At 36.0% G+C, this 60,948-nt stretch overlaps 1 protein-coding gene and 13 long non-coding RNA genes across 15 annotated transcripts; 8 read left to right on the top strand and 6 right to left on the bottom strand.

Moving 5' to 3' along the window:
- Positions 1 to 977: 977 nt before the first annotated feature.
- Positions 978 to 4,215, top strand: RpL10 (ribosomal protein L10). Its single transcript, XM_014243740.3, has 4 exons — positions 978 to 1,136; positions 1,189 to 1,494; positions 1,703 to 1,865; positions 3,968 to 4,215. The coding sequence occupies exons 1-4, from the start codon at positions 1,114 to 1,116 to the stop codon at positions 4,130 to 4,132; spliced, it is 657 nt and encodes a 218-aa protein (XP_014099215.1). The 5' UTR covers positions 978 to 1,113; the 3' UTR covers positions 4,133 to 4,215.
- An 8,711-nt stretch (positions 4,216 to 12,926) lies between these two features.
- Positions 12,927 to 14,275, bottom strand: LOC138858962 (uncharacterized). 2 transcript variants are annotated; one of them, XR_011398000.1, is made up of 3 exons: positions 14,052 to 14,275; positions 13,289 to 13,408; positions 12,927 to 13,230 (listed from the first exon to the last, which is right to left on the bottom strand). It is a non-coding gene; the product is annotated as an uncharacterized lncRNA (long non-coding RNA). The 2 variants fall into 2 exon arrangements; XR_011397999.1 differs by having other exon boundaries at positions 13,289 to 14,275.
- Positions 14,276 to 15,573: 1,298 nt separating this feature from the next.
- LOC138858877 (uncharacterized) lies at positions 15,574 to 16,508 on the top strand. The gene is made up of 2 exons (XR_011397905.1): positions 15,574 to 16,140; positions 16,205 to 16,508. It is a non-coding gene; the product is annotated as an uncharacterized lncRNA (long non-coding RNA).
- A 4,304-nt stretch (positions 16,509 to 20,812) lies between these two features.
- LOC138858961 (uncharacterized) lies at positions 20,813 to 21,971 on the bottom strand. Its single transcript, XR_011397998.1, has 2 exons — positions 21,175 to 21,971; positions 20,813 to 21,116 (listed from the first exon to the last, which is right to left on the bottom strand). It is a non-coding gene; the product is annotated as an uncharacterized lncRNA (long non-coding RNA).
- Positions 21,972 to 22,484: 513 nt separating this feature from the next.
- Positions 22,485 to 23,588, top strand: LOC138858960 (uncharacterized). The gene is made up of 2 exons (XR_011397997.1): positions 22,485 to 23,058; positions 23,123 to 23,588. It is a non-coding gene; the product is annotated as an uncharacterized lncRNA (long non-coding RNA).
- A 4,017-nt stretch (positions 23,589 to 27,605) lies between these two features.
- LOC138858959 (uncharacterized) lies at positions 27,606 to 28,764 on the bottom strand. Its single transcript, XR_011397996.1, has 2 exons — positions 27,968 to 28,764; positions 27,606 to 27,909 (listed from the first exon to the last, which is right to left on the bottom strand). It is a non-coding gene; the product is annotated as an uncharacterized lncRNA (long non-coding RNA).
- Positions 28,765 to 29,277: 513 nt separating this feature from the next.
- Positions 29,278 to 30,494, top strand: LOC138858958 (uncharacterized). The gene is made up of 2 exons (XR_011397995.1): positions 29,278 to 29,851; positions 29,916 to 30,494. It is a non-coding gene; the product is annotated as an uncharacterized lncRNA (long non-coding RNA).
- A 5,689-nt stretch (positions 30,495 to 36,183) lies between these two features.
- LOC138858957 (uncharacterized) lies at positions 36,184 to 37,400 on the top strand. The gene is made up of 2 exons (XR_011397994.1): positions 36,184 to 36,757; positions 36,822 to 37,400. It is a non-coding gene; the product is annotated as an uncharacterized lncRNA (long non-coding RNA).
- Positions 37,401 to 41,430: 4,030 nt separating this feature from the next.
- Positions 41,431 to 42,307, bottom strand: LOC138858956 (uncharacterized). The gene is made up of 2 exons (XR_011397993.1): positions 41,793 to 42,307; positions 41,431 to 41,734 (listed from the first exon to the last, which is right to left on the bottom strand). It is a non-coding gene; the product is annotated as an uncharacterized lncRNA (long non-coding RNA).
- Positions 42,308 to 43,185: 878 nt separating this feature from the next.
- On the top strand, positions 43,186 to 44,718 carry LOC118679946 (uncharacterized). The gene is made up of 2 exons (XR_004975492.2): positions 43,186 to 43,675; positions 43,740 to 44,718. It is a non-coding gene; the product is annotated as an uncharacterized lncRNA (long non-coding RNA).
- A 3,628-nt stretch (positions 44,719 to 48,346) lies between these two features.
- On the bottom strand, positions 48,347 to 49,783 carry LOC138858955 (uncharacterized). The gene is made up of 2 exons (XR_011397992.1): positions 48,709 to 49,783; positions 48,347 to 48,650 (listed from the first exon to the last, which is right to left on the bottom strand). It is a non-coding gene; the product is annotated as an uncharacterized lncRNA (long non-coding RNA).
- Positions 49,784 to 50,025: 242 nt separating this feature from the next.
- LOC138858876 (uncharacterized) lies at positions 50,026 to 50,960 on the top strand. Its single transcript, XR_011397903.1, has 2 exons — positions 50,026 to 50,592; positions 50,657 to 50,960. It is a non-coding gene; the product is annotated as an uncharacterized lncRNA (long non-coding RNA).
- A 4,305-nt stretch (positions 50,961 to 55,265) lies between these two features.
- Positions 55,266 to 55,891, bottom strand: LOC138858875 (uncharacterized). The gene is made up of 2 exons (XR_011397902.1): positions 55,625 to 55,891; positions 55,266 to 55,568 (listed from the first exon to the last, which is right to left on the bottom strand). It is a non-coding gene; the product is annotated as an uncharacterized lncRNA (long non-coding RNA).
- A 1,042-nt stretch (positions 55,892 to 56,933) lies between these two features.
- LOC138858874 (uncharacterized) lies at positions 56,934 to 58,143 on the top strand. The gene is made up of 2 exons (XR_011397901.1): positions 56,934 to 57,500; positions 57,565 to 58,143. It is a non-coding gene; the product is annotated as an uncharacterized lncRNA (long non-coding RNA).
- Positions 58,144 to 60,948: the final 2,805 nt, after the last annotated feature.

Raw genomic sequence — 60,948 nt, 5'->3', positions numbered from 1 at the left:
AAATTTTAATAATTTAAAACAGGGGGATCTATGGTACCTGTTTTAAACAATAACTAAATTAACTAATAACTTACATCTAATTAAGTATGGTATACACATATGTAGAGCAGGTATATAGATTTTCTTCTTTCTGTCTTAATATCTAAACTTATCATAAGTTGCCAAGGGCGCTGGGTAAAAATGGAACTTTCTTGAGTTTACAGTTCACCTCATGACCTTCATATTAAATGTGTCGCCAAACTGAAATAATAGACAGTAGCATTTAAACCGCTTAGACAGATAACTGCAATGTACAATTTTATATGATTACGTTTACATAAAACCTTACGAGATGAAGCAAAATCATATTGTTGTTGTTGTAGCGGCAGAAACAGTACTTGATATTCGCTGTGTATTTTTGAATTGGACCGCAATACATGTTTGAAATATTTATTTGAGTTATGTTTCAAAAATCTGTCAGGTTTGAAACAACGTGTATATTATATATCAGAGAAAAAACTAAAAGACGAAGCGTTCCTTCTGCAGCATTATAAATTAGCCGTTGGCAGTAAGCTTATTTGACAACGTATAAATAAACGAGTTTATATGTATAAGTAGTTTTGTCCTCACCTCTTTTAAAAATTTTTGTTAAGAGCTTATAGTGTAAATTTGAGTCATAAAATTATTAGAAGGTTTAAAGCTCCCCAATTTAAATAACAAGAATTATTTGGAATTTTTTCTTTTTCATTAAATATTTGAAAATTAATTTCACAGTAAAAAGATAAAAAAAATTTCAATGGGTTAACACAAATGACAACTATGAAGGAAATATAAACCAATACAAAGAAATAATTCGTCACATAAGCATATGTACATTTATTACTTGTTTTAGTTGGTTTACTGAATACTCTGATACATATATATAGGTATGCCATTCTCTGTGTTGTAAATCAACTTGAGGTAATTTATTTACTTACTCAACGTGTGAGCGATATGTAAGTATTATTCTAATATTGCCTATTATTATAAACGCATGTCTATTACGAATTAATGAAACTCTGTCAGTTTGGATATACTTGATTTCCTTTTCCGTTGGATTCTTTTAGTTGAAGTGGACGTGTCTAAAATCTTAAAATGGGTCGGCGACCAGCAAGATGGTATGATGGATTTATTGGTATATTATTCATGTTAATTGTGGTTTTTCAACAGTTATCGCTACTGCAAAAATAAACCCTATCCAAAGTCCAGGTTTTGTCGAGGTGTTCCAGACCCCAAAATTCGTATATTCGATTTGGGCAGGAAAAAAGCATCGGTTGAAGATTTCCCATTGTGCGTTCACTTAGTATCTGATGAATATGAACAACTTAGTAGTGAGGCGTTGGAGGCTGGTCGAATTTGTTGCAACAAATATTTGGTAAAATACTGCGGTAAAGATCAGTTTCATATACGTATGCGGTTACATCCGTTCCACGTGATTCGAATTAATAAAATGTTGTCATGTGCTGGAGCGGATAGGTAAGAAAAATGCAATATTTACGACTTGTTAGTATTTTTCGTTAGTTATTTATTTTAAAATATTTTTATTTACGCCACAATTTTAAGTGATGAAAATATCGAGCACTGGGGTATGAGTCAAATGATTATTGACGACATCTGAACATGTTCCTTTGAACAAATAAAACTCCAAGAGGAAACAATTTTCTAATAAAATTAAATATTTCAGGCTACAAACTGGAATGCGAGGAGCTTTTGGAAAACCACAGGGAACAGTCGCTCGTGTTCATATCGGCCAGCCAATAATGTCAGTTCGTTCGAGTGATCGTTATAAGGCTCAAGTGGTTGAGGCTCTTCGTCGTGCCAAGTTTAAGTTTCCAGGACGGCAAAAGGTTTGTATTTAAATTATTGTGAGGGTTTTTAACATCCTTTATTGGGTGATACAAAATAGCGAATTTTCTTGATTATTTTATAGTCACTTACACTTCATGAATTTGTTTGTATATACAAGGTGCCTTCCAAAGTAAACAGGACTTTAAAAAAAAAAAAAATGGTTTTATCGGCAAAATCAATTAATTTTATTCAATATAGTCTCCTGCTTTAATACAGCTTTTGCTCGGTCCAAAAACATGTCGAACGAGTGCAACCTTTAAAATAGCCTCCGAAAAGGTAGAAATCGAACGGTGCCATATCAGGTGAATACGGGGAGTGGTTGATTGTTAAAGTGTGACTTTTGGTGAAATAATCAGCCACAAGAGTCGATCGATGAGACGGCGCATTATCGTGCAACAAACGCCAACTTCCATCTTCGCGATATTCGGGCCGAAAACGTCAAATACTGCACACCAAACGCTTCAAAACTCCAAGGTAGAATACCGCATTAACGTTTTGGCCGGGTGAAACAAATTCTTTGTGGACAATACCCTTGGAATCATAAAAACAAATCAGCATTGTCTTCACCAGGCGCGATTTTTTGGGTTTCGGCTTGTGCGGCGCCTTCCATTTACGACCACTTTGAAAACGTTGAAACCACTCGTGCACTCTGCTACGGGATAGGCAATCATCGCCATAAACTTTTTTCATCAATTGAAACGTTTCGGTAAATGTTTTACCACTTTTAAAACAAAACTTAATGTTGGCTCTTTGTTCGAAGCTCATTTTCGCAATTTCTCACACTTAAAACGTAATAACTTCACTTCCAACAGATGAAATGTCATGAAATTTTTTACTGGAAGTCGATAAAGGATAGCAGATTCTAACGCACTAGTCGACATCTAGATGGCGCCACTAGAGTTTACTTTGTTACTATTGTACTGTTTATTTTGGAACGCACCTTGTATTCATTGAACAGTATACAATATAGTGTAAAAATAGCTTTCAATATTTAACTTACTGTTCAGTTTTATTATTTATTTTATTGTTCAGTATTATTAGTTCACACATTATCAAAAGGCTTGTAAAATGGTAACCAGCGTTACCTTATCAACATCTTTTGTAAATGAACTGATCGAAGTAAAGAAAACAGATTATGCATCAAATACAGGTATCCAAAACATAAAAAATAAGGTAAATGTATAGGTTAGGTCCCCCAACTAAGGAGGCCTCAAAAATAAATTTTTTTTTAAATCGTCTTATTTTGACGCGAATATTACAAATCCGTGAGCGGAAAGTGAATTTTTTCAATAATATATGTATATATTTAAAATATATTTAAAGCATTTTGCACATATTTTTCAAGTCACTTAGCTGTTCTTCTAGCGGCGAAATTCTTCATAATTCAGATCAATTAGCTGTAATCACCAGTTCAGCGAGTTAAACATTTTCTTGTGAAAAAAATACTGAAGAAATGAAACAGTCACAATTTCTTTTGCGCTGCACTGGCGGCCTTCGGCCGCGCTTCAAAAAAATTACCCTGGTCGGTCCAACACCGAGGTGTCCATAGTTCTTTTGCACCAAACTCCTTTCAGCAGCGGAAAAAATAAAATAATTAATTTTAATGTATCACAATTTTTTATTTTTAATGCATATGTATTAAAAAAATTCAAAAAAAATTTTTTTTTTGGTTTTTACAAAAAAAAAAGAAAAAAAATTATTGAAAAAATTCACTTTCCGCTCACGGATTTGTAATATTCGCGTCAAAATAAGACGATTTAAAAAAAAATCATTTTTACCGCCTCCTTAGTTGGGGGACCAAAACTATACATTTACCAAAAATAAAATTATATACTTATATATATAATATAAAATAATTTGGGAAATCTTTAGTATACCGTTCTAGGCTTTCGGGGATAAAATGGGTATGGGCGGATAGAGGAGATCATCCATATCAAGAATATATATATCTGCAATTTAGAGCTTTTAATATTATAATTGAAAGTCTAAACCAATTTTGCCGATTTGACATCTGCGTGCCATTAGCTATATTAAATCTTTATATTATGATTGTCAATTAAATCATATAACATTGTAAACATATTTATGAAATGTTTTTTAGATTTACGTATCAAAACGATGGGGTTTCACTAAGTATGACCGTGACCGCTATGAACAACTACGTGATGAAAATCGCTTGGAACCAGATGGATGCAATGTAAAATATCGGCCAGAGCACGGCCCTATAGCAGCGTGGGAGAAAGCACAACGCGAGGTTTATGCTTAAAAATTTATAAACTATGAAATAAAGTTTAATAAATATCAGAGTAGCGTATCTAAATGAACTCATTACTCACTGCAAATTTGAAATTATTTTTTTCATTTGAGGAAGATAATTACCATTAAAATAAAATTGTATGCCATTCATCCTCATTTTGTGTAATTGAAAATTTGGAATGAATTAATGAACGAAGATTTAATAGATATTTACAAATTCAAATTCAAAAAATTAACATCATCAAAAATATAGGTCGAGGTCCCCGAGAATACTTGTTAACAGAAGAAGTATTACTTAAGGGCTTAAACTTTTGACGAAAAATTTCTTACATATCCGCAGCAAAAAAATAAAAATTACAAGTTTTGCCCGGTGTGGTTTTTGGTCTGGTGAAATCATCGACCTTCCGAAATGAAGCTGGTGACACCGTTACTGTCAGTGGAGAGCGTTATAGATCGATGATAACCAACTTTTTATGGCTGCAATTGAAAGAAGTTGATCTTGACAATATATGTTTCCAACATGATAGGCTACAACAACCGAATGATTGCGAAAAAAGTTTAGAGAATCTATAATATCAAGAAATTGTGTCATTGAATGACCTCCAAGAAGTTGAGATTTATCACTATTAGACTACGAATGTGTATGAGATGGCAATCGCGACAGCAGTGTTGAAAATTTGTCAAAGTATCACGTTCTGGGTAAATTTCTGGCAACACTTCTACTGTCACTTTTTACCCTGCAATTTATGCAAATAATCGGCAACACTAAATTTTTGTCTGCACGTCAGCAGAGTCTCGGCAAATATGCAACTCAGTTGCTGTACTGCTAAAATTATTACGTAGCTCGACTACACCCTACTTCTTTTTGGGTCATTTGAAATCATTGATCTTTAGCAGTAAACCAGACTCTTCAAGCTTTAGAAGTCTATATTGATATATGATTGGACTTGATTTATTGGGAAAAGTACTCGAAAATTGGGTTCATCGAATTCGTTCCTGCAAAAGATGTCGTGTAGTCCATTTGAATGATGTTATATTCAGAACTTAATTGTATCGATTGTACTTCACATTAAACAAAAAAATTTTGAATTTCCTTAACAATTAGTGTTTTTCTTTTTAGAACAAAAAAAAAAATGATATCTCTCTTATTGGAAAACCCTATAGTAAGTAGAAGTGTTAAAATCAGGAAACTGCTGAGCAGTTGTCTGCATTATTTAATTGTTCAAAATTGTTAGTTGATAACATTTGAGATAGATTTGAGACATTTTAAATTTTTAACAATAATACATATATTTTAATTATAAAAATTTTCAAATTCAATTTAATTTAGCTCTATTTCCGTCGTACATTCTGACAATATCATTGGAGACTCCACAGTAAGACCGAGGAGATAGTTGCATATATGATCCGGGAACACGTATCGATAGCTGCAGTCTAAGAAACAAAGTTAAACAGCCGCTCCGATCTTCTGAGTTCGCAGGTTTCAACGTATTACATAAGGATCGCGACCGAGATAATGGTGGAGGCCTAGCCTTCATACTGCACATCACCGTGCAATATCGTCTAATCTAATCGATGGTGGAATCGACCGCAGACACTACCGTTTAATGTCAGGGTCTAGCTGTACGGTCAGGCGATGTCGAGCTCGAGATATTTAATGTATACATCTCCCCAATTACATGTTGCCCAACAGGATATCGTCCGAATATAGGTGCACTACTTCGTGGTGAAACCCGTTTGGTGCTAGGTGACTTTAACGAGCACCACGATGTTTGGCACTCCTGCCTCTCAAACGATCGTAGGGGGATGGAGCTGGCGGGACAGATTGACGATTCGACATTCTGCACAATGAATGTCGAAGCCCCCACCAGAATTATGGGCACCTGTAATAGCTCGTCACATATTACCATCGTTAGCGGTGGTCTGATAAACAATCTGGCGACCTATGCTAACTCTTGCATTACACCATCTGCCCATAATTATCTCGATTGAGAAACCACCCGACTTTATTTCTGTGGACAACCGCACCTTTGTTAACTTTAAAAAAGCTAACTGGGTCGGCTTCATAGAATTTACCGAGAGCACCTTCAACGCACTACCCATTCCTACGGATGTCATCGCTCGGTTCATATCGGCTGGAAGAATCGCGGAAATCCGCCCTAATTTCCCAGCCAAAGCAGCTGTATTAGCAAACGAGCGTGACACCTTACGCCATGTCGATCCCTGTGATCCTCGAATAAGGGATCTCAATTTGGAGATTCGTCAAATGGTAAATCAGCATAAGCAGACAAAATGGATAAAGCACCTGAAGTCCTGCAATCTCCACAGGTGTGAGTAAGCTTTAGACTACTGTCAAGGTCTTGTCTAATCCGAGGAAACATGCCGACCGAGTTGAAATTCAATTCAATGGCCATGCCTCCTCGGAGTTTACACTGCACCCTTCGACCGACAAAGCAAAACGATGTGTTACCCGACGGCTCAGAGTGCCATCAAAAAGGCCAAATCGTCCAAATCTATGGGCCCTGACGGAATAAGCATGCTGATGCCAAAACATCTAGGCTCGAAGGGAGTAAGCTACCTCACTACCTCAACTTGTAAATGAACAATCTTCAAATACCCGATGTGTGGAAAGTCGGAAGAGTGGTCCCACTACTAAAACCTGGGAAACCCATCAACAAAAGGGTGTTTTATCGTCCGATAACGCTCTTTTGCCTAGTAGTGAAGACATTTGAGGCCTTGCTACTCTCGACATTCACTCACCACCTGAGCCCAGCAGACCACCGAAAAGTGCACAGCACCACCACAGCACTTAGCGTCATAAACGCCCAGATAGTTCATGGCCTAAACCAGAAGCCACCCTGCGAAAGGACGCTCCTCGTAGCGCTGGACTTGTCAAAAGCTTTTGACACAGTCAACCACACACAGTGCTACCTGAGGACATAGAATAATCCACGCTCCCCCCCTTCCAGGGTGAAGCGGTGGACTCGTAGCGTTGGACTTATCAAAAGCTTTTGACACAGTCAACGCTACTACTATGAACTACCTGAACGGTCGACATTCAACCGTACTGTTTCGAGGTCAAAACTCCTAACTAAGCGGAATTAAACAGGGGGCTTAGCTGGGTGGTGTCCTCTTCACACTACTGTTTCTACATCTCGCAACTCCCCCAACCACCAGAGGGAATTTCCGTGACCTCGTACACTGATGACTGCACGATATTGACGTCGGACAATGAAATCGATGGCATATGCTCGAAAGTAAACGGCTATCTCTCCGACCTTTCTCGCTTCTTCTCTGCAAGGAGTCTGACACTCTCCCCACTACATCCACAGCGACCATTTTTACAAACTGGATGAAAGAGTACAGACTGGATTTAATTATTTCAGTCGATGGCACAAAAATTCCGACAGTCAAAAACCCTAAAATCTTAAGCGTTACATGAGACAGTCTGTGCTCTTTCACTCCTCACTCGACCGCGATAACTGCCAAAGTACAGAGCCGCTCTTAGGGAAAAGACAAAGAAACATTGCTGGCAACATACAAGACAATCGGCCGGCCGGTCCTTAACTATGCTTCTCCAATATGCTTGCCTGGATGTAGTGCAACGCAGATGAAGAAGCTTCAGACTTATCTAAACACTGCACTCCGGACTATCACGGGGTGCCTCTTGATCTCAGTGAATGGCATACTAGGAGTCAAGCCACCACCCATAGCAGAAGTAGAGCTCGAGTTGCCTCGCGAAACCAGAGTGACCCTCGCGCAACTTTGTTCTGGATATTGTAGCAGGTTAAACTCCTACTAATCCAGAATCGACCTCGAGATTCCAAATATGTCCTGCGTGCAATGAGTCTCCGCATGACAATAACGAACTCTTTGCATGCCCAACAAACCCAACTCATCTAACACCCATTTCCCTATGGTCCGACCCCGTCGAAACAGCTCGTTTCCTGGGCCTCCCGTTAGATGACCTCGACGACAACCAAACTATAACTTATCACCCAAGCGGGGACTAGGGAACTGTTACAACAACAACAACATTTAAAATAGACAACTCTAAGCTATCTTCCCATTAATTTTCAGTCGAAATTTGCTGATGCGTGCAAAAAGTGACAGTAGAAAGTGATTCTGTTGCAAGTGTTGCCAAAAATTCACGCAGAACGTGATACTTTGACAAATTTGCAACACTGCTGTAGTGATTGCCATCTCTAACGCACCCTATTTAAAAAAAAAAAATGAGTAGTTTATTTTTATTTATTTACGAAAGTTTCTAACAAGAATTAGTTTTTATTAAAACAAAAATCGTTGCTCTTAAACACATTATGGATTTTTTATAGTAATCAGGCAGGTTCTGGAATCCGAGTGAAAGTATATATTATAATGAATACAAAAAGGAGTGAATTTGGCTTTGGTGTTCGCAAAAACGAACACGAACGATTTTCGAGGAAACTTTCCTACAAGACGGGTAAAAGTTAGCTAGCTGGTTACCGATAAGTTATCAGTAATTAACGCATTAGTTATCCGATAGGTTACTTTTGTTCTATACTTGGGAAAAAGTAACTCCTTTTTCACTACACTTCGGTGTGATTATCTTACTCGCTCTCTCTAGTTGCATTTGAGCAAATGATTCATATGTATAATTCACGGCTCTACTTTGCCAACTATATGGTAAACTATTTATTACACTTCGGTTAGGTTGATTGTCTTCGAAGTCAACTAACGGTAGTACTAACTTGCTGTTTCGACGAGGTCGGACTAAAGGGAGAAGGGTGTTCGTTGGGCATGCAAAAATGTGGTAAGTGTCATGCGGAGACTCATTGCATGCTGGACATATATTTGGTAATTTCGGGGTCGATTCTGGTTAAGGAGGAGTTTAACTGGCTGCAGTACCCAGAGCGAAGTATACCATTCATTGGGAGGGAGTCGTTGAAGATGTTGATTGCTCCACTGTAAATGGCTGTCAGCAAATGTCTGAAGTTTGTTGCATCCGAAGTCTGGTGGGTGTACTACTCAACGTCGTCGACGTAGTCAAGGAAAGGCCTGGGAGACGCTTCCGCTTCAAGCAGACGACTGCAGGGAGGTTTCTGCGAAAACATCCCAGCAGAAACTGCCAGTCTGTATTTCTTCGTCCAGTTAGTGAATACGGCCGTTGTGGATTTATTGGGGGAGAGTGTTAAGCTCATTGCAGAAAAGAAGCAAGAAAGGTCGGAGAGATAGCCGTTTACTTTTGAGCACATGCCATCGATTCCATTGCCCGACGTGAATATCGTACAATCATCTCTCTGGTGGTTGGGGGAGTTTCGATATGTAGAAAATAAACAGTAACGGGGAGAGGAGACCACCCTGTTGAACCCTCCGTTTAGTTCTTCTTAGTTTAGATGTTTGACCTCGAAACAGTACGGTTGATTGTCGACCAAACTCTAGAACTATCTGGGCGTTTATGACGCTAAGGCTGTGGTGGTGCTGTGCACTTTTCGGTGGTCTGCTGGGCTCAGGTGGTAAGTGAATGTCGAGAGTACAAAGGCCTCCAATGTCTTCACTACTAGGGAAAGGAGAGTTATTAGGCGATAAAACACCCCTTTGTTGGTGGGTTTCCCAGGTTTCAGTAGTGGGTCCACTCTTCCGACTTTCCACACATCGGGTATTTGAAGAGTGGTCAGCAACAGGTTGATGACCTTGGTTAGGAAGCTTAGTTTCGTCAAGCCTAGATGCTTTAGTATCAGTATGTTAATTTCATCAAGGGCTAAAGGGTTTGGATAATTTTGCTTTATTGATGACACTCCGAACTTCCTCATCGGGGAAAGTGAGTGGCGCACGGTGTATTGGCAGTTTGCGTCGGGTGACACATCGATTGGTTTTGTCTGTCGAAGGTTGCAATGAGAATTGCCATATAAAGTAGCTCGCGCACTTTTTCGACTCCAAAGAGGTATGGCCATCGAATTGGATTTCAACCCAGTCGTCATGCCTCTTTGGATTTGACAAGGCCTTGACAGTGGTCCAAAGCTTACTTACACCGGTGAAGAGGTTACAAGAGTTCAAATGCTCTATCCATTTTTTCCGCTTATGTTATTTTACCATGTGCCGAATTTCCGAATGGACTCGGGGATCGCAGTGATCGACAGAGCGTAGAGTATCGTGCTCGTTACCTAAAACAGCTGCTTCGGCTGGCTAATTAGGACAGAGTAGCAGCAGCGATCACCTTGCGGAATTTACGATCGCTTACGATGACGTCTGTAGATAGTGCGGCGAAGGTGCTCTCGGTAAATTCTGTGAAGCCGACCCTATTAGCTTTGTTAAAGTCAACAAACGTGGGGTTGTCCATAGAAATAAAGTCGGAAGGTTTCTTGATCGAGATAAATATGGGCAAATGGTCTGATGAGAGGGTTAGCATAGGTCGCCAAGTTATGCTATTTATCAGACCCCGCTAAAGATGGTAATGTCGGACGAGCTATTACAGGTGCCCATAATTCTTGTAGGGGCTTCGTCATTCATTATGCAGAATGTCGAATCGTCTATTTGTTTCGCCAGCTCCATCCGATCGTTTGACAGGCAGGAGTGCCGAAGATTGTGATGCGCGTTCGCCAAGTACCAAACGGTTTTTACTACGAAGTAATGAATGCAACTAACTCCTCGATCTTACTCTAGAGTCCGCTGTAAATAAATTGTAGTAGTCGAGTTTGTCGCGGGTGTGAAGGGGTGAGGGAGTGGCGAGTAGATGGTAGGTGTTGAAACTGTAGAACCCGCAGGGGCGATTGTCGCACTGTTGTGTTGCCTGGTCAGATTGAGATTCATACTGCCTGTTTGAGCTCCTAAGGAACGTAGAAGTTCTTTATTGGCAACTCGACGGGAGTAGCGACTCTGTGCGTGGACATGGTGCAGTTTACACGGCCGTTGAGACTGGTGTTGCACTCATGTGTTGGCAGCATGGGGCCTGTGGGTGGCCCAATCCATTGCATGTTTTGCATCTAACCAAGGTGGAGTTTGGATGAGGCCTCTTGCCAAAACGCAGCAGAAAAATTCCTCAGGGCCCGGGTTGGGCTCAATGCAAGCTCGGGTCAGGAGGATGCGGAGCAACACTGCTGCTAGGAGTTGCTCCAGGGAAGACAATTTTAAAGTAAGACTCACCGATCCAAACGGGATTAGATCGCCGAGGTAACAACCCTTGGCCTGATAAAATCCGGGTCAATTCCGGTAACGTAGAACCGGCTGTTGTGGGAATTGTCGTTAGTTTGTTTGGTTATTGCTACGGTTACCTATAAGTTACAGAAAATTGGTTCATATGTTATTTGTTTGGTTAGCCATTGGAAAACTGGTGGATCGGTTACCTCGTCAGCTTCTGTGGGTTATTTATTGGTTACCACTGCATAACGGTTACATTTTTCCTTATAAATAAAATAAATTAAATTCTTGATTCATTTTTATTTATTTAATTTTTCATTTATTTAATTATTTTTTATTTACATGTTTATATTTTATGGTTCTGTTTTTCCTTTTAATTTTTATAAAATTTTAGTAATTATTTTAGTATAGCTTTAAGTTATTAGCATTACTATATATATAAATATATGTGTATATATTACAAACTAAATCTTCTTTCTTGAAATACTTTTAAACAATTTTTATTAATATTTTAGATTAGATTTCAAATATTTGGAATTACACATGTATACATGTGATATTGAAGTCCAGCTGAGAACTGTCAATTAAAGTTTTACAATATCTTAAATAAATAAAAAGGAATTAAAAATTTATACAGCAAAATGCTAAATTCTCAGCTGATGACATTTTCCAAACCAAAGGTTTTAGGTTAATATGAAGAAATGTTCCACTTCCAATTTTGTGCAAAAATGAACCAGAAAAAATAATTTTTTAATAAAAATTCCAATAAATAATGTATATATACATATTGAACATAGATATATACAATATTGGCCAGTTATGATTAATTTATTCATACTAATGTTATTATATATAAGTATATTATTATAATGTCGATATATGGCCTCAACTATGTACGAGGTGTGTTCAAAGGAAAAGGTGAAGTTTGATTTTTGATTAGCAATATTTTTTTTTTGTTATAATAGGACACATATGTTAATCATGTCTTTGCATTAGGAGCCAATTTCGATTAGTAGTTTGTTTTTGTTGTGTGCTCTTCGATTTTTGACTTTTGAAAGAAATGGATCAAAGAATATGTATGTATGTTGCAAATGGAATAAAGTGCTCCAAGGCACTTGAAATGTTGACTTTGGTATTCGGTGAGTCCACTTTGTCTCAAAAAAGTGTTTATAACGGGTACAAACACTTTACAGAAGGCCGAGAAATGTTGATGACATTGAGCGTCCTGGAGGTGCGACCACGTCAACAAACGAAGAACACATCGAAACAGTGAAAAAAAATTTTCTTGAAAATCGTCGAATAAATACTAGGGAAGTTGCAGGATGTTGGCATATCAATCGGCTCATGCCATTCAATTTTATCGAATGTTTTGGGAATGAAACGTGTGGCAGGGAAGTTTGTCATCATCACGATAATGCACCAGCTCACACATCAATGCTTATTCGTGATTTTTTGGCTACAAACAAACCACAAACCACCTCAATCACCGTATTCACCAGATTTGGCTCGCTGCGACTTTTTCCTATACGCAAAACTGAATAAACTAATGAAAGGAAAGCGTTTTGCCACACTTGATGAGATCAAGCCTGAATCGAAGAAAGAGCTGATGGCCATACCGAAAAGCGCATTTCAGAAGTGCTTCGAGGATTGGAAAAAGCGTTAGCACAAGTGTATTATATCCGAGGGGGATAACTTAGACTTACTTAGTACTCCTCAAAACATACCTCGTATAACATTTGAAATATATAAATTACCCCGATGACACATCCCTGCAAGGCAATACTACCAAGGAGACAAGTCAATGTAGCTCTTTCCCCCCTGAAAGCACAAAATAAGTCAACCTACCTTGGAATCACCATTGGGAAATACCTCACACAATGCTTCACGATCGCCACACAATGTATCCCACTTGAATTCCAGTTCGGACAATTATTCTCTTTCAACTCTTTGATCACATCATCAGTGAATGCCTTCGCGGTTCTGGTGACCCATCTATATATATATATATATATATTAATAATTTTTTATTTGATTAATTTTCTTCCTGTACTTGGATATAGTCATCAGGGTCACATAATTCTTGATTAAAACAAAGTTAATGCCATCCTTTTAAACGTTTAAACGCGTAGGGAAGTAATCGCCATTTCTTTGTTTATCACTATTGTTCAAACTAAAAACATAAAAAAGAAAACAATAAAAACGCTTTGTAATACACAGGTACATAAAACCTCAATTAATAATGGTAGCGTTAAAAGTCAAAACAAAAAGTAATTAGGAAATATATTACATCCCTCAAACTTATAGTCTTTAATTTCGCGCACACTTTTCACTCAACTAGTTGATACGCAAAAACTTTTTTGCGGCAACAACGAAATTATGTAAATTGGCTGTTTGATATATCGCTGCCGTCTTCAAAATGTTAAGGCAGCTAGCTTCAAGATGACATTTCCCGACCAGAAAATTCGGTTCAGTCGTGTCGTGCCGTCGCCTTTGTGTTCAGAGCATTAACAACAAAAAGTTAAATGTGGTTATATAGTGGAGTAAGACCAGAAACTTTACAAGTGTAGTAGTGAATTGGATATACCGAAAAGCGCATTTCAGAAGTGCTTCGAGGATTGGAAAAAGCGTTAGCACAAGTGTATTATATCCGAGGGGGATAACTTAGACTTACTTAGTACTCCTCAAAACATACCTCGTATAACATTTGAAATATATAAATTACCCCGATGACACATCCCTGCAAGGCAATACTACCAAGGAGACAAGTCAATGTAGCTCTTTCCCCCCTGAAAGCACAAAATAAGTCAACCTACCTTGGAATCACCATTGGGAAATACCTCACACAACGCTTCACGATCGCCACACAATGTATCCCACTTGAATTCCAGTTCGGACAATTATTCTCTTTCAACTCTTTGATCACATCATCAGTGAATGCCTTCGCGGTTCTGGTGACCCATCTATATATATATATATATATATTAATAATTTTTTATTTGATTAATTTTCTTCCTGTACTTGGGTATAGTCATCAGGGTCACATAATTCTTGATTAAAACAAAGTTAATGCCATCCTTTTAAACGTTTAAACGCGTAGGGAAGTAATCGCCATTTCTTTGTTTATCACTATTTTTCAAACTAAAAACATAAAAAAGAAAACAATAAAAACGCTTTGTAATACACAGGTACATAAAACCTCAATTAATAATGGTAGCGTTAAAAGTCAAAACAAAAAGTAATTAGGAAATATATTACATCCCTCAAACTTATAGTCTTTAATTTCGCGCACACTTTTCACTCAACTAGTTGATACGCAAAAACTTTTTTGCGGCAACAACGAAATTATGTGAATTGGCTGTTTGATATATCGCTGCCGTCTTCAAAATGTTAAGGCAGCTAGCTTCAAGATGACATTTCCCGACCAGAAAATTCGGTTCAGTCGTGTCGTGCCGTCGCCTTTGTGTTCAGAGCATTAACAACAAAAAGTTAAATGTGGTTATATAGTGGAGTAAGACCAGAAACTTTACAAGTGTAGTAGTGAATTGGATACCTCCGTCTTGTAGGATCATTAGTTTGGTTACCAAAACAATGTTAAGGTAACGAAACAAACTGTTTCGGGAAGTAATAAATGTTAAAATTTCAGTACAACTTTTGATGTTTCTTAACATGTAGCCAAGGAAACCACCGTACATAACATATCTACGTTAAGTACCATGTTAAACATTGTAGTTCTCAACTTTTTATATGAGTTGTGTACAAACTCGCATGTACTTATTTTAAAAGTATAATGTAGATACTTTAGTTTAACAAATACAAAAAACAAAATAACTACACTTTTTTTAAATCCATTTAAGATATTTGCAAATATTGATAGAAAGTTCCCGAACTCAATATAACCATTTTAGTTTTTAAATTATCAAATGTATGTTACTTATTAGTAAAAAGTATTAAATTTATCAATTTAAAATAGTATAGTTTAATGGTCACACATGTATGTACGTAATGTGCGAATGTAACTATTATTGTGAACTATAAAAGTTCAACAAACATTATTAACTATCTATAAACCATATATAAGGTTTCTAACAAAAAAATAGTAATAATGTAGTAAATATGTAAATGTTAACGAAAAAATGATTGTATATACATAAAAATGTTAGTATTTGAAATCTAATATAAACTAATTACTAGAAAATTTTAAAATTATTGTAAGAAAATTTAGTTTGTAATGTATATACATATATACATGTATGTATAAATGCTAATAATGAAAAGCTAAACTAAAATAATTACTATAAGTTTATAAAAATATAATCGAAAAATAGAACCATAATATCTAAAATTATAAATAAATAAAAAATAAATATATAGAAATGAAGCGAGAATTTAATTTATTTTATTTATAAGGAAAAAGGTAACCGGTAAGGAAAAAGGTAGCCGTTAGGCAGTGGTAACCCATGAATAACCAAACAAATAACACATAGAAGCTAACGAGGTTCAACCAGTTTTCTGTAGCCAATGGCTAACCACGCAAATATCCTTCTTTTTGTTTTCTGTAACTTATAGTTAACCATAGCAATACACAAACAAACCATAATCAGTAAAAGATGAATAACTAACCAATCCAAAAGAGTTAGGAAAGTAAAATGTAGGTAGCATTTGTGTAGTGAAAAAGGAGAAATAGTTACTTTTTTCCCGAGGCTAGAACAAAAGTAACCTATCGGAAAATAAATGCATTAATTACTGATAATCTAAATACTGGAAAAATTCCTCTGTATGACAAAGACTTAAGGCGAGGGATAAAACTATTTAATATCGATATTTTTTGGAGGGATGTTTTGAAAAAACTTAATGCTCCTCCATGTCGCGACGGAGACGGTTGGCATAAACAATATAAAATTTGTAAAATTGCATTTGTGTATCTATGAAGGTGCTTAACATTAATGTATGTATGTATATATTTAAGGAATGGAAGGACTCCAAGTTCGAAACAAAGAAAAAAATGGTACACAACAAATCCGAAGCTAGAGCCACAGGAGGAGGAGTTAATATTATTATTATGTACTTAAATTCACAAAATTGTTCAAATATTTTTTTTTAATACCAATGCCACTTTTGGGAATATTATACTTGCTTAATTTTAATTATAATTTCCGATAGCTTTTTTTTTAGGCGTTACGATAGGAACAAAGCGACGACAACAACTTGGAAACGACAATTAAAACGACAACGGAAAAAGGGCTGATGATTCAATATTATATCCACTAACACATCACTAAATAGTTCTTACTCATTTATTTAATCATAAATAGTGCACAAAAAGTTTTAAATCATAATAAAAAATTGTTTTAAGTTCCACTTATTTACACGGTTGCATGCAAACAAATAATAAGTGTTACCATACTCATATTTTGCAAATGAACTAAAATAAATAAAATGGAAAAAATTAAACTGCAAATACAGGAAGCAAATTGTTGAAAAAAAGTAATTGTAATAAAGAGAGTTATACCCTCCATGACATTATTAGTCGATGGGAGGTCCAACACAGGGATGTTTATAGTTCTTTCGCCTCGAACTACTTTTTGCATTAGCGCCCTTCTGTAGCCTTTAAAAAAAATTACTTTGGCCCATTTAACACAGGGGTGTTCAGAGTTCTTTCGCGTCCTATTACATTCTGCATTGGCGACCTTCGTCCGCGCTTCGCAAATATTACCCTGGTTGATACAACGGGATTTATCAAGAGAAGGAAAAGACGGGAAGATTTTACAAAGACCATCACACGATTACGGATTCTGTATTTGCCGCAAAATCTTTCTCTTTTTTTATTTCTGTTCCTCTATCCGCCCATACCCATTTTTTCCCGGAACTCGGGATATGCTATACTAAAGCCTACCCCATTTTCGTTCTCGTTTGTATTCCAGCATACAAATAAATGAGAGTGTTAAGCTCATTGCAGAAAAGAAGCGAGAAAGGTCGGAGAGATAGCCGTTTACTTTTGAGCACATGCCATCGATTCCATTGCCCGACGTGAATATCGTACAATCATCTCTCTGGTGGTTGGGGGAGTTTCGATATGTAGAAAATAAACAGTAACGGGGAGAGGAGACCACCCTGTTGAACCCTCCGTTTAGTTCTTCTTAGTTTAGATGTTTGACCTCGAAACAGTACGGTTGATTGTCGATCGAACTCTAGAACTATCTGGGCGTTTATGACGCTAAGGCTATGGTGGTGCTGTGCACTTTTCGGTGGTCTTCTGGGCTCAGGTGGTAAGTGAATGTCGAGAGTACAAAGGCCTCCAATGTCTTCACTACTAGGGAAAGGAGAGTTATAAGGCGATAAAACTCCCCTTTGTTGGTGGGTTTCCCAGGTTTCAGTAGTGGGTCCATTCTTCCGACTTTCCACACATCGGGTATTTGAAGAGTGGTCAGCGACAGGTTGATGACCTTGGTTAGGAAGCTTAGTTTCGTCAAGCCTAGATGCTTTAGTATCAGTATGTTAATTTCATCAAGGGCTAAAGGGTTTGGATAATTTTGCTTTATTGATGACACTCCGAACTTCCTCATCGGGGAAAGTGAGTGGCGCACGGTGTATTGGCAGTTTGCGTCGGGTGACACATCGATTGGTTTTGTCTGTCGAAGGTTGCAATGAGAATTGCCATATAAAGTAGCTCGCGCACTTTTTCGACTCCAAAGAGGCATGACCATCGAATTGGATTTCAACCCAGTCGTCATGCCTCTTTGGATTTGACAAGGCCTTGACAGTGGTCCATAGCTTACTTACAGCGGTGAAGAGGTTACAAGACTTCAAATGCTCTATCCATTTTTTCCGCTTATGTTATTTTACCATGTGCCGAATTTCCGAATGGATTCGGGGATCGCAGTGATCGACAGAGCGTAGAGTATCGTGCTCGTTACCTAAAACAGCTGCTTCGGCTGGCTAATTAGGACAGAGTAGCAGCAGCGATCACCTTGCGGAATTTACGATCGCTTACGATGACGTCTGTAGGTAGTGCGGCGAAGGTGCTCTCGGTAAATTCTGTGAAGCCGACCCTATTAGCTTTGTTAAAGTCACCAAACGTGGGGTTGTCCATAGAAATAAAGTCGGAAGGTTTCTTGATCGAGATAAATATGGGCAGATGGTCTAATGAGAGGGTTAGCATAGGTCGCCAAGTTATGCTATTTATCAGACCCCGCTAAAGATGGTAATGTCGGACGAGCTATTACAGGTGCCCATAATTCTTGTAGGGGCTTCGTCATTCATTATGCAGAATGTCGAATCGTCTATTTGTTTCGCCAGCTCCATCCGATCGTTTGACAGGCAGGAGTGCCGAAGATTGTGATGCGCGTTCGCCAAGTACCAAACGGTTTTTACTACGAAGTAATGAATGCAACTAACTCCTCGATCTTACTCTAGAGTCCGCTGTAAATAAATTGTAGTAGTCGAGTTTGTCGCGGGTGTGAAGGGGTGAGGGAGTGGCGAGTAGATGGTAGGTGTTGAAACTGTAGAACCCGCAGGGGCGATTGTCGCACTGTTGTGTTGCCTGGTCAGATTGAGATTCATACTGCCTGTTTGAGCTCCTAAGGAACGTAGAAGTTCTTTATTGGCAACTCGACGGGAGTAGCGACTCTGTGCGTGGACATGGTGCAGTTTACACGGCCGTTGAGACTGGTGTTGCACTCGTGTGTTGGCAGCATGGGGCCTGTGGGTGGCCCAATCCATTGCATGTTTTGCATCTAACCAAGGTGGAGTTTGGATGAGGCCTCTTGCCAAAACGCAGCAGAAAAATTCCTCAGGGCCCGGGTTGGGCTCAATGCAAGCTCGGGTCAGGAGGATGCGGAGCAACACTGCTGCTAGGAGTTGCTCCAGGGAAGACAATTTTAAAGTAAGACTCACCGATCCAAACGGGATTAGATCGCCGAGGTAACAACCCTTGGCCTGATAAAATCCGGGTCAATTCCGGTAACGTAGAACCGGCTGTTGTGGGAATTGTCGTTAGTTTGTTTGGTTATTGCTATGGTTACCTATAAGTTACAGAAAATTGGTTCATATGTTATTTGTTTGGTTAGCCATTGGAAAACTGGTGGATCGGTTACCTCGTCAGCTTCTGTGGGTTATTTATTGGTTACCACTGCATAACGGTTACATTTTTCCTTATAAATAAAATAAATTAAATTCTTGATTCATTTTTATTTATTTAATTTTTCATTTATTTAATTATTTTTTATTTACATGTTTATATTTTATGGTTCTGTTTTTCCTTTTAATTTTTATAAAATTTTAGTAATTATTTTAGTATAGCTTTAAGTTATTAGCATTACTATATATATAAATATATGTGTATATATTACAAACTAAATCTTCTTTCTTGAAATACTTTTAAACAATTTTTATTAATATTTTAGATTAGATTTCAAATATTTGGAATTACACATGTATACATGTGATATTGAAGTCCAGCTGAGAACTGTCAATTAAAGTTTTACAATATCTTAAATAAATAAAAAGGAATTAAAAATTTATACAGCAAAATGCTAAATTCTCAGCTGATGACATTTTCCAAACCAAAGGTTTTAGGTTAATATGAAGAAATGTTCCACTTCCAATTTTGTGCAAAAATGAACCAGAAAAAATAATTTTTTAATAAAAATTCCAATAAATAATGTATATATACATATTGAACATAGATATATACAATATTGGCCAGTTATGATTAATTTATTCATACTAATGTTATTATATATAAGTATATTATTATAATGTCGATATATGGCCTCAACTATGTACGAGGTGTGTTCAAAGGAAAAGGTGAAGTTTGATTTTTGATTAGCAATATTTTTTTTTGTTATAATAGGACACATATGTTAATCATGTCTTTGCATTAGGAGCCAATTTCGATTAGTAGTTTGTTTTTGTTGTGTGCTCTTCGATTTTTGACTTTTGAAAGAAATGGATCAAAGAATATGTATGTATGTTGTAAATGGAATAAAGTGCTCCAAGGCACTTGAAATGTTGACTTTGGTATTCGGTGAGTCCACTTTGTCTCAAAAAAGTGTTTATAACGGGTACAAACACTTTACAGAAGGCCGAGAAATGTTGATGACATTGAGCGTCCTGGAGGTGCGACCACGTCAACAAACGAAGAACACATCGAAACAGTGAAAAAAAATTTTCTTGAAAATCGTCGAATAAATACTAGGGAAGTTGCAGGATGTTGGCATATCAATCGGCTCATGCCATTCAATTTTATCGAATGTTTTGGGAATGAAACGTGTGGCAGGGAAGTTTGTCATCATCACGATAATGCACCAGCTCACACATCAATGCTTATTCGTGATTTTTTGGCTACAAACAAACCACAAACCACCTCAACCACCGTATTCACCAGATTTGGCTCGCTGCGACTTTTTCCTATACGCAAAACTGAATAAACTAATGAAAGGAAAGCGTTTTGACACAATTGATGAGATCAAGCCTGAATCGAAGAAAGAGCTGATGGCCATACCGAAAAGCGCATTTCAGAAGTGCTTCGAGGATTGGAAAAAGCGTTAGCACAAGTGTATTATATCCGAGGGGGATAACTTAGACTTACTTAGTACTCCTCAAAACATACCTCGTATAACATTTGAAATATATAAATTACCCCGATGACACATCCCTGCAAGGCAATACTACCAAGGAGACAAGTCAATGTAGCTCTTTCCCCCCTGAAAGCACAAAATAAGTCAACCTACCTTGGAATCACCATTGGGAAATACCTCACACAACGCTTCACGATCGCCACACAATGTATCCCACTTGAATTCCAGTTCGGACAATTATTCTCTTTCAACTCTTTGATCACATCATCAGTGAATGCCTTCGCGGTTCTGGTGACCCATCTATATATATATATATATATATTAATAATTTTTTATTTGATTAATTTTCTTCCTGTACTTGGATATAGTCATCAGGGTCACATAATTCTTGATTAAAACAAAGTTAATGCCATCCTTTTAAACGTTTAAACGCGTAGGGAAGTAATCGCCATTTCTTTGTTTATCACTATTGTTCAAACTAAAAACATAAAAAAGAAAACAATAAACACGCTTTGTAATACACAGGTACATAAAACCTCAATTAATAATGGTAGCGTTAAAAGTCAAAACAAAAAGTAATTAGGAAATATATTACATCCCTCAAACTTATAGTCTTTAATTTCGCGCACACTTTTCACTCAACTAGTTGATACGCAAAAACTTTTTTGCGGCAACAACGAAATTATGTAAATTGGCTGTTTGATATATCGCTGCCGTCTTCAAAATGTTTAGGCAGCTAGCTTCAAGATGACATTTCCCGACCAGAAAATTCGGTTCAGTCGTGTCGTGCCGTCGCCTTTGTGTTCAGAGCATTAACAACAAAAAGTTAAATGTGGTTATATAGTGGAGTAAGACCAGAAACTTTACAAGTGTAGTAGTGAATTGGATACCTCCGTCTTGTAGGATCATTAGTTTGGTTACCAAAACAATGTTAAGGTAACGAAACAAACTGTTTCGGGAAGTAATAAATGTTAAAATTTCAGTACAACTTTTGATGTTTCTTAACATGTAGCCAAGGAAACCACCGTACATAACATATCTACGTTAAGTACCATTTTAAACATTGTAGTTCTCAACTTTTTATATGAGTTGTGTACAAACTCGCATGTATTTATTTTAAAAGTATAATGTCGATACTTTAGTTTAACAAATACAAAAAACAAAATAACTACACTTTTTTTAAATCCATTTAAGATATTTGCAAATATTGATAGAAAGTTCCCGAACTCAATATAACCATTTTAGTTTTTAAATTATCAAATGTATGTTACTTATTAGTAAAAATTATTAAATTTATCAATTTAAAATAGTATAGTTTAATGGTCACACATGTATGTACCTAATGTGCGAATGTAACTATTATTGTGAACTATAAAAGTTCAACAAACATTATTAACTATCTATAAACCATATATAAGGTTTCTAACAAAAAAATAGTAATGATGTAGTAAATATGTAAATGTTAACGAAAAAATGATTGTATATATATAAAAATGTTAGTATTTGAAATCTAATATAAACTAATTACTAGAAAATTTTAAAATTATTGTAAGAAAATTTAGTTTGTAATGTATATACATATATACATGTATGTATAAATGTTAATAATTAAAAGCTAAACTAAAATAATTACTATAAGTTTATAAAAATATAATCGAAAAATAGAACCATAATATCTAAAATTATAAATAAAAAAAAAATAAATATATAGAAATGAAGCGAGAATTTAATTTATTTTATTTATAAGGAAAAAGGTAACCGGTAAGGAAAAAGGTAGCCGTTAGGCAGTGGTAACCCATGAATAACCAAACAAATAACACATAGAAGCTAACGAGGTTCAACCAGTTTTCTGTAACCAATGGCTAACCACGCAAATATCCTTCTTTTTGTTTTCTGTAACTTATAGTTAACCATAGCAATACACAAACAAACCATAATCAGTAAAAGATGAATAACTAACCAATCCAAAAGAGTTAGGAAAGTAAAATGTAGGTAGCATTTGTGTAGTGAAAAAGGAGAAATAGTTACTTTTTTCCCGAGGCTAGAACAAAAGTAACCTATCGGAAAATAAATGCATTAATTACTGATAATCTAATTACTGGAAAAATTCCTCTGTATGACAAAGACTTAAGGCGAGGGATAAAACTATTTAATATCGATATTTTTTGGAGGGATGTTTTGAAAAAACTTAATGCTCCTCCATGTCGCGACGGAGACGGTTGGCATAAACAATATAAAATTTGTAAAATTGCATTTGTGTATCTATGAAGGTGCTTAACATTAATGTATGTATGTATATATTTAAGGAATGGAAGGACTCCAAGTTCGAAACAAAGAAAAAAATGGTACACAACAAATCCGAAGCTAGAGCCACAGGAGGAGGAGTTATTATTATTATTATGTACATAAATTCACAAAATTGTTCAAATATTTTTTTTTAATACCAATGCAACTTTTGGGAATATCATACTTGCTTAATTTTAATTTTAATTTCCGATAGCTTTCTATAGTTCTTACTCATTTATTTAATCATAAATAGTGCACAAAAAGTTTTAAATCATAATAAAAAATTGTCTTAAGTTCCACTTATTTACACGGTTGCATGCAAACAAATAATAAGTGTTACCATACTCATATTTTGCAAATGAACTAAAATAAATAAAATGGAAAAAATTAAACTGCAAATACAGGAAGCAAATTGTTGAAAAAAAGTAATTGTAATAAAGAGAGTTATACCCTCCATGACATTATTAGTCGATGGGAGGTCCAACACAGGGATGTTTATAGTTCTTTCGCGTCAAACTACTTTTTGCATTAGCGCCCTTCTGTAGCCTTTAAAAAAAATTACTTTGGCCCATTTAACACCCGGGTGTTCAGAGTTCTTTCGCGTCCTATTACATTCTGCATTGGCGACCTTCGTCCGCGCTTCGCAAATATTACCCTGGTTGATACAACGGGATTTATCAAGAGAAGGAAAAGACGGAAAGATTTTACAAAGACCATCACACGATTACGGATTCTGTATTTGCTGCAAAATCTTTCTCTTTTTTTATTTCTGTTCCTCTATCCGCCCATCCCCATTTTTTCCCGGAATTCGGGAGATGCTATACTAAAGCCTACCCCATTTTCGTTCTCGTTTGTATTCCAGCATACAAATAAATGAGAGTGTTAAGCTCATTGCAGAAAAGAAGCGAGAAAGGTCGGAGAGATAGCCGTTTACTTTTGAGCACATGCCATCGATTCCATTGCCCGACGTGAATATCGTACAATCATCTCTCTGGTGGTTGGGGGAGTTTCGATATGTAGAAAATAAACAGTAACGGGGAGAGGAGACCACCCTGTTGAACCCTCCGTTTAGTTCTTCTTAGTTTAGATGTTTGACCTCGAAACAGTACGGTTGATTGTCGATCGAACTCTAGAACTATCTGGGCGTTTATGACGCTAAGGCTATGGTGGTGCTGTGCACTTTTCGGTGGTCTTCTGGGCTCAGGTGGTAAGTGAATGTCGAGAGTACAAAGGCCTCCAATGTCTTCACTACTAGGGAAAGGAGAGTTATAAGGCGATAAAACTCCCCTTTGTTGGTGGGTTTCCCAGGTTTCAGTAGTGGGTCCATTCTTCCGACTTTCCACACATCGGGTATTTGAAGAGTGGTCAGCGACAGGTTGATGACCTTGGTTAGGAAGCTTAGTTTCGTCAAGCCTAGATGCTTTAGTATCAGTATGTTAATTTCATCAAGGGCTAAAGGGTTTGGATAATTTTGCTTTATTGATGACACTCCGAACTTCCTCATCGGGGAAAGTGAGTGGCGCACGGTGTATTGGCAGTTTGCGTCGGGTGACACATCGATTGGTTTTGTCTGTCGAAGGTTGCAATGAGAATTGCCATATAAAGTAGCTCGCGCACTTTTTCGACTCCAAAGAGGCATGACCATCGAATTGGATTTCAACCCAGTCGTCATGCCTCTTTGGATTTGACAAGGCCTTGACAGTGGTCCATAGCTTACTTACAGCGGTGAAGAGGTTACAAGACTTCAAATGCTCTATCCATTTTTTCCGCTTATGTTATTTTACCATGTGCCGAATTTCCGAATGGATTCGGGGATCGCAGTGATCGACAGAGCGTAGAGTATCGTGCTCGTTACCTAAAACAGCTGCTTCGGCTGGCTAATTAGGACAGAGTAGCAGCAGCGATCACCTTGCGGAATTTACGATCGCTTACGATGACGTCTGTAGGTAGTGCGGCGAAGGTGCTCTCGGTAAATTCTGTGAAGCCGACCCTATTAGCTTTGTTAAAGTCACCAAACGTGGGGTTGTCCATAGAAATAAAGTCGGAAGGTTTCTTGATCGAGATAAATATGGGCAGATGGTCTGATGAGAGGGTTAGCATGGGTCGCCAAGTTATGCTATTTATCAGACCCCGCTAAAGATGGTAATGTCGGACGAGCTATTACAGGTGCCCATAATTCTTGTAGGGGCTTCGTCATTCATTATGCAGAATGTCGAATCGTCTATTTGTTTCGCCAGCTCCATCCGATCGTTTGACAGGCAGGAGTGCCGAAGATTGTGATGCGCGTTCGCCAAGTACCAAACGGTTTTTACTACGAAGTAATGAATGCAACTAACTCCTCGATCTTACTCTAGAGTCCGCTGTAAATAAATTGTAGTAGTCGAGTTTGTCGCGGGTGTGAAGGGGTGAGGGAGTGGCGAGTAGATGGTAGGTGTTGAAACTGTAGAACCCGCAGGGGCGATTGTCGCACTGTTGTGTTGCCTGGTCAGATTGAGATTCATACTGCCTGTTTGAGCTCCTAAGGAACGTAGAAGTTCTTTATTGGCAACTCGACGGGAGTAGCGACTCTGTGCGTGGACATGGTGCAGTTTACACGGCCGTTGAGACTGGTGTTGCACTCGTGTGTTGGCAGCATGGGGCCTGTGGGTGGCCCAATCCATTGCATGTTTTGCATCTAACCAAGGTGGAGTTTGGATGAGGCCTCTTGCCAAAACGCAGCAGAAAAATTCCTCAGGGCCCGGGTTGGGCTCAATGCAAGCTCGGGTCAGGAGGATGCGGAGCAACACTGCTGCTAGGAGTTGCTCCAGGAAAGACAATTTTAAAGTAAGACTCACCGATCCAAACGGGATTAGATCGCCGAGGTAACAACCCCTGGCCTGATAAAATCCGGGTCAATTCCGGTAACGTAGAACCGGCTGTTGTGGGAATTGTCGTTAGTTTGTTTGGTTATTGCTATGGTTACCTATAAGTTACAGAAAATTGGTTCATATGTTATTTGTTTGGTTAGCCATTGGAAAACTGGTGGATCGGTTACCTCGTCAGCTTCTGTGGGTTATTTATTGGTTACCACTGCATAACGGTTGCATTTTTCCTTATAAATAAAATAAAGTAAATTCTTGTTTCATTTTTATTTATTTAATTTTTTATTTATTTAATTATTTTTTATTTACATGTTTATATTTTATGGTTCTGTTTTTCCTTTTAATTTTTATAAAATTTTAGTAATTATTTTAGTATAGCTTTAGGTTATTAGCATTACTATATATATAAATATATGTGTATATATTACAAACTAAATCTTCTTTCTTGAAATACTTTTAAACAATTTTTATAAATATTTTAGATTAGATTTCAAATATTTGGAATTACACATGTATACATGTGATATTGAAGTCCAGCTGAGAACTGTCAATTAAAGTTTTACAATATCTTAAATAAATAAAAAGGAATTAAAAATTTATACAGCAAAATGCTAAATTCTCAGCTGATGACATTTTCCAAACCAAAGGTTTTAGGTTAATATGAAGAAATGTTCCACTTCCAATTTTGTGCAAAAATGAACCAGAAAAAATAATTTTTTAATAAAAATTCCAATAAATAATGTATATATACATATTGAACATAGATATATACAATATTGGCCAGTTATGATTAATTTATTCATACTAATGTTATTATATATAAGTATATTATTATAATGTCGATATATGGCCTCAACTATGTACGAGGTGTGTTCAAAGGAAAAGGTGAAGTTTGATTTTTGATTAGCAATATTTTTTTTTTGTTATAATAGGACACATATGTTAATCATGTCTTTGCATTAGTAGCCAATTTCGATTAGTAGTTTGTTTTTGTTGTGTGCTCTTCGATTTTTGACTTTTGAAAGAAATGGATCAAAGAATATGTATGTATGTTGCAAATGGAATAAAGTGCTCCAAGGCACTTGAAATGTTGACTTTGGTATTCGGTGAGTCCACTTTGTCTCAAAAAAGTGTTTATAACGGGTACAAACACTTACAATGTTGATGACATTGAGCGTCCTGGAGGTGCGACCACGTCAACAAACGAAGAACACATCGAAACAGTGAAAAAAAATTTTCTTGAAAATCGTCGAATAAATACTAGGGAAGTTGCAGGATGTTGGCATATCAATCGGCTCATGCCATTCAATTTTATCGAATGTTTTGGGAATGAAACGTGTGGCAGGGAAGTTTGTCATCATCACGATAATGCACCAGCTCACACATCAATGCTTATTCGTGATTTTTTGGCTACAAACAAACCACAAACCACCTCAACCACCGTATTCACCAGATTTGGCTCGCTGCGACTTTTTCCTATACGCAAAACTGAATAAACTAATGAAAGGAAAGCGTTTTGACACAATTGATGAGATCAAGCCTGAATCGAAGAAAGAGCTGATGGCCATACCGAAAAGCGCATTTCAGAAGTGCTTCGAGGATTGGAAAAAGCGTTAGCACAAGTGTATTATATCCGAGGGGGATAACTTAGACTTACTTAGTACTCCTCAAAACATACCTCGTATAACATTTGAAATATATAAATTACCCCGATGACACATCCCTGCAAGGCAATACTACCAAGGAGACAAGTCAATGTAGCTCTTTCCCCCCTGAAAGCACAAAATAAGTCAACCTACCTTGGAATCACCATTGGGAAATACCTCACACAACGCTTCACGATCGCCACACAATGTATCCCACTTGAATTCCAGTTCGGACAATTATTCTCTTTCAACTCTTTGATCACATCATCAGTGAATGCCTTCGCGGTTCTGGTGACCCATCTATATATATATATATATATATTAATAATTTTTTATTTGATTAATTTTCTTCCTGTACTTGGATATAGTCATCAGGGTCACATAATTCTTGATTAAAACAAAGTTAATGCCATCCTTTTAAACGTTTAAACGCGTAGGGAAGTAATCGCCATTTCTTTGTTTATCACTATTGTTCAAACTAAAAACATAAAAAAGAAAACAATAAACACGCTTTGTAATACACAGGTACATAAAACCTCAATTAATAATGGTAGCGTTAAAAGTCAAAACAAAAAGTAATTAGGAAATATATTACATCCCTCAAACTTATAGTCTTTAATTTCGCGCACACTTTTCACTCAACTAGTTGATACGCAAAAACTTTTTTGCGGCAACAACGAAATTATGTAAATTGGCTGTTTGATATATCGCTGCCGTCTTCAAAATGTTTAGGCAGCTAGCTTCAAGATGACATTTCCCGACCAGAAAATTCGGTTCAGTCGTGTCGTGCCGTCGCCTTTGTGTTCAGAGCATTAACAACAAAAAGTTAAATGTGGTTATATAGTGGAGTAAGACCAGAAACTTTACAAGTGTAGTAGTGAATTGGATACCTCCGTCTTGTAGGATCATTAGTTTGGTTACCAAAACAATGTTAAGGTAACGAAACAAACTGTTTCGGGAAGTAATAAATGTTAAAATTTCAGTACAACTTTTGATGTTTCTTAACATGTAGCCAAGGAAACCACCGTACATAACATATCTACGTTAAGTACCATTTTAAACATTGTAGTTCTCAACTTTTTATATGAGTTGTGTACAAACTCGCATGTATTTATTTTAAAAGTATAATGTCGATACTTTAGTTTAACAAATACAAAAAACAAAATAACTACACTTTTTTTAAATCCATTTAAGATATTTGCAAATATTGATAGAAAGTTCCCGAACTCAATATAACCATTTTAGTTTTTAAATTATCAAATGTATGTTACTTATTAGTAAAAATTATTAAATTTATCAATTTAAAATAGTATAGTTTAATGGTCACACATGTATGTACCTAATGTGCGAATGTAACTATTATTGTGAACTATAAAAGTTCAACAAACATTATTAACTATCTATAAACCATATATAAGGTTTCTAACAAAAAAATAGTAATGATGTAGTAAATATGTAAATGTTAACGAAAAAATGATTGTATATATATAAAAATGTTAGTATTTGAAATCTAATATAAACTAATTACTAGAAAATTTTAAAATTATTGTAAGAAAATTTAGTTTGTAATGTATATACATATATACATGTATGTATAAATGTTAATAATTAAAAGCTAAACTAAAATAATTACTATAAGTTTATAAAAATATAATCGAAAAATAGAACCATAATATCTAAAATTATAAATAAAAAAAAAATAAATATATAGAAATGAAGCGAGAATTTAATTTATTTTATTTATAAGGAAAAAGGTAACCGGTAAGGAAAAAGGTAGCCGTTAGGCAGTGGTAACCCATGAATAACCAAACAAATAACACATAGAAGCTAACGAGGTTCAACCAGTTTTCTGTAACCAATGGCTAACCACGCAAATATCCTTCTTTTTGTTTTCTGTAACTTATAGTTAACCATAGCAATACACAAACAAACCATAATCAGTAAAAGATGAATAACTAACCAATCCAAAAGAGTTAGGAAAGTAAAATGTAGGTAGCATTTGTGTAGTGAAAAAGGAGAAATAGTTACTTTTTTCCCGAGGCTAGAACAAAAGTAACCTATCGGAAAATAAATGCATTAATTACTGATAATCTAATTACTGGAAAAATTCCTCTGTATGACAAAGACTTAAGGCGAGGGATAAAACTATTTAATATCGATATTTTTTGGAGGGATGTTTTGAAAAAACTTAATGCTCCTCCATGTCGCGACGGAGACGGTTGGCATAAACAATATAAAATTTGTAAAATTGCATTTGTGTATCTATGAAGGTGCTTAACATTAATGTATGTATGTATATATTTAAGGAATGGAAGGACTCCAAGTTCGAAACAAAGAAAAAAATGGTACACAACAAATCCGAAGCTAGAGCCACAGGAGGAGGAGTTATTATTATTATTATGTACATAAATTCACAAAATTGTTCAAATATTTTTTTTTAATACCAATGCAACTTTTGGGAATATCATACTTGCTTAATTTTAATTTTAATTTCCGATAGCTTTTTTTTTAGGCGTTACGATAGGAACAAAGCGACGACAACAACTTGGAAACGACAATTAAAACGACAACGGAAAAAGGGCTGATGATTCAATATTATATCCACTAACACATCACTAAATAGTTCTTACTCATTTATTTAATCATAAATAGTGCACAAAAAGTTTTAAATCATAATAAAAAATTGTCTTAAGTTCCACTTATTTACACGGTTGCATGCAAACAAATAATAAGTGTTACCATACTCATATTTTGCAAATGAACTAAAATAAATAAAATGGAAAAAATTAAACTGCAAATACAGGAAGCAAATTGTTGAAAAAAAGTAATTGTAATAAAGAGAGTTATACCCTCCATGACATTATTAGTCGATGGGAGGTCCAACACAGGGATGTTTATAGTTCTTTCGCGTCAAACTACTTTTTGCATTAGCGCCCTTCTGTAACCTTTAAAAAAAATTACTTTGGCCCATTTAACACCCGGGTGTTCAGAGTTCTTTCGCGTCCTATTACATTCTGCATTGGCGACCTTCGTCCGCGCTTCGCAAATATTACCCTGGTTGATACAACGGGATTTATCAAGAGAAGGAAAAGACGGAAAGATTTTACAAAGACCATCACACGATTACGGATTCTGTATTTGCTGCAAAATCTTTCTCTTTTTTTATTTCTGTTCCTCTATCCGCCCATCCCCATTTTTTCCCGGAATTCGGGAGATGCTATACTAAAGCCTACCCCATTTTCGTTCTCGTTTGTATTCCAGCATACAAATAAATGAGAGTGTTAAGCTCATTGCAGAAAAGAAGCGAGAAAGGTCGGAGAGATAGCCGTTTACTTTTGAGCACATGCCATCGATTCCATTGCCCGACGTGAATATCGTACAATCATCTCTCTGGTGGTTGGGGGAGTTTCGATATGTAGAAAATAAACAGTAACGGGGAGAGGAGACCACCCTGTTGAACCCTCCGTTTAGTTCTTCTTAGTTTAGATGTTTGACCTCGAAACAGTACGGTTGATTGTCGACCGAACTCTAGAACTATCTGGGCGTTTATGACGCTAAGGCTATGGTGGTGCTGTGCACCTTTCGGTGGTCTGCTGGGCTCAGGTGGTAAGTGAATGTCGAGAGTACAAAGGCCTCCAATGTCTTCACTACTAGGGAAAGGAGAGTTATAAGGCGATAAAACTCCCCTTTGTTGGTGGGTTTCCCAGGTTTCAGTAGTGGGTCCATTCTTCCGACTTTCCACACATCGGGTATTTGAAGAGTGGTCAGCGACAGGTTGATGACCTTGGTTAGGAAGCTTAGTTTCGTCAAGCCTAGATGCTTTAGTATCAGTATGTTAATTTCATCAAGGGCTAAAGGGTTTGGATAATTTTGCTTTATTGATGACACTCCGAACTTCCTCATCGGGGAAAGTGAGTGGCGCACGGTGTATTGGCAGTTTGCGTCGGGTGACACATCGATTGGTTTTGTCTGTCGAAGGTTGCAATGAGAATTGCCATATAAAGTAGCTCGCGCACTTTTTCGACTCCAAAGAGGCATGACCATCGAATTGGATTTCAACCCAGTCGTCATGCCTCTTTGGATTTGACAAGGCCTTGACAGTGGTCCAAAGCTTACTTACAGCGGTGAAGAGGTTACAAGACTTCAAATGCTCTATCCATTTTTTCCGCTTATGTTATTTTACCATGTGCCGAATTTCCGAATGGATTCGGGGATCGCAGTGATCGACAGAGCGTAGAGTATCGTGCTCGTTACCTAAAACAGCTGCTTCGGCTGGCTAATTAGGACAGAGTAGCAGCAGCGATCACCTTGCGGAATTTACGATCGCTTACGATGACGTCTGTAGGTAGTGCGGCGAAGGTGCTCTCGGTAAATTCTGTGAAGCCGACCCTATTAGCTTTGTTAAAGTCACCAAACGTGGGGTTGTCCATAGAAATAAAGTCGGAAGGTTTCTTGATCGAGATAAATATGGGCAGATGGTCTGATGAGAGGGTTAGCATAGGTCGCCAAGTTATGCTATTTATCAGACCCCGCTAAAGATGGTAATGTCGGACGAGCTATTACAGGTGCCCATAATTCTTGTAGGGGCTTCGTCATTCATTATGCAGAATGTCGAATCGTCTATTTGTTTCGCCAGCTCCATCCGATCGTTTGACAGGCAGGAGTGCCGAAGATTGTGATGCGCGTTCGCCAAGTACCAAACGGTTTTTACTACGAAGTAATGAATGCAACTAACTCCTCGATCTTACTCTAGAGTCCGCTGTAAATAAATTGTAGTAGTCGAGTTTGTCGCGGGTGTGAAGGGGTGAGGGAGTGGCGAGTAGATGGTAGGTGTTGAAACTGTAGAACCCGCAGGGGCGATTGTCGCACTGTTGTGTTGCCTGGTCAGATTGAGATTCATACTGCCTGTTTGAGCTCCTAAGGAACGTAGAAGTTCTTTATTGGCAACTCGACGGGAGTAGCGACTCTGTGCGTGGACATGGTGCAGTTTACACGGCCGTTGAGACTGGTGTTGCACTCGTGTGTTGGCAGCATGGGGCCTGTGGGTGGCCCAATCCATTGCATGTTTTGCATCTAACCAAGGTGGAGTTTGGATGAGGCCTCTTGCCAAAACGCAGCAGAAAAATTCCTCAGGGCCCGGGTTGGGCTCAATGCAAGCTCGGGTCAGGAGGATGCGGAGCAACACTGCTGCTAGGAGTTGCTCCAGGAAAGACAATTTTAAAGTAAGACTCACCGATCCAAACGGGATTAGATCGCCGAGGTAACAACCCTTGGCCTGATAAAATCCGGGTCAATTCCGGTAACGTAGAACCGGCTGTTGTGGGAATTGTCGTTAGTTTGTTTGGTTATTGCTATGGTTACCTATAAGTTACAGAAAATTGGTTCATATGTTATTTGTTTGGTTAGCCATTGGAAAACTGGTGGATCGGTTACCTCGTCAGCTTCTGTGGGTTATTTATTGGTTACCACTGCATAACGGTTGCATTTTTCCTTATAAATAAAATAAAGTAAATTCTTGTTTCATTTTTATTTATTTAATTTTTTATTTATTTAATTATTTTTTATTTACATGTTTATATTTTATGGTTCTGTTTTTCCTTTTAATTTTTATAAAATTTTAGTAATTATTTTAGTATAGCTTTAAGTTATTAGCATTACTATATATATAAATATATGTGTATATATTACAAACTAAATCTTCTTTCTTGAAATACTTTTAAACAATTTTTATAAATATTTTAGATTAGATTTCAAATATTTGGAATTACACATGTATACATGTGATATTGAAGTCCAGCTGAGAACTGTCAATTAAAGTTTTACAATATCTTAAATAAATAAAAAGGAATTAAAAATTTATACAGCAAAATGCTAAATTCTCAGCTGATGACATTTTCCAAACCAAAGGTTTTAGGTTAATATGAAGAAATGTTCCACTTCCAATTTTGTGCAAAAATGAACCAGAAAAAATAATTTTTTAATAAAAATTCCAATAAATAATGTATATATACATATTGAACATAGATATATACAATATTGGCCAGTTATGATTAATTTATTCATACTAATGTTATTATATATAAGTATATTATTATAATGTCGATATATGGCCTCAACTATGTACGAGGTGTGTTCAAAGGAAAAGGTGAAGTTTGATTTTTGATTAGCAATATTTTTTTTTTGTTATAATAGGACACATATGTTAATCATGTCTTTGCATTAGGAGCCAATTTCGATTAGTAGTTTGTTTTTGTTGTGTGCTCTTCGATTTTTGACTTTTGAAAGAAATGGATCAAAGAATATGTATGTATGTTGCAAATGGAATAAAGTGCTCCAAGGCACTTGAAATGTTGACTTTGGTATTCGGTGAGTCCACTTTGTCTCAAAAAAGTGTTTATAACGGGTACAAACACTTACAATGTTGATGACATTGAGCGTCCTGGAGGTGCGACCACGTCAACAAACGAAGAACACATCGAAACAGTGAAAAAAAATTTTCTTGAAAATCGTCGAATAAATACTAGGGAAGTTGCAGGATGTTGGCATATCAATCGGCTCATGCCATTCAATTTTATCGAATGTTTTGGGAATGAAACGTGTGGCAGGGAAGTTTGTCATCATCACGATAATGCACCAGCTCACACATCAATGCTTATTCGTGATTTTTTGGCTACAAACAAACCACAAACCACCTCAACCACCGTATTCACCAGATTTGGCTCGCTGCGACTTTTTCCTATACGCAAAACTGAATAAACTAATGAAAGGAAAGCGTTTTGACACAATTGATGAGATCAAGCCTGAATCGAAGAAAGAGCTGATGGCCATACCGAAAAGCGCATTTCAGAAGTGCTTCGAGGATTGGAAAAAGCGTTAGCACAAGTGTATTATATCCGAGGGGGATAACTTAGACTTACTTAGTACTCCTCAAAACATACCTCGTATAACATTTGAAATATATAAATTACCCCGATGGCACATCCCTGCAAGGCAATACTACCAAGGAGACAAGTCAATGTAGCTCTTTCCCCCCTGAAAGCACAAAATAAGTCAACCTACCTTGGAATCACCATTGGGAAATACCTCACACAACGCTTCACGATCGCCACACAATGTATCCCACTTGAATTCCAGTTCGGACAATTATTCTCTTTCAACTCTTTGATCACATCATCAGTGAATGCCTTCGCGGTTCTGGTGACCCATCCATATATATATATATATATATTAATAATTTTTTATTTGATTAATTTTCTTCCTGTACTTGGATATAGTCATCAGGGTCACATAATTCTTGATTAAAACAAAGTTAATGCCATCCTTTTAAACGTTTAAACGCGTAGGGAAGTAATCGCCATTTCTTTGTTTATCACTATTGTTCAAACTAAAAACATAAAAAAGAAAACAATAAACACGCTTTGTAATACACAGGTACATAAAACCTCAATTAATAATGGTAGCGTTAAAAGTCAAAACAAAAAGTAATTAGGAAATATATTACATCCCTCAAACTTATAGTCTTTAATTTCGCGCACACTTTTCACTCAACTAGTTGATACGCAAAAACTTTTTTGCGGCAACAACGAAATTATGTAAATTGGCTGTTTGATATATCGCTGCCGTCTTCAAAATGTTTAGGCAGCTAGCTTCAAGATGACATTTCCCGACCAGAAAATTCGGTTCAGTCGTGTCGTGCCGTCGCCTTTGTGTTCAGAGCATTAACAACAAAAAGTTAAATGTGGTTATATAGTGGAGTAAGACCAGAAACTTTACAAGTGTAGTAGTGAATTGGATACCTCCGTCTTGTAGGATCATTAGTTTGGTTACCAAAACAATGTTAAGGTAACGAAACAAACTGTTTCGGGAAGTAATAAATGTTAAAATTTCAGTACAACTTTTGATGTTTCTTAACATGTAGCCAAGGAAACCACCGTACATAACATATCTACGTTAAGTACCATTTTAAACATTGTAGTTCTCAACTTTTTATATGAGTTGTGTACAAACTCGCATGTATTTATTTTAAAAGTATAATGTCGATACTTTAGTTTAACAAATACAAAAAACAAAATAACTACACTTTTTTTAAATCCATTTAAGATATTTGCAAATATTGATAGAAAGTTCCCGAACTCAATATAACCATTTTAGTTTTTAAATTATCAAATGTATGTTACTTATTAGTAAAAATTATTAAATTTATCAATTTAAAATAGTATAGTTTAATGGTCACACATGTATGTACCTAATGTGCGAATGTAACTATTATTGTGAACTATAAAAGTTCAACAAACATTATTAACTATCTATAAACCATATATAAGGTTTCTAACAAAAAAATAGTAATGATGTAGTAAATATGTAAATGTTAACGAAAAAATGATTGTATATATATAAAAATGTTAGTATTTGAAATCTAATATAAACTAATTACTAGAAAATTTTAAAATTATTGTAAGAAAATTTAGTTTGTAATGTATATACATATATACATGTATGTATAAATGTTAATAATTAAAAGCTAAACTAAAATAATTACTATAAGTTTATAAAAATATAATCGAAAAATAGAACCATAATATCTAAAATTATAAATAAAAAAAAAATAAATATATAGAAATGAAGCGAGAATTTAATTTATTTTATTTATAAGGAAAAAGGTAACCGGTAAGGAAAAAGGTAGCCGTTAGGCAGTGGTAACCCATGAATAACCAAACAAATAACACATAGAAGCTAACGAGGTTCAACCAGTTTTCTGTAACCAATGGCTAACCACGCAAATATCCTTCTTTTTGTTTTCTGTAACTTATAGTTAACCATAGCAATACACAAACAAACCATAATCAGTAAAAGATGAATAACTAACCAATCCAAAAGAGTTAGGAAAGTAAAATGTAGGTAGCATTTGTGTAGTGAAAAAGGAGAAATAGTTACTTTTTTCCCGAGGCTAGAACAAAAGTAACCTATCGGAAAATAAATGCATTAATTACTGATAATCTAATTACTGGAAAAATTCCTCTGTATGACAAAGACTTAAGGCGAGGGATAAAACTATTTAATATCGATATTTTTTGGAGGGATGTTTTGAAAAAACTTAATGCTCCTCCATGTCGCGACGGAGACGGTTGGCATAAACAATATAAAATTTGTAAAATTGCATTTGTGTATCTATGAAGGTGCTTAACATTAATGTATGTATGTATATATTTAAGGAATGGAAGGACTCCAAGTTCGAAACAAAGAAAAAAATGGTACACAACAAATCCGAAGCTAGAGCCACAGGAGGAGGAGTTATTATTATTATTATGTACATAAATTCACAAAATTGTTCAAATATTTTTTTTTAATACCAATGCAACTTTTGGGAATATCATACTTGCTTAATTTTAATTTTAATTTCCGATAGCTTTTTTTTTAGGCGTTACGATAGGAACAAAGCGACGACAACAACTTGGAAACGACAATTAAAACGACAACGGAAAAAGGGCTGATGATTCAATATTATATCCACTAACACATCACTAAATAGTTCTTACTCATTTATTTAATCATAAATAGTGCACAAAAAGTTTTAAATCATAATAAAAAATTGTCTTAAGTTCCACTTATTTACACGGTTGCATGCAAACAAATAATAAGTGTTACCATACTCATATTTTGCAAATGAACTAAAATAAATAAAATGGAAAAAATTAAACTGCAAATACAGGAAGCAAATTGTTGAAAAAAAGTAATTGTAATAAAGAGAGTTATACCCTCCATGACATTATTAGTCGATGGGAGGTCCAACACAGGGATGTTTATAGTTCTTTCGCGTCAAACTACTTTTTGCATTAGCGCCCTTCTGTAGCCTTTAAAAAAAATTACTTTGGCCCATTTAACACCCGGGTGTTCAGAGTTCTTTCGCGTCCTATTACATTCTGCATTGGCGACCTTCGTCCGCGCTTCGCAAATATTACCCTGGTTGATACAACGGGATTTATCAAGAGAAGGAAAAGACGGAAAGATTTTACAAAGACCATCACACGATTACGGATTCTGTATTTGCTGCAAAATCTTTCTCTTTTTTTATTTCTGTTCCTCTATCCGCCCATCCCCATATTTTCCCGGAATTCGGGAGATGCTATACTAAAGCCTACCCCATTTTCGTTCTCGTTTGTATTCCAGCATACAAATAAATGAGAGTGTTAAGCTCATTGCAGAAAAGAAGCGAGAAAGGTCGGAGAGATAGCCGTTTACTTTTGAGCACATGCCATCGATTCCATTGCCCGACGTGAATATCGTACAATCATCTCTCTGGTGGTTGGGGGAGTTTCGATATGTAGAAAATAAACAGTAACGGGGAGAGGAGACCACCCTGTTGAACCCTCCGTTTAGTTCTTCTTAGTTTAGATGTTTGACCTCGAAACAGTACGGTTGATTGTCGACCGAACTCTAGAACTATCTGGGCGTTTATGACGCTAAGGCTATGGTGGTGCTGTGCACTTTTCGGTGGTCTGCTGGGCTCAGGTGGTAAGTGAATGTCGAGAGTACAAAGGCCTCCAATGTCTTCACTACTAGGGAAAGGAGAGTTATAAGGCGATAAAACTCCCCTTTGTTGGTGGGTTTCCCAGGTTTCAGTAGTGGGTCCATTCTTCCGACTTTCCACACATCGGGTATTTGAAGAGTGGTCAGCGACAGGTTGATGACCTTGGTTAGGAAGCTTAGTTTCGTCAAGCCTAGATGCTTTAGTATCAGTATGTTAATTTCATCAAGGGCTAAAGGGTTTGGATAATTTTGCTTTATTGATGACACTCCGAACTTCCTCATCGGGGAAAGTGAGTGGCGCACGGTGTATTGGCAGTTTGCGTCGGGTGACACATCGATTGGTTTTGTCTGTCGAAGGTTGCAATGAGAATTGCCATATAAAGTAGCTCGCGCACTTTTTCGACTCCAAAGAGGCATGACCATCGAATTGGATTTCAACCCAGTCGTCATGCCTCTTTGGATTTGACAAGGCCTTGACAGTGGTCCAAAGCTTACTTACAGCGGTGAAGAGGTTACAAGACTTCAAATGCTCTATCCATTTTTTCCGCTTATGTTATTTTACCATGTGCCGAATTTCCGAATGGATTCGGAGATCGCAGTGATCGACAGAGCGTAGAGTATCGTGCTCGTTACCTAAAACAGCTGCTTCGGCTGGCTAATTAGGACAGAGTAGCAGCAGCGATCACCTTGCGGAATTTACGATCGCTTACGATGACGTCTGTAGGTAGTGCGGCGAAGGTACTCTCGGTAAATTCTGTGAAGCCGACCCTATTAGCTTTGTTAAAGTCACCAAACGTGGGGTTGTCCATAGAAATAAAGTCGGAAGGTTTCTTGATCGAGATAAATATGGGCAGATGGTCTGATGAGAGGGTTAGCATAGGTCGCCAAGTTATGCTATTTATCAGACCCCGCTAAAGATGGTAATGTCGGACGAGCTATTACAGGTGCCCATAATTCTTGTAGGGGCTTCGTCATTCATTATGCAGAATGTCGAATCGTCTATTTGTTTCGCCAGCTCCATCCGATCGTTTGACAGGCAGGAGTGCCGAAGATTGTGATGCGCGTTCGCCAAGTACCAAACGGTTTTTACTACGAAGTAATGAATGCAACTAACTCCTCGATCTTACTCTAGAGTCCGCTGTAAATAAATTGTAGTAGTCGAGTTTGTCGCGGGTGTGAAGGGGTGAGGGAGTGGCGAGTAGATGGTAGGTGTTGAAACTGTAGAACCCGCAGGGGCGATTGTCGCACTGTTGTGTTGCCTGGTCAGATTGAGATTCATACTGCCTGTTTGAGCTCCTAAGGAACGTAGAAGTTCTTTATTGGCAACTCGACGGGAGTAGCGACTCTGTGCGTGGACATGGTGCAGTTTACACGGCCGTTGAGACTGGTGTTGCACTCGTGTGTTGGCAGCATGGGGCCTGTGGGTGGCCCAATCCATTGCATGTTTTGCATCTAACCAAGGTGGAGTTTGGATGAGGCCTCTTGCCAAAACGCAGCAGAAAAATTCCTCAGGGCCCGGGTTGGGCTCAATGCAAGCTCGGGTCAGGAGGATGCGGAGCAACACTGCTGCTAGGAGTTGCTCCAGGGAAGACAATTTTAAAGTAAGACTCACCGATCCAAACGGGATTAGATCGCCGAGGTAACAACCCTTGGCCTGATAAAATCCGGGTCAATTCCGGTAACGTAGAACCGGCTGTTGTGGGAATTGTCGTTAGTTTGTTTGGTTATTGCTATGGTTACCTATAAGTTACAGAAAATTGGTTCATATGTTATTTGTTTGGTTAGCCATTGGAAAACTGGTGGATCGGTTACCTCGTCAGCTTCTGTGGGTTATTTATTGGTTACCACTGCATAACGGTTGCATTTTTCCTTATAAATAAAATAAAGTAAATTCTTGTTTCATTTTTATTTATTTAATTTTTTATTTATTTAATTATTTTTTATTTACATGTTTATATTTTATGGTTCTGTTTTTCCTTTTAATTTTTATAAAATTTTAGTAATTATTTTAGTATAGCTTTAAGTTATTAGCATTACTATATATATAAATATATGTGTATATATTACAAACTAAATCTTCTTTCTTGAAATACTTTTAAACAATTTTTATAAATATTTTAGATTAGATTTCAAATATTTGGAATTACACATGTATACATGTGATATTGAAGTCCAGCTGAGAACTGTCAATTAAAGTTTTACAATATCTTAAATAAATAAAAAGGAATTAAAAATTTATACAGCAAAATGCTAAATTCTCAGCTGATGACATTTTCCAAACCAAAGGTTTTAGGTTAATATGAAGAAATGTTCCACTTCCAATTTTGTGCAAAAATGAACCAGAAAAAATAATTTTTTAATAAAAATTCCAATAAATAATGTATATATACATATTGAACATAGATATATACAATATTGGCCAGTTATGATTAATTTATTCATACTAATGTTATTATATATAAGTATATTATTATAATGTCAATATATGGCCTCAACTATGTACGAGGTGTGTTCAAAGGAAAAGGTGAAGTTTGATTTTTGATTAGCAATATTTTTTTTTTGTTATAATAGGACACATATGTTAATCATGTCTTTGCATTAGGATCCAATTTCGATTAGTAGTTTGTTTTTGTTGTGTGCTCTTCGATTTTTGACTTTTGAAAGAAATGGATCAAAGAATATATATGTATGTTGCAAATGGAATAAACTGCTCCAAGGCACTTGAAATGTTGACTTTGGTATTCGGTGAGTCCACTTTGTCTCAAAAAAGCGTTTATAACGGGTACAAACACTTTACAGAAGGCCGAGAAATGTTGATGACATTGAGCGTCCTGGAGGTGCGACCACGTCAACAAACGAAGAACACATCGAAATAGTGAAAAAAAATTTTCTTGAAAATCGTCGAATAAATACTAGGGAAGTTGCAGGATGTTGGCATATCAATCGGCTCATGCCATTCAATTTTATCGAATGTTTTGGGAATGAAACGTGTGGCAGGGAAGTTTGTCATCATCACGATAATGCACCAGCTCACACAGCAATGCTTATTCGTGATTTTTTGGCTACAAACAAACCACAAACCACCTCAATCACCGTATTCACCAGATTTGGCTCGCTGCGACTTTTTCCTATACGCAAAACTGAATAAACTAATGAAAGGAAAGCGTTTTGCCACAATTGATGAGATCAAGCCTGAATCGAAGAAAGAGCTGATGGCCATACCGAAAAGCGCATTTCAGAAGTGCTTCGAGGATTGGAAAAAGCGTTAGCACAAGTGTATTATATCCGAGGGGGATAACTTAGACTTACTTAGTACTCCTCAAAACATACCTCGTATAACATTTGAAATATATAAATTACCCCGATGACACATCCCTGCAAGGCAATACTACCAAGGAGACAAGTCAATGTAGCTCTTTCCCCCCTGAAAGCACAAAATAAGTCAACCTACCTTGGAATCACCATTGGGAAATACCTCACACAACGCTTCACGATCGCCACACAATGTATCCCACTTGAATTCCAGTTCGGACAATTATTCTCTTTCAACTCTTTGATCACATCATCAGTGAATGCCTTCGCGGTTCTGGTGACCCATCTATATATATATATATATATATTAATAATTTTTTATTTGATTAATTTTCTTCCTGTACTTGGATATAGTCATCAGGGTCACATAATTCTTGATTAAAACAAAGTTAATGCCATCCTTTTAAACGTTTAAACGCGTAGGGAAGTAATCGCCATTTCTTTGTTTATCACTATTGTTCAAACTAAAAACATAAAAAAGAAAACAATAAAAACGCTTTGTAATACACAGGTACATAAAACCTCAATTAATAATGGTAGCGTTAAAAGTCAAAACAAAAAGTAATTAGGAAATATATTACATCCCTCAAACTTATAGTCTTTAATTTCGCGCACACTTTTCACTCAACTAGTTGATACGCAAAAACTTTTTTGCGGCAACAACGAAATTATGTAAATTGGCTGTTTGATATATCGCTGCCGTCTTCAAAATGTTAAGGCAGCTAGCTTCAAGATGACATTTCCCGACCAGAAAATTCGGTTCAGTCGTGTCGTGCCGTCGCCTTTGTGTTCAGAGCATTAACAACAAAAAGTTAAATGTGGTTATATAGTGGAGTAAGACCAGAAACTTTACAAGTGTAGTAGTGAATTGGATACCTCCGTCTTGTAGGATCATCAGTTTGGTTACAAAACAATGTTAAGGTAACGAAACAAACTGTTTCGGGAAGTAATAAATGTTAAAATTTCAGTACAACTTTTGATGTTTCTTAACATGTAGCCAAGGAAACCACCGTACATAACATATCTACGTTAAGTACCATGTTAAACATTGTAGTTCTCAACTTTTTATATGAGTTGTGTACAAACTCGCATGTACTTATTTTAAAAGTATAATGTAGATACTTTAGTTCAACAAATACAAAAAACAAAATAACTACACTTTTTTTAAATCCATTTAAGATATTTGCAAATATTGATAGAAAGTTCCCGAACTCAATATAACCATTTTAGTTTTTAAATTATCAAATGTATGTTACTTATTAGTAAAAAGTATTAAATTTATCAATTTAAAATAGTATAGTTTAATGGTCACACATGTATGTACGTAATGTGCGAATGTAACTATTATTGTGAACTATAAAAGTTCAACAAACATTATTAACTATCTATAAACCATATATAAGGTTTCTAACAAAAAAATAGTAATAATGTAGTAAATATGTAAATGTTAACGAAAAAATGATTGTATATACATAAAAATGTTAGTATTTGAAATCTAATATAAACTAATTACTAGAAAATTTTAAAATTATTGTAAGAAAATTTAGTTTGTAATGTATATACATATATACATGTATGTATAAATGCTAATAATGAAAAGCTAAACTAAAATAATTACTATAAGTTTATAAAAATATAATCGAAAAATAGAACCATAATATCTAAAATTATAAATAAATAAAAAATAAATATATAGAAATGAAGCGAGAATTTAATTTATTTTACTTATAAGGAAAAAGGTAACCGGTAAGGAAAAAGGTAGCCGTTAGGCAGTGGTAACCCATGAATAACCAAACAAATAACACATAGAAGCTAACGAGGTTCAACCAGTTTTCTGTAGCCAATGGCTAACCACGCAAATATCCTTCTTTTTGTTTTCTGTAACTTATAGTTAACCATAGCAATACACAAACAAACCATAATCAGTAAAAGATGAATAACTAACCAATCCAAAAGAGTTAGGAAAGTAAAATGTAGGTAGCATTTGTGTAGTGAAAAAGGAGAAATAGTTACTTTTTTCCCGAGGCTAGAACAAAAGTAACCTATCGGAAAATAAATGCATTAATTACTGATAATCTAAATACTGGAAAAATTCCTCTGTATGACAAAGACTTAAGGCGAGGGATAAAACTATTTAATATCGATATTTTTTGGAGGGATGTTTTGAAAAAACTTAATGCTCCTCCATGTCGCGACGGAGACGGTTGGCATAAACAATATAAAATTTGTAAAATTGCATTTGTGTATCTATGAAGGTGCTTAACATTAATGTATGTATGTATATATTTAAGGAATGGAAGGACTCCAAGTTCGAAACAAAGAAAAAAATGGTACACAACAAATCCGAAGCTAGAGCCACAGGAGGAGGAGTTAATATTATTATTATGTACTTAAATTCACAAAATTGTTCAAATATTTTTTTTTAATACCAATGCCACTTTTGGGAATATTATACTTGCTTAATTTTAATTATAATTTCCGATAGCTTTTTTTTTAGGCGTTACGATAGGAACAAAGCGACGACAACAACTTGGAAACGACAATTAAAACGACAACGGAAAAAGGGCTGATGATTCAATATTATATCCACTAACACATCACTAAATAGTTCTTACTCATTTATTTAATCATAAATAGTGCACAAAAAGTTTTAAATCATAATAAAAAATTGTCTTAAGTTCCACTTATTTACACGGTTGCATGCAAACAAATAATAAGTGTTACCATACTCATATTTTGCAAATGAACTAAAATAAATAAAATGGAAAAAATTAAACTGCAAATACAGGAAGCAAATTGTTGAAAAAAAGTAATTGTAATAAAGAGAGTTATACCCTCCATGACATTATTAGTCGATGGGAGGTCCAACACAGGGATGTTTATAGTTCTTTCGCCTCGAACTACTTTTTGCATTAGCGCCCTTCTGTAGCCTTTAAAAAAAATTACTTTGGCCCATTTAACACAGGGGTGTTCAGAGTTCTTTCGCGTCCTATTACATTCTGCATTGGCGACCTTCGTCCGCGCTTCGCAAATATTACCCTGGTTGATACAACGGGATTTATCAAGAGAAGGAAAAGACGGGAAGATTTTACAAAGACCATCACACGATTACGGATTCTGTATTTGCCGCAAAATCTTTCTCTTTTTTTATTTCTGTTCCTCTATCCGCCCATACCCATTTTTTCCCGGAACTCGGGATATGCTATACTAAAGCCTACCCCATTTTCGTTCTCGTTTGTATTCCAGCATACAAATAAATGAGAGTGTTAAGCTCATTGCAGAAAAGAAGCGAGAAAGGTCGGAGAGATAGCCGTTTACTTTTGAGCACATGCCATCGATTCCATTGCCCGACGTGAATATCGTACAATCATCTCTCTGGTGGTTGGGGGAGTTTCGATATGTAGAAAATAAACAGTAACGGGGAGAGGAGACCACCCTGTTGAACCCTCCGTTTAGTTCTTCTTAGTTTAGATGTTTGACCTCGAAACAGTACGGTTGATTGTCGACCGAACTCTAGAACTATCTGGGCGTTTATGACGCTAAGGCTATGGTGGTGCTGTGCACTTTTCGGTGGTCTGCTGGGCCCAGGTGGTAAGTGAATGTCGAGAGTACAAAGGCCTCCAATGTCTTCACTACTAGGGAAAGGAGAGTTATAAGGCGATAAAACTCCCCTTTGTTGGTGGGTTTCCCAGGTTTCAGTAGTGGGTCCATTCTTCCGACTTTCCACACATCGGGTATTTGAAGAGTGGTCAGCGACAGGTTGATGACCTTGGTTAGGAAGCTTAGTTTCGTCAAGCCTAGATGCTTTAGTATCAGTATGTTAATTTCATCAAGGGCTAAAGGGTTTGGATAATTTTGTTTTATTGATGACACTCCGAACTTCCTCATCGGGGAAAGTGAGTGGCGCACGGTGTATTGGCAGTTTGCGTCGGGTGACACATCGATTGGTTTTGTCTGTCGAAGGTTGCAATGAGAATTGCCATATAAAGTAGCTCGCGCACTTTTTCGACTCCAAAGAGGCATGACCATCGAATTGGATTTCAACCCAGTCGTCATGCCTCTTTGGATTTGACAAGGCCTTGACAGTGGTCCAAAGCTTACTTACAGCGGTGAAGAGGTTACAAGACTTCAAATGCTCTATCCATTTTTTCCGCTTATGTTATTTTACCATGTGCCGAATTTCCGAATGGATTCGGGGATCGCAGTGATCGACAGAGCGTAGAGTATCGTGCTCGTTACTAAACCAGCTGCTTCGGCTGGCTAATTAGGACAGAGTAGCAGCAGCGATCACCTTGCGGAATTTACGATCGCTTACGATGACGTCTGTAGGTAGTGCGGCGAAGGTGCTCTCGGTAAATTCTGTGAAGCCTACCCTATTAGCTTTGTTAAAGTCACCAAACGTGGGGTTGTCCATAGAAATAAAGTCGGAAGGTTTCTTGATCGAGATAAATATGGGCAGATGGTCTGATGAGAGGGTTAGCATAGGTCGCCAAGTTATGCTATTTATCAGACCCCGCTAAAGATGGTAATGTCGGACGAGCTATTACAGGTGCCCATAATTCTTGTAGGGGCTTCGTCATTCATTATGCAGAATGTCGAATCGTCTATTTGTTTCGCCAGCTCCATCCGATCGTTTGACAGGCAGGAGTGCCGAAGATTGTGATGCGCGTTCGCCAAGTACCAAACGGTTTTTACTACGAAGTAATGAATGCAACTAACTCCTCGATCTTACTCTAGAGTCCGCTGTAAATAAATTGTAGTAGTCGAGTTTGTCGCGGGTGTGAAGGGGTGAGGGAGTGGCGAGTAGATGGTAGGTGTTGAAACTGTAGAACCCGCAGGGGCGATTGTCGCACTGTTGTGTTGCCTGGTCAGATTGAGATTCATACTGCCTGTTTGAGCTCCTAAGGAACGTAGAAGTTCTTTATTGGCAACTCGACGGGAGTAGCGACTCTGTGCGTGGACATGGTGCAGTTTACACGGCCGTTGAGACTGGTGTTGCACTCGTGTGTTGGCAGCATGGGGCCTGTGGGTGGCCCAATCCATTGCATGTTTTGCATCTAACCAAGGTGGAGTTTGGATGAGGCCTCTTGCCAAAACGCAGCAGAAAAATTCCTCAGGGTCCGGGTTGGGCTCAATGCAAGCTCGGGTCAGGAGGATGCGGAGCAACACTGCTGCTAGGAGTTGCTCCAGGGAAGACAATTTTAAAGTAAGACTCACCGATCCAAACGGGATTAGATCGCCGAGGTAACAACCCTTGGCCTGATAAAATCCGGGTCAATTCCGGTAACGTAGAACCGGCTGTTGTGGGAATTGTCGTTAGTTTGTTTGGTTATTGCTATGGTTACCTATAAGTTACTGAAAATTGGTTCATATGTTATTTGTTTGGTTAGCCATTGGAAAACTGGTGGATCGGTTACCTCGTCAGCTTCTGTGGGTTATTTATTGGTTACCACTGCATAACGGTTGCATTTTTCCTTATAAATAAAATAAAGTAAATTCTTGTTTCATTTTTATTTATTTAATTTTTTATTTATTTAATTATTTTTTATTTACATGTTTATATTTTATGGTTCTGTTTTTCCTTTTAATTTTTATAAAATTTTAGTAATTATTTTAGTATAGCTTTAAGTTATTAGCATTACTATATATATAAATATATGTGTATATATTACAAACAAAATTTCTTTCTTGAAATACTTTTAAACAATTTTTATAAATATTTTACATTAGATTTCAAATATTTGGAATTACACATGTATACATGTGATATTGAAGTCCAGCTGAGAACTGTCAATTAAAGTTTTACAATATCTTAAATAAATAAAGAGGAATTAAAAATTTATACAGCAAAATGCTAAATTCTCAGCTGATGACATTTTCCAAACCAAAGGTTTTAGGTTAATATGAAGAAATGTTCCACTTCCAATTTTGTGCAAAAATGAACCAGAAAAAATAATTTTTTAATAAAAATTCCAATAAATAATGTATATATACATATTGAACATAGATATATACAATATTGGCCAGTTATGATTAATTTATTCATACTAATGTTATTATATATAAGTATATTATTATAATGTCGATATATGGCCTCAACTATGTACGAGGTGTGTTCAAAGGAAAAGGTGAAGTTTGATTTTTGATTAGCAATATTTTTTTTTTGTTATAATAGGACACATATGTTAATCATGTCTTTGCATTAGGAGCCAATTTCGATTAGTAGTTTGTTTTTGTTGTGTGCTCTTCGATTTTTGACTTTTGAAAGAAATGGATCAAAGAATATGTATGTATGTTGCAAATGGAATAAAGTGCTCCAAGGCACTTGAAATGTTGACTTTGGTATTCGGTGAGTCCACTTTGTCTCAAAAAAGTGTTTATAACGGGTACAAACACTTTACAGAAGGCCGAGAAATGTTGATGACATTGAGCGTCCTGGAGGTGCGACCACGTCAACAAACGAAGAACACATCGAAATAGTGAAAAAAAATTTTCTTGAAAATCGTCGAATAAATACTAGGGAAGTTGCAGGATGTTGGCATATCAATCGGCTCATGCCATTCAATTTTATCGAATGTTTTGGGAATGAAACGTGTGGCAGGGAAGTTTGTCATCATCACGATAATGCACCAGCTCACACATCAATGCTTATTCGTGATTTTTTGGCTACAAACAAACCACAAACCACCTCAATCACCGTATTCACCAGATTTGGCTCGCTGCGACTTTTTCCTATACGCAAAACTGAATAAACTAATGAAAGGAAAGCGTTTTGCCACAATTGATGAGATCAAGCCTGAATCGAAGAAAGAGCTGATGGCCATACCGAAAAGCGCATTTCAGAAGTGCTTCGAGGATTGGAAAAAGCGTTAGCACAAGTGTATTATATCCGAGGGGGATAACTTAGACTTACTTAGTACTCCTCAAAACATACCTCGTATAACATTTGAAATATATAAATTACCCCGATGACACATCCCTGCAAGGCAATACTACCAAGGAGACAAGTCAATGTAGCTCTTTCCCCCCTGAAAGCACAAAATAAGTCAACCTACCTTGGAATCACCATTGGGAAATACCTCACACAACGCTTCACGATCGCCACACAATGTATCCCACTTGAATTCCAGTTCGGACAATTATTCTCTTTCAACTCTTTGATCACATCATCAGTGAATGCCTTCGCGGTTCTGGTGACCCATCTATATATATATATATATATATTAATAATTTTTTATTTGATTAATTTTCTTCCTGTACTTGGATATAGTCATCAGGGTCACATAATTCTTGATTAAAACAAAGTTAATGCCATCCTTTTAAACGTTTAAACGCGTAGGGAAGTAATCGCCATTTCTTTGTTTATCACTATTGTTCAAACTAAAAACATAAAAAAGAAAACAATAAAAACGCTTTGTAATACACAGGTACATAAAACCTCAATTAATAATGGTAGCGTTAAAAGTCAAAACAAAAAGTAATTAGGAAATATATTACATCCCTCAAACTTATAGTCTTTAATTTCGCGCACACTTTTCACTCAACTAGTTGATACGCAAAAACTTTTTTGCGGCAACAACGAAATTATGTAAATTGGCTGTTTGATATATCGCTGCCGTCTTCAAAATGTTAAGGCAGCTAGCTTCAAGATGACATTTCCCGACCAGAAAATTCGGTTCAGTCGTGTCGTGCCGTCGCCTTTGTGTTCAGAGCATTAACAACAAAAAGTTAAATGTGGTTATATAGTGGAGTAAGACCAGAAACTTTACAAGTGTAGTAGTGAATTGGATACCTCCGTCTTGTAGGATCATTAGTTTGGTTACCAAAACAATGTTAAGGTAACGAAACAAACTGTTTCGGGAAGTAATAAATGTTAAAATTTCAGTACAACTTTTGATGTTTCTTAACATGTAGCCAAGGAAACCACCGTACATAACATATCTACGTTAAGTACCATTTTAAACATTGTAGTTCTCAACTTTTTATATGAGTTGTGTACAAACTCGCATGTACTTATTTTAAAAGTATAATGTAGATACTTTAGTTTAACAAATACAAAAAACAAAATAACTACACTTTTTTTAAATCCATTTAAGATATTTGCAAATATTGATAGAAAGTTCCCGAACTCAATATAACCATTTTAGTTTTTAAATTATCAAATGTATGTTACTTATTAGTAAAAAGTATTAAATTTATCAATTTAAAATAGTATAGTTTAATGGTCACACATGTATGTACGTAATGTGCGAATGTAACTATTATTGTGAACTATAAAAGTTCAACAAACATTATTAACTATCTATAAACCATATATAAGGTTTCTAACAAAAAAATAGTAATAATGTAGTAAATATGTAAATGTTAACGAAAAAATGATTGTATATACATAAAAATGTTAGTATTTGAAATCTAATATAAACTAATTACTAGAAAATTTTAAAATTATTGTAAGAAAATTTAGTTTGTAATGTATATACATATATACATGTATGTATAAATGCTAATAATGAAAAGCTAAACTAAAATAATTACTATAAGTTTATAAAAATATAATCGAAAAATAGAACCATAATATCTAAAATTATAAATAAATAAAAAATAAATATATAGAAATGAAGCGAGAATTTAATTTATTTTATTTATAAGGAAAAAGGTAACCGGTAAGGAAAAAGGTAGCCGTTAGGCAGTGGTAACCCATGAATAACCAAACAAATAACACATAGAAGCTAACGAGGTTCAACCAGTTTTCTGTAGCCAATGGCTAACCACGCAAATATCCTTCTTTTTGTTTTCTGTAACTTATAGTTAACCATAGCAATACACAAACAAACCATAATCAGTAAAAGATGAATAACTAACCAATCCAAAAGAGTTAGGAAAGTAAAATGTAGGTAGCATTTGTGTAGTGAAAAAGGAGAAATAGTTACTTTTTTCCCGAGGCTAGAACAAAAGTAACCTATCGGAAAATAAATGCATTAATTACTGATAATCTAAATACTGGAAAAATTCCTCTGTATGACAAAGACTTAAGGCGAGGGATAAAACTATTTAATATCGATATTTTTTGGAGGGATGTTTTGAAAAAACTTAATGCTCCTCCATGTCGCGACGGAGACGGTTGGCATAAACAATATAAAATTTGTAAAATTGCATTTGTGTATCTATGAAGGTGCTTAACATTAATGTATGTATGTATATATTTAAGGAATGGAAGGACTCCAAGTTCGAAACAAAGAAAAAAATGGTACACAACAAATCCGAAGCTAGAGCCACAGGAGGAGGAGTTAATATTATTATTATGTACTTAAATTCACAAAATTGTTCAAATATTTTTTTTTAATACCAATGCCACTTTTGGGAATATTATACTTGCTTAATTTTAATTATAATTTCCGATAGCTTTTTTTTTAGGCGTTACGATAGGAACAAAGCGACGACAACAACTTGGAAACGACAATTAAAACGACAACGGAAAAAGGGCTGATGATTCAATATTATATCCACTAACACATCACTAAATAGTTCTTACTCATTTATTTAATCATAAATAGTGCACAAAAAGTTTTAAATCATAATAAAAAAATGTCTTAAGTTCCACTTATTTACACGGTTGCATGCAAACAAATAATAAGTGTTACCATACTCATATTTTGCAAATGAACTAAAATAAATAAAATGGAAAAAATTAAACTGCAAATACAGGAAGCAAATTGTTGAAAAAAAGTAATTGTAATAAAGAGAGTTATACCCTCCATGACATTATTAGTCGATGGGAGGTCCAACACAGGGATGTTTATAGTTCTTTCGCCTCGAACTACTTTTTGCATTAGCGCCCTTCTGTAGCCTTTAAAAAAAATTACTTTGGCCCATTTAACACAGGGGTGTTCAGAGTTCTTTCGCGTCCTATTACATTCTGCATTGGCGACCTTCGTCCGCGCTTCGCAAATATTACCCTGGTTGATACAACGGGATTTATCAAGAGAAGGAAAAGACGGGAAGATTTTACAAAGACCATCACACGATTACGGATTCTGTATTTGCCGCAAAATCTTTCTCTTTTTTTATTTCTGTTCCTCTATCCGCCCATACCCATTTTTTCCCGGAACTCGGGATATGCTATACTAAAGCCTACCCCATTTTCGTTCTCGTTTGTATTCCAGCATACAAATAAATGAGAGTGTTAAGCTCATTGCAGAAAAGAAGCGAGAAAGGTCGGAGAGATAGCCGTTTACTTTTGAGCACATGCCATCGATTCCATTGCCCGACGTGAATATCGTACAATCATCTCTCTGGTGGTTGGGGGAGTTTCGATATGTAGAAAATAAACAGTAACGGGGAGAGGAGACCACCCTGTTGAACCCTCCGTTTAGTTCTTCTTAGTTTAGATGTTTGACCTCGAAACAGTACGGTTGATTGTCGACCGAACTCTAGAACTATCTGGGCGTTTATGACGCTAAGGCTATGGTGGTGCTGTGCACTTTTCGGTGGTCTGCTGGGCCCAGGTGGTAAGTGAATGTCGAGAGTACAAAGGCCTCCAATGTCTTCACTACTAGGGAAAGGAGAGTTATAAGGCGATAAAACTCCCCTTTGTTGGTGGGTTTCCCAGGTTTCAGTAGTGGGTCCATTCTTCCGACTTTCCACACATCGGGTATTTGAAGAGTGGTCAGCGACAGGTTGATGACCTTGGTTAGGAAGCTTAGTTTCGTCAAGCCTAGATGCTTTAGTATCAGTATGTTAATTTCATCAAGGGCTAAAGGGTTTGGATAATTTTGCTTTATTGATGACACTCCGAACTTCCTCATCGGGGAAAGTGAGTGGCGCACGGTGTATTGGCAGTTTGCGTCGGGTGACACATCGATTGGTTTTGTCTGTCGAAGGTTGCAATGAGAATTGCCATATAAAGTAGCTCGCGCACTTTTTCGACTCCAAAGAGGCATGACCATCGAATTGGATTTCAACCCAGTCGTCATGCCTCTTTGGATTTGACAAGGCCTTGACAGTGGTCCAAAGCTTACTTACAGCGGTGAAGAGGTTACAAGACTTCAAATGCTCTATCCATTTTTTCGGCTTATGTTATTTTACCATGTGCCGAATTTCCGAATGGATTCGGGGATCGCAGTGATCGACAGAGCGTAGAGTATCGTGCTCGTTACCTAAAACAGCTGCTTCGGCTGGCTAATTAGGACAGAGTAGCAGCAGCGATCACCTTGCGGAATTTACGATCGCTTACGATGACGTCTGTAGGTAGTGCGGCGAAGGTGCTCTCGGTAAATTCTGTGAAGCCGACCCTATTAGCTTTGTTAAAGTCACCAAACGTGGGGTTGTCCATAGAAATAAAGTCGGAAGGTTTCTTGATCGAGATAAATATGGGCAGATGGTCTGATGAGAGGGTTAGCATAGGTCGCCAAGTTATGCTATTTATCAGACCCCGCTAAAGATGGTAATGTCGGACGAGCTATTACAGGTGCCCATAATTCTTGTAGGGGCTTCGTCATTCATTATGCAGAATGTCGAATCGTCTATTTGTTTCGCCAGCTCCATCCGATCGTTTGACAGGCAGGAGTGCCGAAGATTGTGATGCGCGTTCGCCAAGTACCAAACGGTTTTTACTACGAAGTAATGAATGCAACTAACTCCTCGATCTTACTCTAGAGTCCGCTGTAAATAAATTGTAGTAGTCGAGTTTGTCGCGGGTGTGAAGGGGTGAGGGAGTGGCGAGTAGATGGTAGGTGTTGAAACTGTAGAACCCGCAGGGGCGATTGTCGCACTGTTGTGTTGCCTGGTCAGATTGAGATTCATACTGCCTGTTTGAGCTCCTAAGGAACGTAGAAGTTCTTTATTGGCAACTCGACGGGAGTAGCGACTCTGTGCGTGGACATGGTGCAGTTTACACGGCCGTTGAGACTGGTGTTGCACTCGTGTGTTGGCAGCATGGGGCCTGTGGGTGGCCCAATCCATTGCATGTTTTGCATCTAACCAAGGTGGAGTTTGGATGAGGCCTCTTGCCAAAACGCAGCAGAAAAATTCCTCAGGGCCCGGATTGGGCTCAATGCAAGCTCGGGTCAGGAGGATGCGGAGCAACACTGCTGCTAGGAGTTGCTCCAGGGAAGACAATTTTAAAGTAAGACTCACCGATCCAAACGGGATTAGATCGCCGAGGTAACAACCCTTGGCCTGATAAAATCCGGGTCAATTCCGGTAACGTAGAACCGGCTGTTGTGGGAATTGTCGTTAGTTTGTTTGGTTATTGCTATGGTTACCTATAAGTTACAGAAAATTGGTTCATATGTTATTTGTTTGGTTAGCCATTGGAAAACTGGTGGATCGGTTACCTCGTCAGCTTCTGTGGGTTATTTATTGGTTACCACTGCATAACGGTTACATTTTTCCTTATAAATAAAATAAATTAAATTCTTGATTCATTTTTATTTATTTAATTTTTCATTTATTTAATTATTTTTTATTTACATGTTTATATTTTATGGTTCTGTTTTTCCTTTTAATTTTTATAAAATTTTAGTAATTATTTTAGTATAGCTTTAAGTTATTAGCATTACTATATATATAAATATATGTGTATATATTACAAACTAAATCTTCTTTCTTGAAATACTTTTAAACAATTTTTATTAATATTTTAGATTAGATTTCAAATATTTGGAATTACACATGTATACATGTGATATTGAAGTCCAGCTGAGAACTGTCAATTAAAGTTTTACAATATCTTAAATAAATAAAAAGGAATTAAAAATTTATACAGCAAAATGCTAAATTCTCAGCTGATGACATTTTCCAAACCAAAGGTTTTAGGTTAATATGAAGAAATGTTCCACTTCCAATTTTGTGCAAAAATGAACCAGAAAAAATAATTTTTTAATAAAAATTCCAATAAATAATGTATATATACATATTGAACATAGATATATACAATATTGGCCAGTTATGATTAATTTATTCATACTAATGTTATTATATATAAGTATATTATTATAATGTCGATATATGGCCTCAACTATGTACGAGGTGTGTTCAAAGGAAAAGGTGAAGTTTGATTTTTGATTAGCAATATTTTTTTTTTGTTATAATAGGACACATATGTTAATCATGTCTTTGCATTAGGAGCCAATTTCGATTAGTAGTTTGTTTTTGTTGTGTGCTCTTCGATTTTTGACTTTTGAAAGAAATGGATCAAAGAATATGTATGTATGTTGCAAATGGAATAAAGTGCTCCAAGGCACTTGAAATGTTGATTTTGGTATTCGGTGAGTCCACTTTGTCTCAAAAAAGTGTTTATAACGGGTACAAACACTTTACAGAAGGCCGAGAAATGTTGATGACATTGAGCGTCCTGGAGGTGCGACCACGTCAACAAACGAAGAACACATCGAAACAGTGAAAAAAAATTTTCTTGAAAATCGTCGAATAAATACTAGGGAAGTTGCAGGATGTTGGCATATCAATCGGCTCATGCCATTCAATTTTATCGAATGTTTTGGGAATGAAACGTGTGGCAGGGAAGTTTGTCATCGTCACGATAATGCACCAGCTCACACATCAATGCTTATTCGTGATTTTTTGGCTACAAACAAACCACAAACCACCTCAACCACCGTATTCACCAGATTTGGCTCGCTGCGACTTTTTCCTATACGCAAAACTGAATAAACTAATGAAAGGAAAGCGTTTTGACACAATTGATGAGATCAAGCCTGAATCGAAGAAAGAGCTGATGGCCATACCGAAAAGCGCATTTCAGAAGTGCTTCGAGGATTGGAAAAAGCGTTAGCACAAGTGTATTATATCCGAGGGGGATAACTTAGACTTACTTAGTACTCCTCAAAACATACCTCGTATAACATTTGAAATATATAAATTACCCCGATGACACATCCCTGCAAGGCAATACTACCAAGGAGACAAGTCAATGTAGCTCTTTCCCCCCTGAAAGCACAAAATAAGTCAACCTACCTCGAATCACCATTGGGAAATACCTCACACAACGCTTCACGATCGCCCCACAATGTATCCCACTTGAATTCCAGTTCGGACAATTATTCTCTTTCAACTCTTTGATCACATCATCAGTGAATGCCTTCGCGGTTCTGGTGACCCATCTATATATATATATATATATTAATAATTTTTTATTTGATTAATTTTCTTCCTGTACTTGGATATAGTCATCAGGGTCACATAATTCTTGATTAAAACAAAGTTAATGCCATCCTTTTAAACGTTTAAACGCGTAGGGAAGTAATCGCCATTTCTTTGTTTATCACTATTGTTCAAACTAAAAACATAAAAAAGAAAACAATAAAAACGCTTTGTAATACACAGGTACATAAAACCTCAATTAATAATGGTAGCGTTAAAAGTCAAAACAAAAAGTAATTAGGAAATATATTACATCCCTCAAACTTATAGTCTTTAATTTCGCGCACACTTTTCACTCAACTAGTTGATACACAAAAACGGCAACAACGAAATTATGTAAATTGGCTGTTTGATATATCGCTGCCGTCTTCAAAATGTTAAGGCAGCTAGCTTCAAGATGACATTTCCCGACCAGAAAATTCGGTTCAGTCGTGTCGTGCCGTCGCCTTTGTGTTCAGAGCATTAACAACAAAAAGTTAAATGTGGTTATATAGTGGAGTAAGACCAGAAACTTTACAAGTGTAGTAGTGAATTGGTTACCTCCGTCTTGTAGGATCATTAGTTTGGTTACCAAAACAATGTTAAGGTAACGAAACAAACTGTTTCGGGAAGTAATAAATGTTAAAATTTCAGTACAACTTTTGATGTTTCTTAACATGTAGCCAAGGAAACCACCGTACATAACATATCTACGTTAAGTACCATTTTAAACATTGTAGTTCTCAACTTTTTATATGAGTTGTGTACAAACTCGCATGTATTTATTTTAAAAGTATAATGTCGATACTTTAGTTTAACAAATACAAAAAACAAAATAACTACACTTTTTTTAAATCCATTTAAGATATTTGCAAATATTGATAGAAAGTTCCCGAACTCAATATAACCATTTTAGTTTTTAAATTATCAAATGTATGTTACTTATTAGTAAAAATTATTAAATTTATCAATTTAAAATAGTATAGTTTAATGGTCACACATGTATGTACGTAATGTGCGAATGTAACTATTATTGTGAACTATAAAAGTTCAACAAACATTATTAACTATCTATAAACCATATATAAGGTTTCTAACAAAAAAATAGTAATAATGTAGTAAATATGTAAATGTTAACGAAAAAATGATTGTATATACATAAAAATGTTAGTATTTGAAATCTAATATAAACTAATTACTAGAAAATTTTAAAATTATTGTAAGAAAATTTAGTTTGTAATGTATATACATATATACATGTATGTATAAATGCTAATAATGAAAAGCTAAACTAAAATAATTACTATAAGTTTATAAAAATATAATCGAAAAATAGAACCATAATATCTAAAATTATAAATAAATAAAAAATAAATATATAGAAATGAAGCGAGAATTTAATTTATTTTATTTATAAGGAAAAAGGTAACCGGTAAGGAAAAAGGTAGCCGTTAGGCAGTGGTAACCCATGAATAACCAAACAAATAACACATAGAAGCTAACGAGGTTCAACCAGTTTTCTGTAGCCAATGGCTAACCACGCAAATATCCTTCTTTTTGTTTTCTGTAACTTATAGTTAACCATAGCAATACACAAACAAACCATAATCAGTAAAAGATGAATAACTAACCAATCCAAAAGAGTTAGGAAAGTAAAATGTAGGTAGCATTTGTGTAGTGAAAAAGGAGAAATAGTTACTTTTTTCCCGAGGCTAGAACAAAAGTAACCTATCGGAAAATAAATGCATTAATTACTGATAATCTAAATACTGGAAAAATTCCTCTGTATGACAAAGACTTAAGGCGAGGGATAAAACTATTTAATATCGATATTTTTTGGAGGGATGTTTTGAAAAAACTTAATGCTCCTCCATGTCGCGACGGAGACGGTTGGCATAAACAATATAAAATTTGTAAAATTGCATTTGTGTATCTATGAAGGTGCTTAACATTAATGTATGTATGTATATATTTAAGGAATGGAAGGACTCCAAGTTCGAAACAAAGAAAAAAATGGTACACAACAAATCCGAAGCTAGAGCCACAGGAGGAGGAGTTAATATTATTATTATGTACTTAAATTCACAAAATTGTTCAAATATTTTTTTTTAATACCAATGCCACTTTTGGGAATATTATACTTGCTTAATTTTAATTATAATTTCCGATAGCTTTTTTTTTAGGCGTTACGATAGGAACAAAGCGACGACAACAACTTGGAAACGACAATTAAAACGACAACGGAAAAGGGGCTGATGATTCAATATTATATCCACTAACACATCACTAAATAGTTCTTACTCATTTATTTAATCATAAATAGTGCACAAAAAGTTTTAAATCATAATAAAAAATTGTCTTAAGTTCCACTTATTTACACGGTTGCATGCAAACAAATAATAAGTGTTACCATACTCATATTTTGCAAATGAACTAAAATAAATAAAATGGAAAAAATTAAACTGCAAATACAGGAAGCAAATTGTTGAAAAAAAGTAATTGTAATAAAGAGAGTTATACCCTCCATGACATTATTAGTCGATGGGAGGTCCAACACAGGGATGTTTATAGTTCTTTCGCCTCGAACTACTTTTTGCATTAGCGCCCTTCTGTAGCCTTTAAAAAAAATTACTTTGGCCCATTTAACACAGGGGTGTTCAGAGTTCTTTCGCGTCCTATTACATTCTGCATTGGCGACCTTCGTCCGCGCTTCGCAAATATTACCCTGGTTGATACAACGGGATTTATGAAGAGAAGGAAAAGACGGAAAGATTTTACAAAGACCATCACACGATTAGGGATTCTGTATTTGCTGCAAAATCTTTCTCTTTTTTTATTTCTGTTCCTCTATCCGCCCATCCCCATTTTTTCCCGGAATTCGGGAGATGCTATACTAAAGCCTACCCCATTTTCGTTTTCGTTTGTATTCCAGCATACAAATAAATGAAAGCTTTCAAATGAATAAAAAAATAAAATGTTAGCTATCAGGAAGAAGTTCCTCTCACAAAGAGCAAAACAACGAAAAAGTAAAGAAACGGAAAACTAGCAAAAACTAGTAAGAAAACATCAAAATGTGTTTTTTCGCAATCACTTCATATCAACCCTTGAAAATTATTCAATAGAATTTTTATTCTTACAATTCAAAACAATGAAAATAAACAAAATCCTTCTTCATATGGCAATAGCTAATTTCTGCTAGCAGCTCTTTCAGCTTTTTACGCTCTTCTGCTAGTTTCTGCTTTTTTTTTTTGGGTTAAGAAACGCTTTTCCAGCAGAAACTTTGCTAGGTAGTCATAGTTATCTGTTAAGATAAATATATAAGCTAATACTGAGGGGTGTTGTAGAATCTTATAGTTGTCGGAGTCAGAGTTGAAACCGATAAAAGATGTAGTAGATGCCATGAGTTCAGGTATTATTTGTTTGGCGTTCGAAACAGAAATTTTGTTGGTTTTGGGTGTCAAGGCCTTTGGAAACGATCAAATTATTGTGTCAAGCATTGCATATGTGTGAGTGAAGTTCATTCGTATCTTGCCCGCAAATGATTAAATAAATCACGTCGATCATCATTTTATATTTGCACTTACAGCATTCGGTTGTCATGTCGACATCGGAAGACGATTTTTTTATTTGCTGTTTTATTGAAAATAACAACTAAATAGAAAAAGAAGAAGAAGCGGATAATGGTTTGGTACTAAAAACGAAAGGAATTTACACATGAAAATGTTGTAGACGAATTTAAATTATCAAGCGAAAAAAATTACCGTATGTTACCTTTTTGCGAATGGATTTAAAAACCCAATGATTTTAAATAATTAAAAGTTCATTAAATTTTAACATCATCACAGAAAAAAAAAATTTTATAGTAGAAAAATGAAACAAATATAAAAAATTTATATAATAATAAAAAATACAATTAGATTCTGTGACACCATTGAAAATCAGAATTGGTTTGCAATTCTGACAACCAAACCTATCTTGGATTCCACCACCCCTAATTAAACAAGAAAAAACAAAGCCCGAAGCTATAATACCCTTCATATATACAAAAGATTCCATACAAAAACTTGATTTTAATCGGTCAGTTTCTATGACAACTATATACTATTTCTTCGGAGATTGTAATTTTGCCTAGGACAATAATCCATGCCAAATTTTGGGAAAATATCTTCTCAAATAAAAAAACATTTCATATAAAGACTGAATTTTCTCCATCGTTAGAATAGTTCAAAATTTGACATTTCATTAACACAGAACTGACAAAATCGGCATCAGCAAAATTTATAATGGAAAGTTAAGCAAATCGCTACTTATTTTAGTTTATAATTAATTAATATTATTAATTGTGTTTTAAGTACATGTACTAATGCGTATTATAATATATTACTTTGAATGCCTTTTCCAGCCAAAATTCATTTTTAGACTTCACTGCTTAAATGATGGTTCCGCATATATAAAAAGTATCAGCTGAGTATCCACAGTAGAACAATAGGTTTGCAGAAAATCCTTGCTCGCATAAATTAGTAGTGGAGAAAGCTGTAAAATAGCGATTTCTCGAAGTTTAGTTTAAGAATTTTGTTTCTTACACCTAAACGTCTTAAGTGAATTCGATAAAGCAACCTTGCAGTTTCTGTCTTTTTGTAAATCAATCAGTTCTTCCAGTATTTCTTCAGTAACAATACGAGCGTCCGTGCTAAAGGGGTTAAGAATCAGGTTTTGGCCAATTTTAGCTTCTTCGGTAGACCCCGGGAAGTAATGATTGAATTTATCAATCAACATTTGTAAAGTCAGTCTTTTTGTGTTCTTGTATATTGTTTTTGCCAGCATCACACGTTTTGTGTTATATTTTCTTGAATTTTACGTAACCACTACTGTAGTTTGTAAATAAAAGCGCGAAGTTTGAATGAATATATTTGCGTTTTTTTCTAATTGTTTATTTCCGGAACTATTCAGTTGCATATTCAATTTATATAAGTGTGTAAAAATATCCACAATATAAGCCAAATTCATCTGATATCCCAGAATAGTAAACTATTTCAAGGAATCATTCATTCATTCAACCAGAAAAATCTCAACCCCTACTCTCATATTCATACAATCTTCTCAACAAAGGCCATTTCATTGCACAGTTTAAAAAAAGCGTGTATTTGAGGCGCAGCTTTTGATAACATTTACATCTTTTATGGCTATGTGCAGTGTAGTGTTGTTATTATATTAGGACTTTTCTATTTTACTAACGTCGCCAGCCTGGAACGCCATCCCAACATTGGTGGAACACCATCAGTACAGAGGGCAGCGAGTTTATCCCACATATCATTATGCTACTCAAAATTCTTCGGTTAATATGTAGTTCGTTGTATAAAG

Source organism: Bactrocera oleae, chromosome 2 (assembly GCF_042242935.1).
Source record: "Bactrocera oleae isolate idBacOlea1 chromosome 2, idBacOlea1, whole genome shotgun sequence".
Classification (NCBI taxonomy): Eukaryota; Metazoa; Arthropoda; class Insecta; order Diptera; family Tephritidae; genus Bactrocera; species Bactrocera oleae.
Note: the sequence above shows the minus strand (reverse complement) of the source record. Positions and strands in the feature narration are given on the sequence as shown.

Bases quoted from the DNA above. Each gene is read 5' to 3' on its own strand.
- RpL10 (XM_014243740.3), top strand. From the start codon at position 1,114: ATGGGTCGGCGACCAGCAAGATG. The intron at 1,495-1,702 runs GTAAGAAAAATG...TAAATATTTCAG, and splicing joins TCATGTGCTGGAGCGGATAG to GCTACAAACTGGAATGCGAG. The intron at 1,866-3,967 runs GTTTGTATTTAA...AATGTTTTTTAG, and splicing joins AGTTTCCAGGACGGCAAAAG to ATTTACGTATCAAAACGATG.